Source organism: Brachycentrus maculatus, unplaced genomic scaffold, assembly GCF_059751285.1.
Source record: "Brachycentrus maculatus isolate JH-2025_06_01 unplaced genomic scaffold, ASM5975128v1 h1tg000142l, whole genome shotgun sequence".
NCBI lineage: Eukaryota > Metazoa > Arthropoda > Insecta > Trichoptera > Brachycentridae > Brachycentrus > Brachycentrus maculatus.
The window spans coordinates 179,556-251,644 of NW_028280895.1; the positions used below are offsets into that span (position 1 = coordinate 179,556).

Here is a 72,089-nt window from a genome sequence, read left to right on the forward strand (position 1 = left end):
ACTAAAACCGCAAAATTTAATACAAACTTGTAGCAAATTTCATTCCATTTTTAAAATTGTAAAAATTCAAAAACACGCTCAACTGCAGATGTACTCAATACGGCGTCACTTTTACAAATGTCAAGCTATCAAGCTGAAAATTTCATAGAATATCAATGACAGATGTGGCAACCTAAGAAATAAAAAAAACTCAAATCGGGTGACTGAGAACGCCGCACGGTGGTGATTCCGGGAACTTTTTGATCAAGGTCCGTGATTTGATATTTTGAGTTAAGGAGAAAAAATTAAATCTATTGTAGTTCCCGATTTTGTTGTTGATTCATTGGGTTTGTTCAAACACAATGATAAATATTGCTTACACACCGTGTGATACCTCATTTGTTCATATATAGGATCTGACGCATACATCCATAACACTATCTTATTCTATCGATTTGTAATATTGTGTCTACGTTGCTCTCTTTTGCTCCAGTCCCGTGGCGTCTGAATTAATAGCTCTCTTTCTCTCTACGTTATGTCTTTCGTCTCTCTCATGTTACGAAATGTGCCTAGTAAATGTGATGCATCATTTAAATTTCAATTATCAAATCGCCGCCTAGGAAGTTTCACTTAAAAAGTTTGTAGCACCGTATGGGAAAGGTTAAAATAGGCAATTTACAGCATTATAAATAAAAATACCAGTTGTTTGTATCACTCAAATTTGGGTGCTTTGCCAAAAACAAACTGTGTTTTTAAACTGAGGATTCCCTGTTTATCATTATCATGGCACCCGGCACGCTTGTCATCGGTGACGGTGTTGACTGCTCGCGTAACTGACCTTCATCCCCGCACTAACCGTGGCCGCTTGAAGCTCGCGCCGGCCTGCTGAGCTCCGGGAGCGAGGTGGCCGTGCCTTACACTGACGTGCCCCCAGGGCCCCCCTCGCCCCTCACGCTGGACCAGGAGATCGACCGGCGCTTCGGGGCCTCCACCCTCTACCAGAGCCACCCGGCCAGCATCTCCCCGCCCCGCGGCATCTTCGACGACGTTTAGCCTCCGGCTGTCTCCGCACACCGTTGCTGAGTGATGAGCAAAGGCGTGACCTCTCTTGTGACTTCGTCTACCATTTCTGAGTGATGAGCAAAGGCGTGACCTCTCTCGTGACTTCGTCTACCGTTGCTGAGTGATGAGCAAAAGCGTGACCTCAATTGTGACTTCGTCTACCATCGCTAAGTGACGAGCAAAAGTGTGACCCCTCTAGAATGCGTCTCCGTCTACCATTGCTGAGTGATGAACAAAAACGTGACCTCTCTTGTTAATATTGCCCAAACACTGGCCAATTACAGTTACCGCTTAAGAATTCATAGTAAATTGATTCTTAAGTCTTTTTTTTTAAAGGAATATATTCTATTGCTTCTGTTTTTAGAGGCTTATCTGCAGGTAGGATAGTAAGGATAGGGAAAGTAAATGTGAAAAATACATCACAAACACCCAGACCAATTGAAAATAAATCTTTCTTGAATTTATTTTGCGCTTGGCGGGAATTGAACCCGCGACACCAGTTTCGGAGTCGAGCATTTTCCCAACTACGCCACGGCGCCTATTATCGCAATTTTAAGGTTTAGGTCTCAATTTTTCTTTATTTGCTTGACTTATTGAAGAAAATTCGACCGGTAGTCATACAACCCAAGGGGGCTGAACAAAATTACTATTATTAACCTTATTTAATACATTTTATGTCATGATTCAGGTAAGCACTTTATAATGTGCACAAAAAATCTTAATTTTTTTTTATTAAAATACTTATTTATATAACCATATATAATATAACAAATAATACAAGTTATATACAAAATATTACACATAACTAGGCAGTGATATATTTTTGAGGTTTATGTACAGATATTTTTTTATTATTTTTTGGTCTTTTTACTATTTCACATATAGAAAATCTCGACTGTCCTTCAATTCCTCTCTTCATAGTGCATTCACATTGCTCACTCCTTTCAACAACATCAAAAATCAAAAAACTTGATTTTTCTGGAGATCATTTTTAATGTTTAAAAATATAATGAAATGTATTAAAAATAAATATCAAGGCACTTATTGAACTTTTTACTGTGCAACAGATCTTTTTCGGTAAAACCTGAATGTTTTTTCTCCATTTGAAAAATATTTAGTGTCTTTAAAAAAATAATTAAACAAAACCCTTTCTTCGAAATGCAAAAACAACACTTTCTGCCCTGTAGCGGGTGAATATTAAGTTAAAAATATGCCGCTTTTGCTGGGATATAGTACATTTTCTGGGCGTTCCGAAGACATGCACAACTGAAAATTGACAATTTTCAATATATGACGTTGTTGAAAGAAGTGAGCGACATTTAGACTGGAATTTTATCAAAAGATAAAAATCTACAGATCAATTTACTATGAATTATTTTTGCTATAACTTTGTTTTTTGATGTTATGTAATCTCATGTATGTACGTCTCAATGTCTGACATGAGAGCCATTTATGTAGGTTTTATTTTACTGTTATTTATAATTAAACATTAATTGTGATTTTTTTTATTATTACTAATATAGAAAATACATTCCAATGTATGTGTCGCATAATTATGATATGGATAGCATACGTATTGTAGCCGTCATATTTAAATTGCGAGTCCTCATTTGAACAGAAATTAAATTTTTTGATGGAGAAATTGTGTCCTATGCAATGAGTACAGAAAAACCTCGATATAACAGATCTATTTAACAAACTTTGGATAAAGCGGACAGAAAATCTGGTCAAATGTAAAAATATTCAAAAATCCTTTTAATATAATAATATATAATAATAAAACCCTTATCCGCACCTCAATGGTGCATAGGGCACTGCGTCATATAAACGCAGTGTTATCTTGATCGTTTACACATGAAGGAAAGGTGATCAGCCCTCCGCTTCAGGTACCAGTCCAGGGTAATATTGAATAAATATGACAGTGAAAAAATCACTTATATTTATTTTACCCCCCTTGGGAATCGAACCCGGGACCTCCAGAACGGCAGCCGAGCGTGCTGACCATTACACTACGGAGGCGGACAATATACATGACATGATTAAATCCAAGTGTTGCCGCATGTAAACAATTTTTAACATTTTTTCATTAATTGATTCGGCAGTCACTTTGTGGTAAAATCTATCCATTTTTAATTAATGTTTTACTTGGTAAATACCACTATTTCTTAAAACCTACTGTGACACGTGTTTTAATGCATTCCGCATCATTTTCAAACACCGTATGTGAAGCTAATTCTAAATTTTAGAGTTGGGTCCTTGGGACGGTGAAGGTTGAAGAGGGGGTAGTAGCTGTTTCTTATTTTTATTTATTAAATTAATTTATTTATTTTTATTTTTATTTCTTATAAGAGGGAACATAGACAAAAGGGGGGAGGCTTTAGTCATTGTCATATTGTTAATTAGGGGTTTATTGTTATTTATATTCTTATGAATTTTTATTTTTTATTTTTGACAATATGACAATGACTAAAGCCTCCCCCCTTTTGTCTATGTTCCCTCTTATAAGAAATGAAAATAAAAAATAAAAATGAAATTATTAAATTAAAATAAGAAACAGCTATTACCCCCTCTTCAACCTTCAACGTCCCAAGGACCCAACTCTAAAATTTAGAATTAGCTTCACATACGGTGTTTGAAAATGATGCGGAATGCATCGAAACACGTGCCACAGTAGATTTTAAGAAATAGTGGTATTTACCAAGTAAGACATTAATTTAAAAAAAAAAAAAAATTACCATGATAATCATGAATTATGTATAATTCATATTTGAAGCGCTAACTGTGTGATTTTCCATTTTAAAATAAAAATGTAACTTTGTTTTGAAATCACTATAAATATTTTATTATAACTTAATTATAATGTCCACCGGTTTCGAAGCTAACCGCTTCTTTATCAATACTGATTAATACTAAATAACTGGTAGACATTATTATTTATTTATAATAAAATATTTATAGTGATTTTTTTAAAAACAAAGTTACATTTTAACTATAATATTACAACTATTATAAATAATACATATTTATAATTTATATTTGAAGCACTAACTTTGTGATTTTCCATTTTATAATTAAAATGTAACTTTGTTTTAAAAATTACTATAAATATTCTACCATAAATCAATTATAATGTCTACCGGTTTCGAAGCTAACCGCTTCTTTATCAAGACTTGATAAAGAAGCGGTTAGCTTCGAAACCGGTAGACATTATAATTAAGTAATAATAAAATATTTATTGTGATTTTAAAACAAAGTTACATTTTATTAATAAATTATGTCTCAAAACTTCAAAAGTGCAAACAAAACTTGATTCATTTTTCAAAGCAGGATTACCAAAAGCAAACTCGTCGATATCAAATAGCAACGTCACTTCGCAACAAGTGTCCGAAGACAATAAATAGAATTTTGTGTGTGTTTTGTATTCTTCTATGTAATTACAGTAATCATATGCAAAAAAAATATTAGTTTATTTTAAACCTATTTTTATATATCAGACTTTTGGCTTTAACAGACACCCCCTCCCCGCAATTAGTCTGTTATATCAAGGTTCTACTGTACTCAAATTGAAAAAAAACCTACCGCTTGACATGATCTAGTATAAATTTTTTTTTATTAATTTTTTTTATAATTAACCAAACAATTATTGATTATTTAATATTTAAAAAGCAATTTATATACGAGGCGTATATTTTATTATTCACCATATTATTTCTCCATCAATAGATAAATGTAAATACTTTTAAATGTTAGTTATTTTGCAGATATTTATGTATACATATATTAAATTTCACACTGTATATAAATTATACTACAGTATGTTCAATGACTAGTGGCTTTTATTACTTTTTTCTGTTAGCTTAGCATTATTCTCAAGGGACTCGTTGGTAGAAGCCAGTACGAGTATGTAAACCCAAGTGCCATAGCCGTTGCTGCTATTGTCCCTTTCCTCTCTTATACTACCTGATTTTCCTCCTTTATTTCCTTTCCCATAGTAATGTTCTTCACCCTGAGATATATTTACATATATCGGAATACCATGTTTTAATTTTTCTTACCTTTAATAACACCCAATGGTTCATAGAATGCCCATTGGATTGATACGCTGTTAACTTGATCGTTAATGACATGAAAGCTTTAGGTACCAGAGTTCAGGGTGATATTAAATAAATAAAAGTGAACAATTGCAAGTATAATATAACTTTTTTTAATCAATGTTTTACTTAGTAAATACCACTATTTCTTAAAATCTACTGTGACACGTGTTTCGATGCATTCCGCATCATTTTCAAACACCGTATGATACGGTGTTTGAAAATGATGCGGAATGCATCGAAACACGTGTCACAGTAGATTTTAAGAAATAGTGGTATTTACTAAGTAAAACATTAATTAAAAATGGATAGATTTTACCACAAAGTGACTGCCGAATCAATTAATGAAATTATAATATAACTACTAGACCATAGGGGCAGATAATTAGTTGATTTTTTTTGCTCTTCGTAATGCACATTTTATGAACATTTTCGTAATCTAGTTTTTTGAAGAATGCAGTGAACCGAGTTGCCTTGCTTAGAACAAAACCAGTGTATACCTCACGATAAAGCCTAATCTAGAATATGGAGAAATAACACACACCATTAAAATACAGTGGAACCTCTAATATTGAGCATAGTACATTCCAGAATCTTACTCATTATCGGAAAATAAAATAAAATTGATTGGCGTGGAAGACCCGGCTCACAAGTGAATGAGTGAAAAAGATCTCTGTAACTTGTTACGCGAAATGTCGTTTGTTAAGGGAGCAATAGCGGGTATAATTTCTAAAATGATAAAGCTAAACTCATTTAAACTATGAAATTTTTTATTAATTGTTATTTTTATTTTCTATTATTTTTTTGTTTGTAAATAAAGATAATACTTGACACTGGCAGAAACATCCTTTCTCTGGGTGACTGCCAAATAAATAATTTAAAAAAAAACTCTTTTTCACATTTTTAATGCTCGTAATGAGAGGTGGTCAATATGAGGGGTTCTACTGTACTAGAATTACTTGTACATATGAATTTGACATTAAAAACTTAATTTGGTATATTTATTATATATTTAATTGCAGACTTTATTTGAAATTTTACAGGTTCAATTGTGTCCAAATAAATGTATTTAGGTCATCTTTAGGGATATCATAGAAATAAATATTCACAAATGTCACTTGTCAAAATTATGCCATTAAATATTTTAAATAATTGAAAAAAAAACACAATCATAACCCCTATAATTTTTAGTGACCTCAATTTCTTGAACCGTTAATATTTCGGAAATTTTATACATCAACTCAGGTATACTTGGCCAATAGCGCGGCTGTTGACATACCGATGGTGACGCTAGTGAATTTTAGTAGTCAAGCTGGGAGGTTATGGAAGCATACGCATTTTTAAAGTTCTGATTTGCCAAAAACATTCACAAATAATAAATAAATAAATCAGTGATAAATAGAAATACATTTTTTGTAAAAACCTGTTGTTTTCACTCTTACAATGTCCATTAAATTTGAAATGGACTATTTTTTCAAAATAAGCCTTCAGCAATTTTAACATATCGCTCACTCCTTTCAACATCATAAATCGAAAAACTGGATTTTGCAGAAGATCGTTTTTAAAGTTTAAAAATACAATGAAGCGTATTAAAAATAAATATCAAGCCACTTATTGAACTTTTTACTGTGCAACAGATCTTTTTAGGTAAAACCTGAATGTTTTTTCTCCATTTGAAAAATATTTAGTATATTTAAAAAAAATAATTAAACAATACCTTTTCTTCAAAATGCAAAAACAACACTTTCTGCCCTGTAGCGGGTAAATATTAAGTTAAAAATATTCCGCTTTTGCTGGGATATAGTACATTTTCTGGGCATTCCGAAAACATGCACAACTGAAAATTGACCATTTTTGATATATGACGTTGTTGAAAGGAGTGAGCCATATATAAAAGAAAAAAATCTCAGCACTAAAACAGTTGAACAACTTGCATTCGTTTTCTTAACCAAGCCTGTAAAATTTAAATATGTGTATAAAACCTTTAGGTAAATACTACCTAGTATGTATTCGTAAAATAATATCTCAAGCGCTTTTTAGGTAGTATTTTGCAAAAATGGCATTATATAAATTTTGCAAAATTACTATTATTATGAATTGAAATTCGATGTGAAAAAAACCTTTAAAATATACTTAATTCATTTATTTTGAACTTTTATATATCAATTGTGTAGATTGAGGTTTTGAAAATTAATGATAATTGAGGTTTTAAACATCACTCCAAAGTCCCTTTGGAGGGAAATATTCGAAATATGTATGTATTTTATTGCGTTCTACACATTCCAAATTAACAAATAATCAATTATTTTATTTATAATGTAAATATCTTGTAACCAAACCTGTCCTGGCCTTTTTTAGTTTGCTTATTCATTTGGGGTGCTTTGGGCAGTGACCATTTTTTGTTGACTCTAATATCGACGGCCCCTACGTAAAGTACTCTATCTGCGAATCTGTTACTTTACAGGAGAGAGCTTAGAAGATTTTTTCAACGTATTTTTTTTATTAATTAACGGTTTTATCTGAAATTCTAAACTAGTATTATTCATTGAAAAACACGATAAAATAATGTATTAAATCGTTTTAAAACATTATGCCTTGTCAAAATTAAGTAGTTGGCGTTTTAGGAGTTCAGTTCATTTCGAAAATTCGATGTAGATAGCGTCTTATACGCCTGAAAACTAGGCGTAATTTATTTTTTATATTTGTTTATATTTTTTGATAACGGTCAGTTGATAACACACAACAAATATCTCTAAATTGACAAAAATTTAGCTAGAGCACTTAACGTAGGGCACGTCGTTATATATTTTTTAAATTAAAAAATAACTTGATATTGTACTTTATGAAGTACACGATAAATTGTGATATATTAGAGATCATTCTCATTCAATGGATTGGGTTGAAATATTTATTTCATTGTCCTGGAATGCCAGTTTACATTTTTTCAAAAGTTGTCTTGTGCAAATGCTTATATGTAGTGTGAAAGTGAGTGACCTTCATTAGTAACCACAAAATATGGCTTATCATAACTCATCAATCATCACCTTTTGGACATTAATAGGTGTTATTATAACACACATATTAAACGGTGATATTATTCGATAATCAAAACCTTTTGCATAGCTTGCAGGTCTATTTTCAAGTATGTAATATTTGGAGTGACATTGCACAGTCTTCCTAACAATATGCACACTTGCAATGATACAATATGCCAACATATGTTCTTTTCTGATATCGCTCACTCCTTTCAAGAACGTCATAAATCAAAAAACTTCATTTTTCAGGAGAACGTTTTTAAAGTTTAAAAATATAATACAATGTATTAAAAATAAATTTCAAGCCACTTATTGAACTTTTTACTGTGCAACAGATCTTTTTAGGCAAAAGCTAAAGGTTTTTTCTCCATTTGAAAAATATTTAATATTTTTAAAAAATAATTAACCAATACCTTTTCTTCAAAATGCAAAAACAACATTTTCTGTCCTGTAGCGAGTAAATATTATTTAAAAATATGCCTCTTTTGCTGGGATATAGTACATTTTCTGGGCATTCCGAAAACATGCACAACTGAAAATTTACGATTTTTGATTTATGACATTCTTGAAAGGAGTGAGCGATATGTGAAATTTTTCTAACAAAAAGAGAGTCTTAAAAATCCTTGTATGCATATATTTTATTAGCATGTTAAACCTGGTATTCTTCTCGATAAAACCCCTTTTCTCAAACATTTTTAAATACATATATAAAACATCTGTATTCATGTTATAAACCAGTGGTTCTTAACCGTGTTGGAGGTACCGAACCCCACCAGTTTCATATGCATTACCGAACCATTGATTGGAAAAATAAAGTATGATTTTTTCAAATTGAAAACAGAGATATATATTTGTACATAGGTGGACAAAATGAACAAAACCATCAAAAACAAAGAAAAAATACATGATTTTACTATAAAAACGAAATAATTAATATTTACTGCAAATCAGTGTGACTTCAGCAGTTGCCTTTCAGAGACCAGTTCAGAAATGCGCGGCTTTACCTTGGCAAGTGCCACTCTCATGTCATTTTTGCAACAAAGTCTGTTCTTTTCCTTCGTTTTCATATACACATACAGCATCCTCAAAAAGGATTGCTTGCAAAGATTGTTGTAACAAACGGTATGAAAATCTCCGGAACTTTCTTTGCTATGACTGAGTACGTTATAATAATAATAACTTGGATAGGGCCATTTTCGTAAAATACTACCTCAAGGGCGCTTATAAAGACATGGATAGAAATAATAATAATCGGATGATGATGATAATGATATACAAAAAATAAATGGATTAAAACGTCGTCAATCGGCCCCCATGCCGTCGAGTCTGGAGCGGGGAAAAGATGAGCCGACAAATTAAAACGCCTTCCTCTTGATCCCATGGGCTGGAGAATGGCCAAGGTGTTGGGCAGGATGCCTCCCTGAGCGCGTCGTCATGCTGGAGGGCAGCTTGTTGAGCTACTCGTCATTGTGGATGGCCAACTTCCAACTTCGAGACTAGCACAGTTCAAACGGGACTACACTTTTATCCTGTTTTGCCGCCCTTCCGTGATCTGACCATTTGTTTACTCCAAAACATTAAGACCACCGCCAAACCCCTGGGGTTTGATCGAACCCAGGTTAAGAACCACTGTTATAAACTTATGTAAATATAACACAGTTGAAGATGCGTTTTGACCAACTTGAGCTTTTAATTAGTTACCGCAGGGTTGCACTGAATGCCTACGTCAATTAAAGTGAGAATTAATGTAATATCGCTGCATTGCAGTTTTTGTTTATATAATGCGAATAAGTATTATTTTTGTTTTAAGTATCAAATAATGTTTTATTTTTTTATTGAATCGTTATATTATTATTTGATTTTATTTTAGTGTAAAATATTTAATCCTTACTCTTAATTGTGATAGTTAATTTATTTGTTGTACATACATGTTTTTAATGCATCATGGGAGATAATTTTACGTAGCCGTATAATTTTACATTACGTAGACAATTTGTTATGGTCACCTCATGAAAATGGTAAAAATCATGTAGCAAAGGAAAATACTACAAATAAAATGACTTTCACGTATAAAAATTATCTATTACTAGTCATTATATGAGGCTTAAAGAAATGGCAGAAAATTATACTAAAAGTACCCATACTAAAAATAATATCAAAATGTGAATGGTTTTTATCTCATTTAGCATTTTTTTTATTAACGAATGTGTGTTTTGCATTATTTTAAATCCTATTTTTAAAACTATGTCAACATTTAAGTACATTATAAAATTATACAAATATATAATAAATTTATACTTTCTCTTAAATTTTATTAACTAAACTAAGGGTGGCCATGACAAATTGTCACATGACTACATATATGTATGTATAATAAAAACACATATGTAATTGATTTATGTTTTATGTTAATGTATGCTTGAAGTTTCCTATGAATTTACCAAATATGTATGTAGAAAAGAATGTATGTGTTTGTTGTATTAGACTTCAGAATTGTATTATATTAATTATTTGTTTAGGATCAATTGCTTAAAACTAGACAAATTCACAATATTTAACACAATTTACTTTAAAAAGCCTATCGGATTATGAAATATGAATAAATTTGCTGTTATTAAGGGGTCTATCTGCATAGGTGACGGATCGCTGTAACCTATAGTTACATTTTTACTTAAATTTTGCCTTTCCTTAAAAGATTTAAATGTGCTGTTAATATGAATAGGAGACTTATTACTTTATTCTCCTTTGGCATATATCATTTTTTGTTAGTCAGTACAGAATAACACTTCTCCCGTTTTCATTTAATGCGACAATCCTTGTTTCTTACATGCCACAATGGTTCTTAACACATTGTTTGCGGAAAACGCTTCAAAGCGTCTTTTACATACTGTTGGTACAGAGCGGGAGACGCTTATAAGCATTATATTTGCTTACTTTTGGTAGGGTGCGAAAGACACCAAAAAAGTTTGAACAGATAAGAATTATTTAAATTAAAGTTTTACATAGTTAAATACCACTATTTCTTAAAATCTACTGTGACACGTGTTTCGATGCATTCCGCATCATTTTCAAACACCATATGTGAAGGTAATTCTAAATTTTAGAGTTGGGTCCTTGGGAAGTTAAAGGTTGAAGAGGGGGAGGTAGCTGTTTCACTCTAAAATTTAGAATTAGCTCACATACAGTGTTTGAAAATGATGCGGCATGCATCGAAACACGTTTCACAGTAGATTTTACGAAATAGTGGTTTAACTAAGTAAAACATTAATAAAAAATTAATAGATTTTTAATTAACTAGTATACTAATTAGGGTCGAAGTTGATAAAAAAAAAACACTCGACAACAATGTGTTAAGACTTGAAACATTTTGATTAAAATTGCAAGTATAATTTTTATTCCATGCTATCTTTCTTTAAGTTCTTAAAAAGACATCTGTTCTGTTTGGTGGCTGTATTGATCAACTAAAGTTTCAAACAAATTTATCAAATTTGATATTTTGAGTGATCAGCGAATAGTCATTATGATCAATAATTTAAATTCACACATGCAAAATTCAGGGCTATCTGCTGATTTGGTTAGAGAGATTGCTGCGATCTATCCCCTGTGTGGAAGGTGCTTTATAATTTGCTTTATACGTTTCTAGTTTAGGAAAATAAATAACTTTCATAACTTGATTCCACGTTTTATTTTGTATTTACTGGAATGAAATTGAAAATAAACATACCATATATCGCTCACTCCTTTCAAGAACGTCATAAATCAAAAATCGGCAATTTTCAGTTGTGCATGTTTTCAGAATGCCCAGAAAATGTACTATGTATATCCCAGCAAAAGCGGCATATTTTTAACTTAATATTTACCCGCTACAGGGCACAAAGTGTTGTTTTTGCATTTTGAAGAAAAGTTATTGTTTACTTATTTTTTTAAATAAACTTAATATTTTTCAAATGGAGAAAAAAACTTCAGGTTTTACCTAAAAAGATCTGTTGCACAGTCAAAAGATCAATAAGTGGCTTGATATTTATTTTTAATACATTGTATTAAATTTTTAAACTTTAAAAACGTTCTCCTGAAAAATCAAGTTTTTTGATTTATGACGTTCTTGAAAGGAGTGAGCGATATACAAAGATAAATTATTTAAACAATTTTTTATTTTGGTTTTACTTGATAAATACCACTATTTCTTAAAAACGATTATTTGGTACTATATACGATTATATAATGTATAACATCATTATCATTATACGGTGTTTGATAATGAATGATGCAGAATGCATCGCAACACAAATCACCATGGATCTTAAGAAATTGTGGTATTTACCAAGTAAAAGTTGAATTAAAAATGGATAGATATTATCACAAAATGACTGCCGAATCAATTAATAAAACTAATAAATTGATTGGGTTTTTTTTTTGTAAATTTTTCATTTAATTTATTTTACAAAAAAATACGAAGATTTTTAAATCATTAAAAAATAGGTTTTAAGAAACTAAATCAATTTCAATAATGTTAAAATTTACAACATTTTGAGTGTGTCCAAATACTTGTTCACAAAATCTGGATTATCTCCAATTACAGGAGTTATCTTCATATTATTTTTTGATATCTCATCAAAGATGAAGAAGAATATGGAAGTCTGGGCATTTACGGGGCTTACGACCGTCGTAGGCTGGTTTGAGTGATCACTTTACACACGTGTAACATTCACCAATTCCACCCATTATGGACAACCACACTACTCAAATTCTTGGAAGTTCTATATATATGAACCAATTTAGAAACCTTGTTCATGAATCACTAGAACTTCACTAGAGACATCTATTGGTGAGATGTAAATGCCCAGACTTCCATATTCTTCTTCATCTTTGATGAGATATCAAAAAATAATATGTTAAAATTTTGTGTATATTTTTTTATTGAATTCCCTTCATATTTGTTGTTTCTGTTAGTTAAATAAAATACAAATCCACTTGTATAAATATTTATTAGACAGATCAAAACAGATAGAGTTATTAAATTCATCTTGTAGAATGTTCATTTATCTAGGAAAATCTTATGGAGACCTAGAAGGGATGTATTTATGTCTGGAAAAGTAGTTTTGTTTGTACGAGCCGAGATCTGATTTCCGGAGCGCTGTCTGAGACCAAGTCTGTTTCATATTTACTGTACAGTTTCTTCAGTTCATCTAAGGCTGTAACATTTTTGGAATCTGAAAGAAAGAAAACAGCTTAATTATATATAAACGGATAATGCTGCTATTGTACATATATTTATACATGAAATGTAACATCACCGTTCTGAATAAAACAATTTAATTATATTACTGACCTTTTATTTTCTTCCCTAGAGTATTTAATACGTTCAGAGCTTCTTTTCTCAGTCTTATGTTCTTCGCTATTCCTGTAAAATAAATTATAAAGTTATGAAATCATAACAAAGTACGATTTGACATAGAGTAAAGGCTCGTCAATTTATAAGGAAATAAAATTTGAAAAAATATTTAGACACAGGAATAAATAGTATCGAAATTGAATTGAGAAAAATATCTTGCGGTTTATTATATACATACACAAATGTATTCATACAATCTTCATATTATTAAAATATGTATTGAATTGTGGTGGAGTGGGTTCGAACCTGGAAACTCTGACTCAAGAGTCCGCAACACTAACCACGGGACACAACCCGACACAAAATTTATTCGGAATTCTTTAAAATGTAAATATATTTATTTATTTTTGAAAGTCCCTTAATTCAGCTGTTGATTCAATGATTGCCATGTACTGACACTTTAAAGTTTCAGTGATGTTTTAGTATGAAATCTAATCTAATCTAAATAATATCACAAGTAACTGGAGACCTGATTTTGGTCTGTACAATGTTTTTTGGCGTCTCTCGCGCTTTACCAAAAGTAAGCAAATATAACGCTTATAAGCGTTTCCTGCTCTTTAACAACAGTATATAAAAAACGCTTTTAAGTGTTTCCCGCAAAGTCCCGTGGTCTAGGGTGAAGGAAGTATTTTCATTAATTGATTCGGCAGTCACATTGTGGTAAAATCTATCCATTTATAATTAATGTTTTACTTAGTAAATACCACTATTTCTTGAAATCTACTGTGACGTGTTTCGATGCATTCCGCATCATTTTCAAACACCGTATGTGCGTATGTGCAAATATTTTCAAACATATGGTGCATCGAAACACGTGTCACAGTAGATTTTAAGAAATAGTGGTATTTACTAAGCAAAACATTAATTAAAAATGAAGGAAGTATTTTACAAAAATGACGCAGTATAAATTATAAAATGGAACTGGTTTGAGATGGAGGATATAAGGTAATACTTACCGAAGGAGTAATCCAAGAGTTTGACGATGTGCGAGACAATATAGTCCAAGTCGGGCGAGGAGTCGGGGCAGTTCTGCAGCAGCAGCAGCTTCTCCACGTAGAGCCCGAGGGCCGTGAGGACGGCCACTTGCACCGACCTGGTGTTGGAGGCCATGCACTCGGCGCAGTGGGAAGCAAACACCCTCTGGTACTTCTCTGTAATCCAAGGGGGTATTCATACATAATTCAATGTGAATTATCATACATATTTGACTTTATTCTGTATTCAAGACGCATGTAATCGTGTGATTCGGATGCAAGTATAAATAAAATTAATGACAAAAAAAAACTGTTAATTTTTATGTTTATTCATGGCAGAAGTGCAAATCTTACTGCAAAGGAATTTCAACAGGTGAAAAAAGGATACAGTGGAATAAATCATTTATAAAAAAAATAATACATTGAAAAGCATGCTAATTTAAACAAAATTCCCAAAATATTTTGAAAAATCTCTTTATTTCATATTATTATTATTATTATTATTTTTTTTTTTTTTTTATATTATTTTTTGACATCTCATCAAAGATGAAGAAGAATATGGAAGTCTGGGCATTTACGGGGCTTACGACCGTCATAGGCTGGTTTAAGTGATCACTTTACACACGTGTAAAATTCACCAATTCTACCCATTATTGACAACCACACTACTCAAATTCTTGGAAGTTCTATATATATGAACCAATTTAGAAACCTTGTTCATGAATCACAAGAACTTCACTAGAGACATCTATTGGTGAGATGTAAAGAATTTTATTTCATATATAAACTGATGTGGAGCAAAGTTTCTAAAATAATTTGTACTTTTATTAAAAAAAATTACATGAAATTTAACTTTGTTTAATTTTCAATTTATTCAATTTCAATTTTTCAATTTATTCAACAACAAAAAAATAATATATACATAACAAACAATATTCAAGGCGTATATATTAAAAGTAAGCAAGGTACTTAAAGGTGTAGAAGAATCCCGCTTCGGAAAACTCCTTCGGACACATGGAACAGATCAATATCCAATGTGATATTGTTCAACATAGCGGTAGCTCTTCTACAGGCATAACCATCGGCAGGTTAGTAATTCGTTTAATGCCATTTAAAAAAAAAAATCTAGTATCTAAGTAGTAGATTAAAACCAATATTTTTAGCTTTTCCACTTTTTTATTTGACCAGCGACCGGGTTTCGTCGTTACCGACATCACCAGTCTGATGATGTCGGTAACGACGAAACCCGGTCGCTGGTCAAATAAAAAAGTGGAAAAGCTAAAAATATTGGTTTTAATCTAATAATAAATTAAAAATGCAATTCCATCACGAAGTGTCAGTGGATAATATAAATCTATCTAAGTAGTAGTTTGATAATGCCCTAACAAGGCAAAACAATCGTCATGAAATAAAATAAAATATACAGCTTAGTAGACTCTAATGTATTTTATTTATTGTTTCGGCATTAACTTTGTGGTAAGACATGTTACAATGATTAAAGAAAACACTTCGTTTTTTACCACTTGAGTTTTATTATAGACTACATGTTTCAGAAGTTAAACTTCCATCATTCAGGTCTGTATAATAACTATACAGTTATTACATATACAGACCTGAATGATGGAAGTTTAACTTCTGAAACATGTAGTCTATAATAAAACTCAAGTGGTAAAAAACGAAGTGTTTTCTTTAATCATTGACTCTAATGTATACTAATATAAATTAGTGTATTGATTTTGTAATTAAAACATTTTTTTGTTAATACTGGAAGAGAGTAATTTATCTTTTGCACTGAGGACTGGGTTTGTCTCACTCACCCTGCGTTTCTTTGTTATCGGGCCAAGCTTTACCCAAAGTTTCATAAGACGCTTCCTTCAGCAGGATGAGCTGTTCCTTTTTCTTGAGTGACTCTTCATTAGAGAATTCATCGTCATCCGAATCCTTTCCGATGCTATTCAAATCCTAAAAATTACAAAAGTATTGATAATATAAAATGTTTAGAAAAAATATAACATTCTGGGTGAGTCTGAATCCTTGCTCGCAAATCTGGGTTTCTCTATATAGAAGTTATTTTTGCATTTTGACATCTCAATATGAAAGTCTGGGTGTTTACAGGGCTTATGACTTGTCATAGGCTGGTTTTGTGTGATTACTTTACACACGTGTAACATTAACCATTTTACCCATGATTTGACAACCACACTACTCAATTTTCGGAACACCTAGATATATGTTGACCTTACATACAAATAGAAAAAAGTCTTTTCTTAACCGTTTGATTGCCGATCGTCGATTTTCGTCGATTCGTGTTTTAACGAAGATTGCCGATCGTCGATTTCCGTCGATTGCGTCAGTCGTGCTCTGATTCGCGCGTACGTAGGGTGTGGTGCTGCGGCGTTGGTAAATATTATTCTAATATTATCTTAATAGTTGTAAGATCGTAGTAAACCGTTTAAATTTCAGATTCATTTATTATTTTTTTTATTTTAGTTAATTTAAAAAACATAATGTCGAGCGCGTCCTCTGAAATGTCTGATAGCGGGAGCGACGATTTCCACTCCTCTAATTCAAGTTCGAGTAAGAGTAGCTCTGGTGAGAGTGATGTCATATCCGTGTTTCCCAACCGCAGGATGCGAATTTCCAGTAATTCTTCTGATCGTGACCAAGAAATGGAGAGTAACACCAGAAATTACTCATTTACAAATGTACCTCCCGGAACCAATTTTTCTACCGAAAATTCTCATTTTTTCGAAACGCCTGGACTTCGGGATCCTCCTCCGCGTGATTCCAAACCCATATCATATTTTGATTTATTTTTTAATGTCATTCTGTTAACAACGATAAAAAATGAAACCAACAAATATGCCCAAAAATTTCTTGAAAACTCTTCTGGTCTGTAGTAATAAAGATGGTGCTGGGCTGCGTAGATCAACGACTATTTGTGCTTATTGTAAGAAGGGTGTCCACACGGCGTGTGCAGGAAAGCAGAGTTGTTGATTTTCTTTTGTTTTTCATTTTTGTCTTTCTTTTTTTCTAAATAAAATACTGTATTCATTTATACAAGCGTTTTATTTCAAATATTTCGACATTCTTTAATAAAACACCGAAAAAATCATCAAAATTCATGAAAATTCAAAGAATTTATGGGGTTTTAAAAAAATATATAGTTTCATAAAAAATGATGTTTTTTTGGTGGCATTTTACAAGAAACTGTATGCATTTTTTGGCACTCAAACGGTTAATAAAAGCTTTCCCTATCCAACGTCATTGTCAGTAGTGAACTCACATGAACTGTATCACGATTTTGATAAATTTATCTAGTAGTGTTTGAGAATTTGAGTTGTGTGGTTGTCAATTCGTCGTAACGTAACATTCGCGGCGAGCATCCGAACATCGGATGGAGTACTCGGAGCCACCTCGGTTTGCTGTACGAATGCTCGCATCGTAACGTGTTACGTTACGACAAAATGACTCCGGTCAGTCACCACCGAAATAACATGTGTGTGATTACTAAGCCAGCCATATAAATACCCCATATTATTCTTCATGGCAGTTATAAGTACCTTGTGCAGAGTGTCCTCTAAGATCTCATAGACCTGCTGGAAGCGGTCCAGCTTGAGCTGCATGAGGATGTCCCCGAGGGCGGCCAGACAGTGGCGCCGGTACACGGGCTCCTTCTTCCCGCACTCCTTCATGACCGCCTCCACGGCCGCCTCCCAGGCGTCCTTCTCCTCTTCGCCGGCACATCTGTACCGAGGAAATCAAACCGTCAGCACTATGGCGACACCAGACGTAAAAATAGGAATCCTTTAAATCAAATATCTCCTCCCTTTGCCTCAATCCTGTAGATTGGTCTGCAGCAACAAATGACACCTCCTTCGCCTCTCCAGTCAATTTTGCGAAACCCTTTTCAGTTCCTCATATCGCTCACTCTTTTCAAGAACGTCATAAATCAAAAATCGTCCATTTTCAGTTGTGCATGTTTTCGGAATGCCCAGAAAATGTACTATATCCCTGCAAAAGAGGCATATTTTTAACTTAATATTTACCCGCTACAGGGCAGAAAGTATTGTTTTTGCATTTTGAAGAAATGGTATTGTTTAATTAAATAAAAAAAAATAAACTAGTTATTTTTCAAATGGAGAAAAAACCTTCAGGTTTAACCTAAAAAGATCTGTTGCACAGTAAAAACTTCAGTAAGTGGCTTGATATTTATTTTAAATAAATTGTTTTATATTTTTAAACTTTAAAAACGTTCTCCTGAAAAATCAAGTTTTTTGATTTATGACGTTCTTGAAAGGAGTCAGCGATATGTCAAACAGCCCATGTCCTCGTACAAGTCGCAAAGATATTTGCAGCATCCTCCGGCGTCTTTTTCCTCGATCGTTTCCTCTATTAGTAGGTGCAGGAAACCCTCCAGTCTCGACACGTGACCGATCCGTGAATCAAATATAAGTGAATAAATTCTTGATAAGATGAAACGCGTCACATATATTCATATATATCGGAGTCCTACAGGGGAAAGTTACCAACTAACAAAATGTAAATTGTTCAGGAGGGCCATTTAATTCACTTTAGCTAGGCAAGAAAATAAACATCAATGCAGTTAGTCATTTTTAACAAGTCGATAAATTATACTTCCAAGTTTAAAATCTTAAGGGATTTTTTTCAGTGTAATATGTATTAAGCTAGTATGATATCAAATAGTCAATGATCACATTTTTGTAAAAAAACCCACTTGGTCACTTTCTCCCATATACATGTAAATAAGAGTAGAATACAATCCAATAACCATGTTAAATTTTGGATATATTACCCAAATATTTAAAATGGAATTCTACCAACTGTCTGCAGTTCTAATAAACGGGTTAAGTGTGTGTATTTGTGTGAAGGGATACTGACTTGCAGAGCGACGCGATGGCCCGCAGCAGCGCCTCCTTGCCGGGCCAGGAGCGGCCGCGCAGCGCCTCCAGCAGCGGAGGCAGGAGGCGCGCGGCGGCGGGCCCCCCGAGCCATGCGGCCGCCTCGCGCCCCACCGTGCCCAGCCCGCGTGCGCCCTGCGCCTTGCTGCCCCAGCTGGCCGAGCCCACGGCCTCCACCAGGCAGGCGCACACGCCCTCCAGGTTGGCCCGGATGCCCTGCTCCTTGCTCGGGCTGATGTCGCTCCACACTTCCTCGTACAGCTCCACCGTGCTGGTCGTCTCTGTCCGGGACACATCAACACTTAGAAGAAACCTTAAGGCGGAGACTGACCGGAGCATTTTGTCGTAACGTAACACGTTACGATGCGAGCATTCAGGCAGTCAGTACACCGAGCCTTTAGCGCCTCCTTGTTTGACAAACCAATTCACCTCCCCCCCGGGCGGGGCAACTTTCTTACTTGCGGGGATACATTCAATTATTGTGTTTTGAAAAAAAACTGATATGCGGATGGGTTAAGATGGAGATTGACCAAAGTCATTTCATCGTAACGTAACACATTATGATTCGAGTATTTGTATAGTCAGTATTTTTTATTAATTAACGGTTTTATCTGAAATACTAAACTAGTATTTTTCCTTCAAAAACACAATAAAATACTGTATTGTTTTAAAACTTAAGGCTTTGTCAAAATTAAGTAGTTAGCGTTTTAGGAGTTCAGTTTATTTCGAAAATTCGATGTGGATAGCGTCTTATACGCCTGAAAACTAGGGGTAATTTATTTTATACATATATTTTTTGTTTGTTTATATTTGTAGATAATGGTTAGTTACATACACCAAATATCTCAAAATTGACAAAAATGTAGTTAGAGCACTTTACCTAGGGCACGTCTAGATGTAGCGACAACATTATCGACTGTCAACATTTTCAGGCATCCTGGTGGTTCTGAAAAGTCTATTATGTTTCTTTGAATGTGTCCACCCATAAACAAATAGATTTACAATCAGGTACACGTCCTGCAGGCGCGATATTGAATCGCTTTTCGAATACACACTGCATTGTGATGACGGAACGGCCCAAGGAAAAGTAGGCCTCCACGGTAAACGCGCGCTTCTCGTCCATCCATGGTATGATTGACATTAAAATAATTTAAAAAAAACAAACTTGAGTTTTTGAACGCACTATAGAAACACGCTATAGAAGTAACTGTAGCTTTGTGGCGTGAGTTTCAAAGGATGTGACCGTGCCCCCCCCTGTATTTGTACACACTCAAAATGTTGTTTTATGTTTTTCTAATATTATTGAATGGAACAGAATTTAAGAATATTTTGAAAATTTTCATGAATCATCTAAGCATTCTCAAATGTTTTCATCTCACCAATAGATGTCTCTAGTGAAATTTTAGTGATTCAAGAACAATGTTTCACAATTGGTTCATATATACATATATAGAACTTCCAAGAATTTGAGTAGTGTGGTTGTCAATAATGGGTAGAATTGGCGAATGTTATACGTGTGTAAAGTGATCACTTAAACCAGCCTATGACGGTCGTCAGCCCCGTAAATGCCCAGACTTCCATATTCGTCTTCATCTTTGATGAGATGTCAAAAAATAATATGAAAATAACTCCTGTAATTGGAGATAATCCAGATTTTGTGAACAAGTTTTTGGACACACTCAAAATGTTGTGTGTAATATATTTAGACCTTTATTTTTATCAAATGAGTGATTATTTTCTATTGAGTGATTGGCAAATTCAAAATAATAATTATTATTAAGGCAATAACAATCGGCGGGTATGTATGAGGAGATGCATGAACGTGGAAGAGGCGAAGAATGTTTGCAAGGACAGAGTGGTGTGGCGCTCTATTCTCTCTGCCTACCCCTGCGGGGAAGCGGCGTGATGGTTAGTTAGTTAGTTAGTTAGTTATTAAGGCATCTTGTATGCTCTTTACATCGGATGCTAAAATTTCTAGATGTTTTAAAACACCGAACAAAGAAGTGGTTAGCTTCGAAACCGGTAGACATTATAATTAAGTTATAATAAAAATTTTATAGTGATTTTAAAACAAAGTTACATTTTCATTGTAGAATTTAAAAATATGTTGAAAATTTTCATGAATTGAGTCTGATGATGTCGGTAACGACGAAACCCGGTCACTGGTCAAATAAAAAAAGTGGAAAAGCTAAAAATATTGGTTTTAATCTAATAATATATTTTCATGAATTATATCAGCATTCCCAAATGTCTTTCACTGGCTTACCGGGAGTTTTGTCGGCGTGCATGGCAAAGAACAAGGTCGGCATGACGATGCTGGATCTGTCCTTGAGCAGCTCCGAATGCCGGTTGGCGATGGCTTGGAATGTGAGCGCTATGGCCGACCTCACGGCCTCGTCGTCCCGTTCCTTGTACCACGTGCACAACTTGGCTACCAGCTTGTCAACCGACGACTCCTGAAAAACATATATTTGTCATGTCCGATGACATTAGGAAAGTGGCGGGCATGCACTGGAAGCACATGAGCCGCGTCCGGCAGAGAACTTTTTTTTTAGATGGGTGTTGCATTTATTATTTTTATATTATATTATTATGTTTGAAAGGACAGAGTGGTGTGGCGTTCGATTCTCTCTGCCTACCCCTGAGGTGAAGCGGCGTGATGGTTAGTTAGTTTAGTTAGTTATTATATTATTTATTATTATAATACCACCTCCGTAGTCTAATGGTCAGCATGTTCGGCTGCCATTCTGGAGGTCCCGGGTTCGGTTCCCAGGGGGGGTCAAATAAATATAAGTGATGTTTTCACTCCTAAATTCATTCAATATTATCCTGGACTGGTACCTGAAGCGGAGGGCAGATCACCTTTCCTTCATGTGTTTACGATCAAGATAACACTGCGTTTAATGATGCAGTGCCCTATGCACCATTGGGGTGCGGATAAGGGTTAGGTTAAGGGTAAGGCATTTATTATTTACCTTACTTATTATCTACAAGGTTTATATTAGGGGTACCGTAGAACGGGTCTACTTGAACGTTGATGTGTTACTTGAGCCCAGTACAATTTATTTTATTTAGATTGTGGTATTGATCGAAGTATTGTGGCAATAAGTGTCACCTGTCAGGGAAACAATGGAAACAATGATACGTTCATTATTGTAGACCAAATACAGATTTAAATATTTTTTGTACTGGGCTCAAGTAACACATCAAAGTTCTACGGTACCTAAAGGTATTAAAAAAAAATTCATGCCTTGTTTGTATCAGTCTGTACCTGAACACGGTGAAGTAAACATCTTTGTAAGTGTTCCATTCCATAGTATTTTTCCTCGGATTTCTTTTGGTTTTATTTTTAATTATTAATTGTTACGGATAAAATGGACAAGCCAGCAGCGACCAAATAACACATTCGGCATTGTATACTATTATTTTTCGATCAAGGCTGAATGCTGGTGGGATATTTGTGAAATCATCCATTATGAATTGCTAAAACCTGGTAATATGGTAAATGCAGAGAAATCACAAAATGACCAAAATTAGTCAATAGAAAGGGCGTGATTCTGTTGCATGACAACACTCGGCCACATAATGCCAAAATAACCCTCAAAAATTTTTAAATTAATGAAATTTGTTTGAAAATGCCATAATAAGGCGAAACAATCATCACGAAATTGATTTTTATGTGTTTATTAATAATACATTACAATTTAGTAGACTCAAAATATCAGTATTTGATTTCAACAATTATTATATAAATTTGTTTTTGTTTGGTTCAATACTGGACATAACGTTCACTCCTTTCAAGAACGTCATAAATCAAAAAACTTGATTTTTCAGTAGAACGTTTTTAAAGTTTAAAAATATAATACAATGTATTAAAAATAAATATCAAGCCACTTATTGAACTTTTTACTGTGCAACAGATCTTTTTATGTAAAACCTGAAGGTTTTTTCTGCATTTGAAAAATATTTAGTTTATTTTAAAAAATAATTAAACAAAACTTTTTCTTCAAAATGCAAAAACACGACTTTCTGCCTTGTAGCGGGTAAATATTAAGTTAAAAATATGCCGCTTTTGCTGGGATATAGGACATTTTGTGGGCATTCCGAAAAAATGCACAACTGAAAATTGACAATTTTTGATTTATGACGTTCTTGAAAGGAGTGAGCGATAAGAAGAAAGCCGAAGTAAGTGAGGGATTTGTATTAACCTTGGCGGTGCCGATGACGGTGCCGATGGTGTCGGCGGCGTGGCGGCGCACGGTGGAGTTGCGGTCGAGCAGCGAGTGCAGCAGCGCAGCCAGCACGCGCCCGGCCAGCGGCTGCATCTCCGCGCCCAGCTGCAGCGTCAGCAGGCCCAGCGCGTGCGCCACCGCCACCTTGCTGCCCAGCGCCGGCCCGCGCAGCAGCTCCAGCACGGCCGGCAGCATGGCCTCCGCGCTCGCCGCGTCCGCGTACTGCAGGCACTGCAAGAGGACACGCCACGCATTGCAAGGAGGATACAAGATCGCAGTGCCGGCACGGCCACAGCCACTGGTTCGTGCCACAAACGTGAAAAATACATCACAAATACCCAGAGCAATTGAAAATAAATCTTTCTTGAATTCATTTTGCATTGGCGAGAATCTAACCCACGACACCAGTTTTGCAGTCGATCGTCTACTCAACTACGCCACGGGGCCTGTCAGTATGTTGTATGAACAAATTATATCATTTACAACATTTTGAGTGTGTCCAAATATGTACTTGTTCACAAAATCTGGATTATCCCTAATTACAGGAAGAAAAATATGGAAGTCTGGTCATTCAGGCCCCGTAAATGCCCAGACATCCATATTCTTCTTCATCTTTGATGAGATATCTAAAAATAATATGAAAATTATATCATCTTTATTAGTGTTGCAAAGAGTTAATTCAAAATCGGGCGTGGAGAGACGTGTGACCTCTCCGGTAGCCGGCCGCTGACATATTCCCTGCGGGATGACGATGATGTGGTGTTGCGGTACCTTGGTAACGGTGTCGGTGGTGTAGTGCGCCTTGGCGGCGTGCGCGCGCATGCCGTCCACGGCCTCCTGCGTGTGCGCCTGCGCGCCCAGCGCAGCGGACAGGTGGGACAGGCGCGAGGACTCCAGCTCGCCGGCGGCCTGCAGCAGCCCGGGCACCAGCGCCGGCAGGAAGGGCTTCAGGGCCGCGCCAGCACTCCCCACCATCTTGGACACGGTCTGCAGGCTGCAACCGTACCACATAGGAAATATAACTTAGTTCTGTGTGACGGGGCGCTAATACCGGGCCTTCCTTGTCTCCTCAAAAGGGCGCTTATAAATAAGAATGCAGTTACTTCATTATAAATGCGGTTTATTAGTGTGTGCTTACTTGATTACGAATGCGATTTATTAGTATGCAACTCCGAAATGTAATACTAAACAATTTCAACAAAACTACAAATATTTAGGAATGAAATACTTTGTTGGGTAATATATCCAAAATTAAACATAGTTTATTGGATATATTACCACATTCAGTTCGTATTACTCATAATAGAGATAAACATCTCTGAAAAGAAGTGATAACACTTAACCATACTGTATACATCGTTATGAGATCAAAAGATGCCGCAAAAGTCATGCGTAAAAATAACTTACACGCAATTTACAATGGGTCGAGTGAAAAGGTAAAATTACCCTTCCCGCCGAATACCACCAGTCGAGTGAAAGGGTAAAATTACCCTCCCCGCAGATAGTGTGTTAATATGTATTAACATATACATATACGTATTAACATATACATAAATAAATTTAGAATTCAATCCAATAAACCTTGTTTAATTTTAGATATACATATTACCCAACAATTCAATATGGAATTCTACCAACTGTCTGCAGTTACAATGAATAAATGAAATACTTTAATAAACTCGCTAAAGAAATAAACTATGTTTATATTTAGATCTGAATATCGAACCATAGCTTCCGAAACTAGTCGTCATAATAAAATAAACTCAAGTGGTAAAAAAAACAAGTGTTTTTCTTTTACAATTACATCATGTCTTACTACAAAATAAATGCCGAAACAATAAATAAAAATATTTTAGTCATGATGTGTAATATAAGTGTTTATACCCGCATTACAAGGTTGACTCTCGGGAGATGCGTTGTGTTTTATTAAGGCGACCATAAATTATTATGGTAAATTATAAATCCTCCGCCTCCATAGTGTAATGGTCAGCACGCTCGACTACCGTTCTGGAGGTCTCAGGTTCGATTCCCAGGGGGGGTCAAATGAATATAAGTGATTTTTTCACTCTATTATATTTATTCAATATTACCCTGGACTGGTACCTGAAGCGGAAGGCTGATCACCTTTCCTTCGTGTGTTAACTATCAAGCTAACACTGTGTTTATAATGCAGTGCCCTATGCACCATTAGGGTGCGGAAAAGGGTTTGAATGAAGATTATACATAATATTTTATTTTTATAATGCTTTTTATTTTACCTAAATAAGACAATCATTTTGAAGATATAATTATTGGTAGCAAGTCGCGGAAATATTTCACAAAAATGCTCGAGCAGCGCGTCACCCTTATTGCACGCGGCGCATGAGGATCTAAAGGTTAAAGTTTACTAACCTGATTTGGCGCACTTCAGCCACAGTGTGAGTGATGCCAGTATTGAGGATGACAGGTAGAATAACAGTCATTATTTCCTTTCCTGACTTGCCTTGATCCACATCGGTAGCCCGAATACAAAGCTGAAAAAATAAATTAATGCTTTAATTATAGATACAACTAATTTCATTAATAGATTGTTCAAAAAATGCGCTAAGGCAGCTTGTGCACTACCCGGAATTGTAATAACGTGTGTCACAATATATTAAAAAAATAATAATATGTACCAAGTAAAATTAATGTTTTAAAACATCTTCTTACTTTGGAAAGTACTGCGGTGGTGTTGGCCGCAGCAACGCGTGTCCCCTCATGAACGTCGTCCATGACGCGGAATAACTGCATCCAGATTTCCGCCAGGCGAGGGAGAAACTCTGTCATACTTCTCGTTACCCTAAAATAAATTAAATACATATATCACAACCGGGAATATATATAGTTTTTTTTCTCTTTTACTTTTTTGCACCCTGCTTATAAATGCAAGGTCATGCTACGGGTAAGGGATTCTTATACTTTTACTATAGTGCTTTCCTGTATGCATGTGGGAGAAAAAGAAAGAGGGTAGAGCAGCGTTCAGCCGCTTCACTCCACTACATTTAGATCCGTAAGTATTGGTCATAGTTGTTCTACAACTCCCGGCTCCGACTCCGACTCCGCTTCTTAGCATCTCCTGCGGGTTCAGGGAGTCGATGTTGTGAGCATCACACTCCATTTGGAGAATCCACCTGTTTCGCCCAAACATTGGGCAAGATCTCAGTACGTGTTCCACAGACTGAGCAATGGTGCCATCACACGGGCAGCATGGATCAGGACGAAAATTAGGATGATATTAGTAGCATTTCTGTATTCCAAATGTAGGCAGATCTGAAATGGATCTCATCGTTCAGTCATGTCGTATTTGATTTGACAATTTTTGTTTACATAAATTCTTCGCCTTCTTACCCTTATCAGCAATCAATGGTGCATAGGGCACTGGATGACGCAGTGTTATCATGACCGTTACTTATATGAAGGCAAGGTATCACTCCTGCGCTTCGGGGACCAGCCATTATGCAATTTGTTACTATGTGTATAATGAAATATACATAAATAAATTTTGCTTAAATGCGGTACCCTTGGCGTTGAGTAACCATTTCATCCTTAGTAGAAATATTACAATGATTACTATAAATTAAATTTATTACAAATTCAGTTTGATGAAACGCACCTCAGTAGATCTGACAGCGCAAGACAACAGGACATCCGTACTCTCCACTGGTTGGCTGTGAGATTTGTCACCAAGTCATTCAATATTTCCGAATGGTATTTCTCCACCTGAAAAACAACAAAATGTAATCATAATAATGCTAATCTTTTGAAATTATCACATAATTTTTATTTTAAAACAATCAGGAACATAAAAAAGAAAATCAAAACAGATTTTTTTATTAGAAAAATGAATGCTTCTATTAGATCAAAGACAGTTGCTGACTGATATCAAGGTCCAGAAGGTGTCCTTTCTGGAGCATGTGCTGAGAGAAGAGAAGTACAAGCTATTGCACCTAATTGAGAGTCGACGAGATGTGGGCAAAAGACAGTTCTTCTGACTCCGTAATATACGAGATTGGACGGGGATCACAACAGCTGAGGCGTTGTTAAGAGCTTTATTACATAATAAATCAATAATAAAAAAAATTACATCCACGTTGATATATTAATTGTTTGCGGGAAACGCTTAAAAGCGTATTTTATCTACTGTTAGTAGAGAACGGGAAACGCTTATAAGCGTTCTATTTGCTTACTTTTGGTAGAGCGTGAGGCGCCAGATGGGATTTGCAGTTACCTGTGGTTAATATACGACCCTAATTAGTATACAACATTTTGAGTGCGTCCAAATACTTGTTCACAAAATCTGGATTATCTCCAATTACAGGAGTTATTTTCATATTATTTTTGACATCTGATGAAGAAGAATATGGAAGTCAAATTATAAGCTTAAATAATAAAAATGAAAATGGTATTATCTGGCGTTTCTCAGGTGTGTGATTATAATCAAGGATTCGGATCTCACATACTAATATAAGAGTTTCTGCTTAATAAAAAGCTTCTTTACATCTCACCAATAGATGTCTCTAGTGAAGTTCTAGTGATTCAAGAACACTGTTTCTAAATTGGTTCAAAATTGCAGGAGAAAACCCGCAGGAGATGCTAAGAAGGTTATTAAAATACAGAACTTCCAAGAATTTGAGTAGTGTGGTTGTCAATAATGGGTAGAATTGGTGAATGTTACACGTGTGTAAAGTGATCACTTAAACCAGCCTATGACGGTCGTCAGCCCCGTAAATGCCCAGACATCCATATTCTTCTTCATCTTTGATGAGATGTCAAAAATACTAATTAGTATGGTAATTAAGGTCTGGATTGATGAAAAAACCACCCGACAATAATGTATTAATAAAGTCTGAGACTGGTTTGAGTAATCACTTTATACGCGTGTAACAGTCTCCAATGATTGACAACAAAAAAATTTTGGAACTCATACATATATTTAACTATCTATACGCAAATATGTAATTGTAAAAAATGTAAATTGTTAAGTGCCCTTGAGGTGATTTTTTTACAAAAACTGCACTTTATAAATGGTCCATTATGTTACACGTGTGTAAAGTGATCACTTAACCAAGCCTATGACACATTGTAAGCCCTGTAAATGCCATGACTTCCATATTGTTATTCATCTATGTTGAGATGTCAAAAAAGTGGAGATAATCTAGATTTGTGAACAAGAATTTGGACACTCAAAATTTTGTAAAGGTTCATTATTATTATTAGGTAAGTACCGTTTTATTGGTCTCCGGAACCAAGGCGTGCCAAATGCTGGACATGGAATTCTGTATCTTGGGAGTGGGGTCGAACCGATACCTGTACAGCCTGGGTACTATTTTAGGTAAGTGCTCCGACAGCTGATCGCCAGCTTGCTGGATGATGGATTGGAAACCAAACGCGGCACCTACAAATCACGCATCAGAGTAATTACAAATATGGCACAGTAAAATTATAGCAAATTTTTGTTTACAGCGCTGGGTTTGTTCACATAAGAGATATTTATGTATTGATGCTACGTATCAATACATTGATACTACGTATTGTTGCAACCCACACATCTACTATGGCAACTCGAATCGAGTGAATAACCGAACACCCTACAGAGCCCGCAACGAGCGGAAACTAGCCCGTCACACTTCGTCACCGTCCGTCCTCCGATCGACACGTATTTCAACTGTTCTCATATTAGAATCACGCGATTATTCCTAAATATTTCTTGATTGTAATTTTATAGAACTGAATAAATTTGTGTTAAAAGTAATCCGCTTTCATCTTGCTTCCCTTCTATTAAATTAAATTGGTGTTCAACTAGAAACCATAGTATCAATATATGAATAGCTACGTATCTGTTGCGTACGTTTTCTGTTTTATGTGTTTACTGTTTTTTTTTTATATGCTGTTGCCTTATAGCACTTATTTTTAATTTATTGCTCTTCTCAACTTGTACATCTTAAAACAGTTTGTTTATTTTTTTATTATTATTTTTACTTTCGCTCTAAATTAAGTCTGCCTATTAATCTTCTTGATTGCTGTATTTTATTCTTGCTGTTTAATTTTAACTCATTTAAAATTTGTGAAATTTCGTAATTGGAATATTACAATTACCTGTTTTATTTGTTATTCATTATTATAAATGTATTTATGTTAATGTTCTGTTAAATTTCTTAATAAAAAAAAAATAAATAAAAAAATGTCCATCCTCTAGAAAAATCATTGACATTGATTTACCCACTAAACGCAGGTGTGCAAGCATTGCGTTGCGATTTGCGATACCTTGTGAACTTTTAGTGTCGATAAAGTCGGAATCCTTCGTTGAATCTTCACAAAATTCTTCCTAATTTCATTGCACTAGCAAGATATGACAAATTCAATAGATAATAAACTGTTTAAATACTTAAATCGTAAATATCTGTTGCCAGTGATATGAATACCCCATTCTTGCAAAAATTTGAAACAATATTGTCACTAAGTTCTAAGCTTGATTCATGTGTTGATATCGTGAATGCAGATAACTTTTGTTAATTCATATTAGAAAGTTCTTTATTAATGCACCTCGGACGGGAAAGGAAGTTATATCCGTTCAGTCGATTGATGCTTTAGGACAGGAAAGGTATTTTTACCTTCTGCGCCGGCCTCATTTCAAAGGCAGAAGAAAAGCAATTATCCAATGTTTTTATATGAATATTATATACCAATCTCTTTGTTAAGGTCTTAACAATATGTACATAATTATGAAATCCAGCTGTCAGCGGTCCACAGGCGTAAAAAATACCCATCTCAAATGTGTTCAAAACTCTTTATAGTTCTACTATATATATATATATATATATATATATATATATATATATATATATATATATATATATATATATATATATATATATATAGTGTATGTTCTTTATAGTTCTACATATATAGTTCTCTTTATAGTTCTACATATATATAGTTCTACATATATATAGTGGACAGCTAGACGCACCAATGAGTCCATTCGCCAGGAACTACGCTTGGATGGCTTGACTCTGGCCAATATCTGTACCCGACGGATTCTCCAGTTCTTTGGACACGTTGCGCGTGGCAACGAGGATAGCCTGGAACGACTAGTTGTGATCGGTAGCCTGAAGGGAAAGAGAGGGAGAGGAAGATCCCCCACACGATGGACCGATCAAATTAAGGCAGCAGCAGGCACCTCAGTGGTTGGAGCGCTACGTGCAGCGCAGTCAAGGGATAACTGGAGAAGAGTCATTGATTCTGCAAGGGTCACAACCCTCAGCAATGAGGAATAAGACGGAGAAGAAGATAGTGTATGTGTGTGTTATTTTTTTTGTGTATAAGCATATACGTGTTAACGATGGCTTTTATGATATTTCTAAATAATTGTGTATTTCCAATATGGTATTCTGCCGCCAAGATCACAATATTCTAAACATGAGTAATCAGCATGAGTAATGAAGATGTCCCATTTATTTAAAAGGTGATATGTGCAAGACAGGTGCGGTTCCAAGGCAGTGATGGATCGCAAGGATATTGGTGGAACGAGTTGAGGAAATGAGCGTTAATTAAAATGGATAACCTTTTTTAGAATTCCACATGGCGTTATGATTGGCGAGATGCATAAATTTATAGATGAGATCGGGTTGGTTGAGGTCGGAGGCGAATGAACACAGTTCCTTGTACGTTGACAGGTTGCCCCTAGATGATCAAAAAGACATTCATTAGTTCCAGTATACAGGTTGAGATGCGGTGCTACAGGCGCATGTTGGGGATTCATCGGTGGGAGTTACCAGATGAGGTGATGGTATTATATGATGATGCCATATGTTTTGCCAACATTCATTATCTTTCCTTCCACACACATTATATACCTTTGTCAACAGTGCCTGAAGGTCTTCTCTACTATCGGCAAGAAGCACTGCATCGTCAGCATACAAAAGGCAACAGACAATTAAAAATCTATTATTTTAGCGCCAATATTTAAACCTTTCTATTCTACATATTCCCGGACAGGTTAAAATGCATTTATTGTTCTCTAATATGATTTGTTCTACATTCAAAATGAGCCATCTAATTGCGGTGACCCGTTATCCAGTCATGAGTAGGCATCTAAGCAAACAAGCGAACCCACCAGGTTGCCCGCACTGGTAAACCTATTAGCTTGTAAGCCCTGGTAAATCTGCCAGGTTGTTAGCCCTGGTAAACCTGCATACCGAGCGGGAATATATAAAAACCCGCATGTATGTGCAATCTTTCTCTTTCTGTATGATCACCGGTTGAGATACTTGCCGCCAGCGACTACGACTTTTGAGTGACAAAATTACCGTCACTTAGAATCAGTGCTTTTTGTTATTTAAAAAAAATACTTGCAGATTTATACTTCATTACACATGACTAGTCATTGTGTAATTAAATAAAACTCAATAAGTAGTATTATACAAGAGTTCAATTTTTTTTTAAATAATCCTTACTGGTATTTTATTTTATTAATTTAAATTGATAAAATGCAATCTGTGATCAAGTAAGTACGTTTACTCAATTATATTTAATATTTTCAAGACAGGCGCTGTGGCGTAGTTGGGTGGACACTTGACTGCGAAACTGGCGTTGCGGTTTCAATTCCCGTCGATTGCAAAATAAATTCAAGAAAGATTAATTTTCAATTGGTCTGAGTGTTTGTGGTGTATTATTAACATTTACCTTCCCCATCCCTACTATCCTACCTGCAGATAAGCTTCTAAAAATAGAGAAGCAACATATCGCTCACTCCTTTCAAGAATGTCATAAATAAAAAATAGTCAATTTTCAGTTGTGCATGTTTTCGGAATGCTCAGAAAATGTACTATATCCCAGCAAAAGTGGCATATTTTTAACTTAATATTTACCCGCTACAGGGCAGAAAGTGTTGTTTTTGCATTTTAAAGAAAAGGTATTGTTTAATTATTTTTTTAAATATACTCAATATTTTTCAAATGGAGAAAAAACCTTCAGGTTTTACTTAAAAAGATCTGTTGCACAGTAAAAAAAAGTGCAATAAGTGGCTTGATATTTATTTTCAAAACATTGTATTATATTTTTACACTTTAAAAACGTTCTCCTGAAAAATCAAGTTTTTTGATTTGTGACGTTCTTGAAAGGAGTGAGCGATATATAATAAAATAACCAATCTCATGATGAGTCCAAGAGAGCTAGGTGTTGGCGCATCATGCTACACATATATACTGACCCGGTGGGGGTCTTGCCAAGCTGGCCCTCCTCGAAGAGCTTGGTGTCCTGCGTGACCTGCGCCACGGTGCGCCGCCCCCCGGCCAGCTGCTCCAGCAGGCGCTCCACCAGGCTGCGCTGCTCCGCCTCTCCGCAGCACGAGTACACCAGCCCCAGGCCCTTGCTGGCCACATCCTGGACGATATCTGCAACCAACGGATGGCTGGTAGTGTCTATTCATTTGACCGGATCCACGCGGCTCGCATAACCGTATGTGTTTTCACAAAACATGCCCAATACGCGGCTGACATAAGCGTATGTGTTTTTACTTTGCTCCAAGTTTCGAACCTCAGTACAACTTGGAGGGATTGTTTCATGGTGTGGAACTTTGGATAAAATAATACGTCAATCCTTGGCCTTATGACATCTGTTGAAATATCTAATTTGTAACATCACAAGGATAAATAAAAGAACAGATCCCTGATTTTTCTTAAGGTCGGTAATTAGTCAGCGCCATAATCATGCCCTATATCTGTCTCACTCTCGACGCTACGCATCGCCAGTGCGTAAGAGTGACACACAATGCGTGCTTTGATTTATTTATGTTACAATCTTATTTGTTTATATTACGATATATTTCAAGAATAATGTGACACAAATGTATTATAGAGTAACAAAAAGGCACAATGAATCCCATTGAACGTTTTTGTTTAGGAAAATAAATTGTTTCTTAACTAAATATATGATAAAAGTAATCATTTAAAAAACGACGAAATACCGCCGCACACAGGCGTCTCTTAGGAACAAAGTTAACGCGGTTAAAAGGTTAATAACTGTCACGAGAGGTGGTATCATACACGATAAGACATTGGTAACATAAACCAAGCTAGGACACAAAATGCCGAACCCTCTTCTAAAGGTCTGCTGATGACAGTCAACAGTCCTGCTACTGCTGAGGTTTTCTTCCAGCAATGAGCACATGCTGACAAGTTCCTGATTGAATCACGCTAGATTATCCCTCCTGTTCCCAACACAGATTAAATAATCAAATTATCGTCTCGCTCTCACTTACCTTCCTGCTCTCGCTTAGTCGGCGCTCAGTTGCACGCTGGGAAAGATACGGAATCTGTGACTCTGAATTATGAGTTGCGTACTACGATTTCCATAAAAATATGAAATGGGGTCTTTTGGTACCCCGCTTTGTATCAAGTGTAATTTTTGGATGAACAGTACGGGAAAGGTTAAAAGCGATACATTGTCTCAATTTGAGACATGCCTGTAATAGATAATATAAAAATATGAAGTACATACCATTATTCTCCGACAAGAACTCCATGAATGCGTCTTGTATGGGTGCCAGTCTGGATTTGATTGGAACCCGTTTGGAGCAATTCTTCAGCAGAGCCAGCAACCATATACAGCAGGCCTAGCAAAAAAATAATGAAAATGAGAAAAAGGGTATTTTTCTGTTCGATAACATGTTTTCTATGAACTCAATACATTTGCTACATTTAAGTACCTTTAAGGACCAGTAGCTCTCGGGTTTGCAACCAGAGTGGGTCTTTGCCAGTTCCGTGAGCATTGCCGGATGGTTTTTTAATGTTTTCAGCAAATAAATCTCAATTATTATAATTTTTTACTTCAATTATAATTACAATAATTAAAGAAAACACTTCGTTTTTTACCACTTGAGTATAATTATAGACTACATGTTTCAGAAGCTAAACTTCCATCATTCAGGTCTGTATAATAACTAAAATATAAAATATAAAATTGTTCTATAAATAAGGATAGGGGGAAAGTAATTCATTAAGGGGATTGGCTATAAATTTTCCAATTTTTCCAATTAAAAATCGGTAATTTTTTATTATATACTGACTACTCAACACCGGAACACGGATTTCTATTTAACTTTTCCAGGAGTACAACAATTGATGTCCGACTTTCTCTGGGGAGTGGGTTTTTTTATTATTAAATTTGTATTTTTTTCAAATAAAATCTTTGTATTATGATAGAAATTATGTAAAAATAATTTCATATTATTTTTTGACATCTCCTCAAAGATGAAGAAGAATATGGAAGTCTGGGCATTTACGGGGCTTACGACCGTCATAGGCTGGTTTAAGTGATCACTTTACACACGTGTAACATTCACCAATTCTACCCATTATTGACAACCACACTACTCAAATTCTTGGAAGTTCTATATATATGAACCAATTTAGAAACCTTGTTCATGAATCACTAGAACTTCACTAGAGACATCTATTGGTGAGATGTAAAGAAGCTTTTTACTAAGCAGAAACTCTTATATTAGTATGTGAGATCCGAATCCTGGATTATAATCACACACATGAGAAACGCCAGAAAATACCATTTTCATTTTTATTATTAAGCTTATAATTTGACCAGATAATTTATTTAGAACATTTTGAGTGTGTCCAAATAATTGTTCACAAAATCTGGATTAATTAATTAATTAATTAATTAATCTGGATTAATCCAGATTTTGTGAACAAGTATTTGGACACACTCAAAATGTTATCAAAAATAAATCCCACCATCTCTAGGTTTTATTTTATGACAAAGTTAAATACAAATATCCACAGATGTCATTACTATACAAATAACATAATACCAACTGACAGATAGACTCCGACGTTCATTAACGTCGACACTCCTTTGAGGAAAATTCGCACCGACGTTCATTTGCGTCCATGCTCCCGGAAAGGTTGAGCACCGAAAGGGAAAGGTTAACTTGTATTCGAGATTATAAGTTTCTATTTATTACACTTTTAGATGCTACAGAGTTTTCTGAACAATTTCTTGGATTTGTAGCATCACACCATAGAGGCGGACTTTTAAATGAAGAACAAATATTAAGATACAAGCGCAGTACCTGTCTGGAGTTGGGATGCGGCACATTCACAAACTGCAGCAGCTCTACCAGCAGCCATTCCAACAGCTGGTCATTATCCGTGAGGGCTTTGTTATCCTGGATGAGTGTGCTCTCATTGGCCAGTGGCTGAGACCACAAGTCTCTCTTGTGCAGGGAGTTCACGCCGTCAACGCAATACACCAGCGACTCGCCAATCTGCAGATGTATTTCAAAGTCCTTGGTCTGAAAATAAAATACACAAAAGTTAGCAATTTTAAAACAAAATGATTTTCACCACACGGATGATATACAGTAGTCTCTCTTTATAACGATCCTCCCTAAAATGAAAATCTCTCTATAACGGTGGAATAGAACGAGGGTTGTTAGGTTTTGGTGGTATTTATTCTATCTAAAACAGTGTTTCTCAACCTTATTTGTACCATGCCCCGCCTTAACAAATCAAAAATCTCTACGCCCCCCCTATCAATTTATTATTTACCAAAAAAATTCTAAAAAAAAGTGAATTACTTCAAATAAAAAATGCACACATTGCTCAGACTTTTATCTTCTTCATAAAAAAGGGAAAAATGATACATGTTTCATTTCAATTCATATAATTTTTAAAAATACTTATTGGGAAACGAGTTTTCTCTTTACCTCTTTGGCCATATCTAAGAATCCTTTTACGATTTCTTTAGAATGCGGGAAGTGTTCTCCGAGGCACATGAATCCGAGCGCAGCCGTCGCCTTCTCCTTTATTTTGGAAGTGAACTTGGCGCTTTTCAAAACGTCAAACAGTTTGTTCACGATGCCCAGTTTGGATATGACGGTTCCTTCCGCATCGCTTGCTGTTTTCTTCTCTTCGGCTGGAGTGCCGGAAGAAATTTCTAGGATTTTTGACACATCTTTCTCGACCCGATCAGCCAGAGGGAGGGCGTAGCATTTCCCCAGCAGAGACAGGTTGGAACAGGCATAGCTCACAATCAAGTTCTGATTGTGCGACAGGGATTCCGCTAGAAAATAAAACCATAAACAAATTTAAAATTTGATGAAAGGATGCTTATAATTTTGAGATTGATCATAAGTCATGATAAATTTCAATATAATGATTTAAAATGTTTGTAGTTTATATTATATTCCTTCCAGTACCTTTCATTATAACCTAAAATAAAATGTAAACCCACACACTGGCCATGCCTTAGTGGGATCTTTTTTTGCATTAATTCAATAGAATATTTTTGTACTTGTAATTATATTGTATTATGTAATGCAAAAAAAAAAACCACGGAACTTCATGAGATTGATCATATCATATAAAATTTGAGTAGTGTAGTTGTCAATCATATGTAGAATGGTGAATGTTGCACGTGTGTAAATTGAGCACTTGACCAACCTACGAAAAATCGTAAGCCCTCTAAATTCAGAGTCGATAGATATTCTATACATATTATTCTTCACGTTGAGATGTCAAAAATATAAAATAACTCCAAAAGTGGAGAAACCCAGATTTGTGAACAAGTATATGGCCATAAGTCCGCCTCCGTGTTGCAATGGTTACCGTTTTTAGCTACCGTACTGGAGGTCCCGGGTTCGATTCCCACGGGGGAAATTTTGAAATTACTAATATTAAATAAATATTAGTGAACTCACAATCTAATATTTATTTAATATTACCCTGGACTGGTCTCTGAATCGCATGAGTAATCACCTTGCCTTCATGTAAGTAAAGATCAAGATAACACTTTGTCAATACTATGCAGTGCCCTATGCACCATAGGGGTGCAGATAAGGGTTTTAATAAAAGAAATAATAATGTTGAGATGTCAAAAATATGAAATAAGAGAAAAATCCAAATTTGTAAACAAGTACATATACGGCCGCACTCAAAATGTTGCAAATAAAGATTCAAAACCACCAACCTAAAAATGTCACGCCATCAACGTAGGGCTTCCACTCCTTGATGACAAAGTCACTGCCTCCTAGAGTGCCGAGAGCTTTGGTCTGCCAGAGCATGATGGACCTCTCGAGCAGGTTGCTGAGGGTGGCCATCAGCCCGCACTGGGCCTCCAGGCTCCGGTGGCTCCTGGCCTGCTGCAGCAGCTCGGAGAGGTCCGCCTCTAGCGCGGGCCTGCCGGCCGTGTGGGCCTGCACGATGGCGTAGAGCGTGGCGGCCGTGTCGCGCACGTCCTCGCGCATGCTGTTCGTGAAGTGGGTGCGGAAGAAGGGCAGCTGGTCCACGAAGTCTGCCGACATGGTTTTGGGGATGCAGCCCACAACTTCCAAAAGGCAAGTGAACGGCACGATATCTGAATTATAAAAAATAAAATAAATAACAAAATATCACTATCTTTATCGTTCATCGTAAGGTGGAGACTGACCGGAGTTATTTTATCGTAACGTAACACGTTACGATGGGAGTATTCCTAGTCAGTACAGCGAGCCGAGCTGGTTCCGAGCACTCCATCCGATGTTCGGATGCTCGCCGCGAATGTTACGTTACGACGAAATGCTCCGGTCAGTCCCCACCTGTATGGGCGTTTGTCCACTACACGGGATTTCACCGTCCGGCAGTCCGGTTTTGAAAAATTAAAACGACTACGACAGTTTAGCGTGATCAAATTTACGCGCAATGTGTTCACGCACCGATCAAGAGCTCCGACCCGAAGAAAGATGGACAAAAGCACAAGCCAATCGTCATTTTAAAACGCTAACTGATGTGCCGGACGGTAAAATTACACGGAATTCCAGGTAGTGGACAAGCGCCCTATGTGCAATACCACATGAAAAAACTAATTGACATGAGAGAGAATGGTTATTCAAAAACCGGTAGCCTTTTTTTTTAAGATGGGAGTTTCATTATTATATTTTTTTCATTTATTTCAATTAATTTTCTAGACATTTTTACTTTTAAATTCTTAAAATTAATAACGCTGTTCTCACCAATAAAGACACTAAATTCTTGTGCTTGGAGAGGGACTAACACTTAATATTTATATTTTATGTTTGTGGGTGATATATGAGTTGCATTTATTATTTACTTTGCTTATTATGTCTATAGATCAATTAGTGTATTTTTTGTTTCTTCTAGCTAAAAACGTTTTATTTTAATCTGTGTTAGGAACAAGAAAGATAAACTTGAAGGGCCAATCAGGAACTTCTCAGCACTTGATCATTGCTGGGAGAAAACCACGGACGGAGGGGTGGCTCAAACCGCGGCTGATATGCGAATGTAAAATATTCTTAGGCGCCACCATTTCGCTTACTCCTTTCAAGAACGTCATAAATCAAAAATCGTCAATTTTCAGTTGTGCATGTTTTCGGAATGCCCAGAAAATGTACTATATCCCAGCAAAAGAGGTATATTTTTAACTTAATATTTACCCGCTACAGGGCAGAAAGTGTTGTTTTAGCATTTTGAAGAAAAGGTATAGTTTAATTATTTTTTGAAATAAACAAAATATTTTTCAAATGGAGAAAAAACCTTCAGGTTTTACTTAAAAAGATCTGTTGCATTATTATATTTTTAAACTTAAAAAACGTTCTCCTGAAAAATCAAGTTTTTTGATTAATGACGTTCTTGAAAGGAGTGAGTGATATCCTAAACTCCTTTTTTTCTTTGCCTTCATTTTGTAATTTATGTTTTTTTAAATGCTTAAGTACTAACTACCCTCTGTGAACAGCTATATATGGTATCAAACGTTTTGATCAATATCACTAGTCTGTTTTTGGTTGGTTAGAAGAAATTGCTTTATTGGAATAAGCCCGCCAATGTACTTATTTCTTTTCTGTACATGAAGTTTAAATAAATATCTCGGTGGCTGGTATGCCGACGGGTTAAGATCATAGATGAATTGTTTTTGCGCTAACCGGGACACGCGGTGAGCAGGAGTTTGATCATGCTCAGGTAGTGCTTGATGGATTCCGGAGAGGTCCGCAAGCTGGTCGTCAGGTACTCCGCCAGGACGGGAGAGGTCTCTCCGGGATGGGGAGAGCCGTCCTTGATCCCAGCACTCCGGTTCAGGCACATCCGCAGGTACCTCATTATCTGCAAAAGGCGATAGCTTTAATCTGCGAGCTGGTTCTTGTAAACTAAAATATATTTATTTAACATTTTTGGGTGTGATCAAATCCTTATTAGAGTTATTTTTACAAATTACCTCTACAAATAAAGAACCCCTAAAATATTATAAATCTAATGACGCTTTGTGTATGAGTTCACTGGAGTCATCTATGATTGGTTTGAGAAAGCTTTTATTTATCAGAGACCCTTTTATTCAGATGTCAAGCTTATAAAAATGCAATAAAAAATGTCAAGCTTTAGAGAAAAGTATGGCTCCGAATGCTGGACGATATATAACACCTACTCTAGGCAACTAGAAACTGCTGAAATGCGAATGCTTAGACGGTCGGCTGGAGTGTCCGTTAGGGAAGCCTGGAAGCCTGGGTGTACAGACATCAATACTAAGGTAGAGGAAAGGCAATTGAGATGGTATGGGCACATAGGACGTAGAGAACCTGAACATATTGTAAACCGCTTGTATAGTGAGTCTCTTAGGAAAGAATTAATGGAGAAAAATAAAACGTCACAAAAATAAAATGTAAATAATTTTTGTTATTGTTGGAAAATATTGTGAACCAGGCGATTGCCATGGATCTTCCTCGAAAGACATCTAGAGGAAGACCAAAAAATTCACGGATGCTACAGAAAGATAACATGATTTGAAGGCATGGCCTAGGTGTCGTTGTATATGATAGATGGACCTACAACCTGAAGACAAGAAGAACTAACTCCGATAGTCTACAAAGACGATAAGTTGGGATGGAGCCAGGAAGAAGAAGGCCCTCTCGGAGTTTTCCCGTGCAGAGGGCACATTTGACAACACTTTTTATAAAACTATATAATTGAAAATTGTCAAATCAAATATGACATGGCTGAATGATACAATCTATTTTAGATAGGCCCACCTCCAAATTACTGAAATGCTACTAATATCATCCTAAAGATTGTTATATTCTAGGTTGTGATATATTTGATCTAATTCAGAGTTACGAGAAGAAATAATGACAAAATTACATACAAATATCCACAGATCTCATTGCTCTACAAGTTACATCATACCAACTGACAAAAGGACTTTGATGTTCATTTACGTCCATACTCCCGAAAAGGTTAAGAAATAATGGTATTAACCAAGACCTACAAGACGATATGTTAAGATGGAGCCAGGAAGAAAAAGTGATCACCTCGTAGTAAGTGGTGGGCGAGTAGGGCAGCACGTGGTTGCCTACGACGAATCTGTGCTTGGAGTTGGAGGCCTCCTTCCGCCTGGCGATGTTGGCCCAGACGTAGTGGACCATGGTGGGGAAGGAGGGCACGCCCAGGGCCGCCGCGGGCTGCTCCTCCTTCTCGTCGTTCTTGATGGCCTTGCGCTCCACCGCGGTCGGGGTCACGTTCTGCACGACGTCCTCAATCTCGCTGGGACGCGTGACGCCGTACAACGCCTTCAGAGCCTCCATTTTCACTTCGTCCTTCCTGCAAATCAACACGCATACAATACATACATACGCCGACGGAGGTTAGATGTCAAAATAAATTTTGGAACAAAGGCAAAATAAAGGAATGGGTAAATGATCAAGAGTTAATTCTATGAGAATAGTAAAATATTTTACTATTCTCATAGAATGCATTCCGCATCATTTCCAAACACCGTATGTGAAGCTAATTTTTACCACAAAGTGACTGCCAAATCAATTAATGAAATAGTAAAATAGTTTATATTTTATTTTTTTTCTTCTCTCTCTTTTTTGTGTGTATATTAGGTTAAAATGGATAAAAACAATAAAACATTTATGTAAAAAAGAACTCCACCGACTAGACACACAAGGTGCTTTGGTGGGTCTCTGCAAAAAAATATTTTAAATATGTTTATAACTGTTCTTGAAATAAATGTATACAATTTATGTAAATAGTATAAATAAAAATTTAAAATGAACAAACTTTTTTGACATCTCTCTATATATCATAGATGAAGAAGAATACGGAAGTCTGGGTATTTACAGTGCTTATGACCTGTTATGGGGTTAACAACCACTTAACAATCACTTAACAATAACAGTAATTCATGTTTGAACTCGTGCCAGCATCTATGGTTGATTTTTAGGATGCTCATAGCAGAGACCCTTTTATTAAAACGTGTGCAAGATCTTTATCAGAGTACTTTACATATTGGGAGACACCTGAAAACATGATTAAAATTTTTTTAAACAGCTCATAATTAGACTTTTCTTGAATGTTTCGAAACAGGTTGGAGAAAAAATGTACCAATAAAAAAGTGGTTAAAAACAAAGCTGTTTTATTTTATAAAGTTTATAATCTGACTAGTTATTTTATTTGCAACATTTTGGGATGTGTTGAGAATTTGAACACACCCAGATTGTTCTATGTTGCCATAATATGGCTCGGGTTTTACAAAATGAATGCCTCAATCGGTGAAACGGAATTGACTTTTTTATAATTATTATTTTTTATATAAAATAACTGGTCAAAATATTCAAACCCTTATCCGCACCCAATGGTGCATAGGGCACTGCATCATATAAACGCAGTGTTATCTTGATCGTTAACACATAAAGGAAAGGTGATCAGCTCTCCACTTCAGGTACCAGTCCAGGGTAATATTGAATATATATTAGAGTGAAAAAATCACTTATATTATTTTGACCCACCCTGGGAATCGAACCCGGGACCTCCAGAACGATAGCCCAGCGTGCTGACCATTACACTACGGAGGCGGACAAAATATAAGTTGTATAAAAAATTTTAATCATGTTTTCAGGCGTTTCCCAGTATGTGAAATAATCCAGTGTTCGGACTTTGCACACATCAAAATGGGTCTCTGCTATAAAAGCTGTCTCAATCCAACCTTAACATTGGAAGGGACAAGGTAGAAAGTGAATTGATTAAAGTCCAGGTGTAATAATTATCACATTGAAAAACCTTAAACTATAAATTATTTTTGTATCTCCTGTATGTTATGTTTATAATCTAATCATTAAAAAAAAATATTAAAAATTAAAAAAAAAAATAAATATAAATTTTGTATTACCATGTTAGTATTCGGCTCAACACAGGCCATGCCCAAAGAGCCGTAATACGTATAATAAATGTGTATATGAAATGAATATGTATATTGAATGTATCTATGTATTATGAAAATAAATAAATAAATAAAAAAAAAAAATATATAAATAAATAAACCTCTTGTTTACTCAATGATGAGCATCATGAGATTGAGCACAACTTATACTTAAGGGCAAGATGAAAGGATGCTGTGGCATTGGGTGTCCTGGCTTGGAAATGGAGCTGCTCCCGATAGCGCAAGACAGGGCTCTTGAACGAGAACAATACTGGGTACATTGGTAATCAAAGAGGTGCTTACGAGTCCCCGCTAGCCATGAGGAGCAGGAGCTTGGAGGGAGGACTGTCCGCAGGGAACAGCACGGAGGCGTACCGGGCCGCTACGAACCTCACCATCGCGTCCTCGCTGTCCATGTGCCTGAAACAAGATATCAATTGTTTTAGTCCATCTCCGTAGTGTAATGGTCAGCACGCTCGGCTACCGTTCTGGAGGTCCCGGGTTTGATTCCCAGGGAGGGGGTAAAATAAATATTAGTGATTTTTTCACTGTACTATTTATTTAATATTACCCTGGACTGGTATCTTAAGCTGATGCCTGACCACCTTTCCTTCATGTGTAAACGATCAAGATTACACTGCGTTACGCAATGTATTACGCAGTGCCCTATGCACCATTGGGGTGCGGATAAGGGTTTCATTTAATTGTTTTAGTGTTGAGATATATACTATGTATGCTAAAATTGAAGCTTTTAAAGCTAAAAGCTGTTTAAAATCAGTAAAAATTGTTCATAATTGAAGAATCTGAAATCAAGAAATGAACACAGTGCGACACAACCTCCCAGCTCGACAGCCAAAATACACTAGCGTCATCGTCGGACCGCGCTTTTGGTAAAGTATTATTCTTCTTCTTCTAACCCTTATCCGCACCCAATGGTGCATTGGGCACTGCATCGTTTAGAAGTTATGTTATCTTGATCGTTAAATACACGAAGGAAAGGTGATCAGCCTTCCGCTTCAGGTACCAGTCCCGGGTCATATTAAATAAATATAAGACCGAAAATTCACTTATATTTATTTTGATCCTCTTGGGAATCGAACCCGGGACCTCCAGCATGGCAGCCTAGCATGCTGACCATTACACTATGGAGGCGGAAATTTAATACTTTTTGGTAAAGTATATATTTTGTTAACCATTAGTATGCTGATAGTCAATATATCGATTATCAGCATACTAATGGTTAACAAAATTCTTCTTCTTCTTTATCTGCTTGGTGAAGGCCTTGTGGCCTGTTTTTAAGAGGGATTAGCCTCCTGCGATGTTGATTCTCAGCTGTAAATTCATCCCTTTGGTGGTCTGCCTGGGAGTCGTTTGCCGTGCAGTGCAATGTGAGGGAGTCTGGATGGTTCCATTCTTATAACATGCGCATACCATTGTTTTCTTCGTTACCTTCCCCACCTAACGACATCTTGGATCTCGCATATTTCTCTTATCCTGGTGTTATCTCGTGTTATAGTCTTACCTTAGAGTCTTCATTTCTGACACTCTTAACGCGTTTTTTGCTACTGCGGTGTCCGCTCTGCATTCAATCCCATATCGCTCACTCCTTTCAAGAACGTCATAAATCAAAAAACTTGATTTTTCAGGAGAACGTTTTTAAAGTTTAAAAATATAATACAATGTGTTAAAAATAAATACAAGCCACTTACTGAACTTTTTACTGTGCAACAGATATTTTTAAGTAAAACCTGAAAGTTTTTTTCTCCATTTGAAAAATATTTAGTTTATTTAAAAAAAAACAATTAAACAATACATTTTCTTCAAAATGGAAAAACAGCACTTTCTGCCCTGTAGCGGGTAAATATTAGATTAAAAATATGCCTCTTTTGCTGGGATGTAGTACATTTTCTGGGCAATCCGAAAACATGCACAACTGAAAATTGTCAATTTTTGATTTATGATGTTCTTGAAAGGAGTGAGCGATATGTCATGACATGTTTTATATGTACATATGAAACAAAATTGTTCATACTTTTCCAAGAGAGCGACAAGCATCGGAGTGTTGGTGGTGTCCGCACTGGCATCTGTTGGAGGGTCTACGTCCATGGCTGTCGGTTTGCTGGTAGCAGTGGTGGTAGTTGTAGAACTACTGGTGCCAGAGCTCTCCCCTACTTCCATCGGCTCAGACTTTTCAACTGTTTCTATAAAATAAAAATCAAAATATATTTTTCAACGCATTGTTTACGGCATGCACATATTTGTATTTGCATAAGAAACTTAATGTTGCGGCGGTGTGTTAATAATAAAAAACCCTTATCCGCACCCCAATGGTGCATAGGGCACTGTGTCATATAAACGCAGTGTTTTCTTGATCATTTACATATGAAGGAAAGGTGATCAGCCCTCCGCTTCAGGTGCCAGTCCATGTTAATATGGAATAAATATCACAGTGAAAAAATCACTTATATTTATTTTACCCCCCTTGGGAATCGAACCCGGGACCTCCAGAACGGTAGCCAAGCGTGCTGACCATTACACTACGGAAGCGGCGGTGTGTTACTCGTCCTTAACCTAGCCGGATTTAATAAGGGGATTGAAATTATTTTTATTTTAAGTTTTATTTAGTAAATACCATTATTTCTTAAAATTCATTGTGACACAAGTTTTAATGCATTCCGCATTGATTGATGATGATTTTAATCCCCCATATTTGAATTTTAATTTGATAACTTTAGTATCATAAGAGCTACTTACTCCATGTATTTTGTAATATAAAAAATAATATTAAAATTATCCCTCTTTTATTTTTATAATTTCAAATCGTTAAATGTTTTAAAAATATTTTTTTTTATAAAAATCACAATCAGTTAGTACCGCGAGATTTATGTTCTTATATTTTATATGTTAATTTTTTGTATGCTAGCGATATATTATTTCTTTCACTCTAATAAATGTGGTATTATAACAAGGAGAGAGCGAGGCAATTAAATTACTCCGATTTCATTTGATTAAATTTTTTAGGCTTTAGTCTTTCGTCCCGCTCTCGCTTAGTCGGCGCTTGGCTGCACGCTGGGAAGGACGTGGAATCTGTGACTCTGAGTTACGAGTAGCGTAATACGATTTCCAAATGAATAAGAACTGTGGTCTTTTGGTGCTCGGATGGCGGCATTCAGTGGGCGCATGACCGTATGTTGGAACGGACGTGGCACCTATGACACAGCTGGCGGCGAGTTGGTACTTGCTGCGAGCTGCGTACTATGATTTCCATACAAATTTGGTATCCCCCTTCGGATCACGTGTGATTTTTGGATGATCAGTACGAGAAATGAGAAAGTCCAGCCAGTGTAATAGGTACAACTACCCATCCTGCAGATAAACAAAATTCAGGTGCGTGGATAGAGATTCCTTCCCTCCCAAAATGTGTTAATATGCCGAGGAAAAAATTAATTGCCAATTTGAGGAAATGACCAAACAAACCTTTAGCAGCGGGCTGCGTCACAGTGAAGGATCCGGCCATGGCCAGGAGGGCTTCCCGCAGGGCCAGACGAAGGTCCGGGGGCGAAGAGGGCATCTTGTTGAACAACTCTTCCAGCATCTCAAACTGTTTGGTCAGTGCGCAAGGGGCCTTGGCCACCAGACGGCCTGGAAAATGGAGCATTCACACTGTTAGCCTGTCCGTGAGTGAGTTCTTGCGGACAAAACTGTATTTTGTTTTTAAGTTTTTGTAATTCCATATCATAGTCCAAAGAAGGCGAATCTTTTTGAGATCGCTCAGTTTTAATTAATAAATAAATTAATATAAAATATTAAAGGTTTACATGAAAAGTACATAAAAAATTGCACTTGTTCACTGATTAAAATAACTAGATATCAAAGTTTCACATATAAAACTGACCCTTGAAATTAGTAAATAGTGTTTTTAAATAAACCACACCCCTAAATGTTGTAGATCAGGATAGCAGGTAATAATTCGTAGGCTAAAATGCCTCAAAATACGATACAATCCAAAAAGATTGCAGAATTCTAAGAGTCGCAGTATTTAAAGACATAAACCAATTCTGTAGTAGGTGCCTAATACATATGGCCAGGGCTGTACATAGATTCACACATACTATTTATTACCTATGCAAGTATAAGCCTGAGCGTGGTGCGCCCACTCTTCCTCCATTTTGGTCAGCTTCAGCAGCCCTCCGAGCAGCACGGGGGATATCTGCTTCAGCTGGGCCAAGTCACCGCTAAAATGACACAGAAATTGTGTGACATTCACAGCACATTATGACATAAAATAAATGAAACTCACTAATACCAAATAATGACTCTTTGCAATTACTAAGCAGCTGCCTGCCATGTATAAAATAGAACCCAGTAAAGGATCCAAAATAAATTGACTGAAAAATACTTTATGGAAAGATATTTGTGAGTGAATATATTTTTTCATTTGTTTCCTTTAAACATGCTTCTTACCTTATGCTTTTTTTATATGCCTATTCATGATTAAAGAAAACACTTGTTTTTTACCACTTGAAGTTAAACTTACATCATTCAGGTCTGTATAATAACTGAATGATGGAAGTTTAACTTCTGAAACATGTAGTCTATAATAAAACTCAAGTGGTAAAAAACAAGTGTTTTCTTTAATCATTGTAACATGTCTTACCACAAAGTTAATGCCGAAACAATAAATAAAATGCCTATTCATTATACCCGTTTATTGTATTATATTTTATATTTTGCCTTGTTTCAGTTTTGTTTATTTATTTATTTTTTTAAACAGTCTTATTTAGTTTTGTTCATTTTAATCCCATGTCTCAAAATGAGAAATTAAAAAAATAGAAGTACTGTTTTTAAAGTAAATACCCAAGTACCTACCCATTATAAAAGTCATGGAATAAATTTTAATAACAGAAGTACTGTTGTTAACCTTTTAAACGCGTTAACTTTGTTCCTAAGAGACGCTCGTGCGCGGCTGTATTTCGCCGTTTTTTAAATGATTACTTTTATCATGTATTTAGTTATGAAACGATTTATTTTCCTAAACAAAAACGTTCAATGGGATTCATTGTGCCTTTTTGGTACTCTATAATACACGTGTGTCACATTATTCTTGAAATATATTGTAATATAAACAAATTAGATCGTAACATAAATAAATCAAAGCTTGCATCGTGTGTCACTCTTACCCACTGGCGATGCGTAGCGTCGAGAGTGAGACAGATATAGGGCATGATTATGGCGCGGACTAATTACCGACCGCAAGAAAAATCAGGGATCTGTTCTTTTATTTATCCTTGTGATGTTACAAATTATTAGTCAGATATTTCAACAGATGTCATAAGGCCGAGGATTGACGTATTATTTTATCCAAAGTTCCACACCATGAAAAAATCAATCCAAGTTGAACTGAGGTTCGAAACTTGGAGCAAAGTGAAAACACAAACGCTTATGTCAGCCGCGTATGGGGCATGTCTTGTTAAAACACATTCGCTTATGCGAGCCGCGTGGATCCGGTTAAAGTACATAATTATTATAAAGTACCTACCTATTATGAGGGAACATGTGGATAAAGTATTGATGTCAATATTTATCATACCTCTAGTACATTTGTCTACTTAGTATTTTAGTCAGAATAACAAGTTTTAAACAATCAAATAAATATAACAGACCGATAAAGTCATGTTACCTTTGGATGATATTCATCGTGAAGTTCAAAGCGAGCGTCTTCAGGCGGGGATTAGTGTTCTGCGCAAACAGAGACGCGAAAACAATCTGCAAAATAGGTAAGAACATGGACTATGGTATGACATGTATATACAGGGTGGGGCGCTGTCACATCCTTATTTGAAAATCGTGCCACAAAATGATAGTTATTCTTAGAGTGCATTCGAAAGCACTGGATCTTTTTGAGATTAGTTTAGTGTCACTCATGCAACGGAAGAACGAGGAGCGCGCGTTTGCCATGGAGGCCTACATTTCCTTGGGCCGTTCCGTCATCAATTAAATTTCTCGCCTGAAGGTCGTGTGCCTTGTTTGTGGGTGGACACGTTCAGATATAGTGGTAGTGTGAAGAAGAAACATAATGGACTTTCCAAAACCACATCTATTTCTTTGGGTTTTTATACCCAAACTGGAAGAAATGGATGTGGGGGACGTGTGGTTCCAACGGGATGGCACCATGGCTCACACAACACGAACTTCCATTCTTTTTTTTTGCGGGAACCCTTTCCCGAATGGCTTATTCTTTTAGGGGCCAGCACGATCGCCAGATTTAGCCTCCTGTGACTATTTGCTGTGGGGCTACCTTAAAACATTGGTGTACTTAAATCCTTACAAAACCCTTGGTCAGCTGAAATATGATATTCGTGCTGCTATTGTTAACAAAAGCATAGATATACTGGAAAAACTTGACAGAAATGTCAAAATTCGACTATCTCAGCGTATTGACAACGATGGTGGCAGCCTTAGAGATGTCGTTTTTAAAACCCAATGACATAAACCTTCAAATGTGCCTCTGTACATAGAAGAAATAATTGAATCCATACTGATAATACTTTTTGTGATTTTTTACAAAAAGGAAGTGGCCGTGCCCCGCCTTGTATTAACAAAGATGAAGTCTATTGAGACAGAAACGTGCAAGTCTGGGAGAGTTTATATTTTTAACACTATCTTCAATATTCCTTGATGTAAGATATAAATCATACGCATAAGGCAGTGGTGGCCAACCATAAGCATACTACTTACAATTTTTTTCACGGATAAGTTCAGATGCGCCATAAACTCAAGAAAAATATGTTAACATGTCCAATCTGTTAGAAGTGGATCAGTTCTACCCGACTACGCCACGATGCCTGTCGAACGAATCGAAATTTCTTGCACAAACGTAAAGGAATCCCTAAAATACTGTCCAAAATGAATCTGATACTTTTATAAATAATGACGTCAGATTCAACAGATCCGGTATTTCTCTCTAAAGTACCGAAAGCCACCGATTTATTGGATTTTGGTAACCAAAGGGGTCAGTTATGCAGCCTATTAAAAAAAAATAAGCACCTCTTATCTTATGCGCCTTGGTTTGGCCACCCCTGGTATAAGGGGTAAATAGGTACCTGGATACAGTGAGGGTAGAGAATGGCGGCGCCGGTGGCCCTGTTGAGGTACTGCAGCAGCTTGAGGCGGATGCGGGTGCAGGTGGGCACGCGGGGGGTGGGCCCCCCTCCGCCCAGGAACAGCGTGTACAGAGGCAGCACCACGCGGCCACTGTTCCACTCCACGCAACTGCAAATTGTGTGTCGTTATTCATTTATACTCCAAATGCTGTCATCCAATGATAAAATGTTAAGAAATTGTTTAGAACCCACTAGAGTATATACGGTAGTCATATGCGCACTTTGCGTGCAGGCAAAGCTGCAATAGGTGTATACTTATCATTCACTTGTGAATGTACTATAGCCATATGGGCATTTTGTATACTTACAACCTGCAGTCTTTATGCTGTACCAATTTACATTTTATTCACGTATAGCTCTAATGGGTGTATACTGATAATCCGCCTCCGTAGTGTAATGGTCAGCACGCTCGGCTACCGTTCTGGAGGTCCCGGGTTCGATTCCCAGTGGGGTCAAATAAATATTAGTGATTTTTGCACTGTAATATTTATTCAATATTACCCTGGACTGGTACCTGAAGCGGAGGGCTGATCACCTTTCCTTCATGTGTAAACGATCAAGATAACACTGCGTTTATATGACGCAGTGCCCTATGCACCATTGGGGTGCGGATAAGGGTTTTATTATTTTTTTTATTATACATATGGTAGCCATATGGGCACCTTGTATGGACGCATGGCTGCAATTTTTTTTTAAAGTAAAAATTAAAATTTATTCATACCATAAAAATAGATTTCATTGTGCAACTGACCTGACGATTCTTCCTAAGCCAATGCTGGCGATGTTGGCAACACTAAATCGGGAGTCTGCAGCGGCAACAATGAGAGGTAAAAGGGTGTCACTGTCCTCTAGGGCGTCATTGTTCAGAAACTTTACTATCGATTGTTTTGTCTGGAAATTAAAACATTATATACATACATCTACATAAACAAATATGACTTTATCTTCAAATCTGTTATGACATGTGTTTTGATCCATTGAACATCATTATAAGCCTTTCCCTTACAGAGCTAAAAACTACTGCGCGCAACGGTGATATGTATTTTGTACACAAAAAAAACTAACTAACTAACCATCACGCCGCTTCCCCGCAGGGGTAGGCAGAGAGAATAGAGCGCCACACCACTCTGTCCTTGCAAACATTCTTCGCCTCTTCCACGTTCATGCATCTCCTCATACATACCCGCCGATTGTTACGACTCCTAACCTGACCACTTTCAAGTATTTGGCATACCTGATCGTGCCATGTTTTTCTCGGTCTTCCTCTGCTTCTTTTCCCGCTAACATTCGCCTCATAAATTTGTTTTACCGTTCTTTCCTCACTCATTCGTTCTTCATGTCCAAACCATCTCAACACACCTTTCTTAATTTTATCGATAATGCTTATCTCAGCTTTGCATTCCTTCCTTATTTCCCTATTCGTACATCTATCATACATCATTTTGTCGCACATTCTTCTGAGAGATCGCATTTCGACTGCATTCAGTCTACTTTCATCCTTCTTTTGCCAACTCCATGTTTCACTTCCATACATTAGAGTTGGAACCAGGACTCCGTTGAGCACTGCCAGTTTAGCTTCTGCTGATAGGTTTTTATTTGCTATAACTGATTTCAGTGCACCATTAACTTTGTCCCCAGCATTCACTCTCCTTTCTAAGTCTTTATCAATCTTTCCATCCCTAGAAAACATACTACCCAAATACACGAAATCATCTACCTGTTCCATATGTTCATATGTAAATGTGATTTAAAAACTGTAAAAATGTGTATATTCCTAAATGTCTCTTTTATTGACCATAGTTGAAGTTAAAATGTAACAATTTTGTAATGTTTGCTCTGGTAAGTATCTGAAAATGAGAAAAAAATACATCGCAAGTAGCCGTCATAGCTGGTGTAGCGACACGACCGCCGTGCAGTACGACCAGCGCGCTACTTAACACGTTATTCGCGTAAAGCAAGGCACACATGCTCATGCTGGGAAATGTTTGTGTATTGGTGATTTTATCCCAGATTTTTCCACAAATTATTTATTTCCATCGGTGCAAATGAAAACCTTTATACAAATTATGATACCTTTATGTATTACGTAATTATATTATGGAGGAATATAAAAATTCTGAGCCCGTATTTATTATATTTTATATTGATATTCTCATTTTTAAAGTCCAGTTGTAGTAAATACATATCACCGGGAGGGAAAGATTAAAAAAATTTAAGAAAAGGGTTTTATCAGGAAGAATATCGAGTTTAACATGCTATGGTTTCTAGTTGAATACCACTTTAATTTATCAGAAGGGAAGCAAGATGAAAGCGGATTACTTTTAACACAAATTTATTTAGTTCTATCAAATTACAATCAAGAAAATACTTAAGAATAATCGCGTGATTCTAATATGAGAACGGTTGAAGTACGTGTCGATCTGAGGACGGGCGGCGACGAAGTGTGACGGGCTCGCTTCCGTTCGTTGCGGGCCTCGTGTAGGGAGCTCGCTATTTCACTCGATTTGAGTTGCCATAGTCGATGTGTGGGTTGCCACAATGCCCATAAAATATATTCCTGTTTTATGATTCTCTTTTCGTTTGCGAATTTCACTTATTGAAAAAGAGCATTATTCTATGTTCTATGTGAAAGCCTCAATTTGTAACATATAAGAGTGAGGAGGGAGGAAAATGTACTGCATGGTGGACGATGGTAATTTTCATACCTTTTCAAGCTGTGAAGCATCCATGGCGTTTTTGTCTGTTAGCCTTTTATAGGCGACCATGGACAGTCCCGGAGGCACGGGAAACTCGGATCCTGCTTCCTTGTTTCCTGGAAGAGCTCTTAGGAAAAAATAAAAACAACACACATAAAAAATATACATAAATTGATCAGAGAAAATAAAAATGAACAATTTTACTATTATTTATTAGGACATTGGATTTTTAACCATACGGATGATATGTCAATCTTATAAATGCCTCAACTTGAGATGACACATCTTATTTTTTGATATCTCATCAAAGATGAAGATGAATATGGAAGTCTGGGCATTTACGGGGCTTACGACTGTCATAGGCTGGTTTAAGTGATCACTTTACACACGTGTAACATTCACCAATTCTACCCATTATTGACAACCACACTACTCAAATTCTTGGAAGTTCTATATATATGAACCAATTTAGAAACCTTGTTCATGAATCACTAGAACTTCACTAGAGACATCTATTGGTGAGATGTAAAGAAGCTTTTTAATGGGTAGAATTGGTGAATGTTACACGTGTGTAAAGTGATCCCTTAAACCAGCCTATGACGGTCGTAAGCCCCGTAAATGCCCAGACTTCCATATTCTTCTTCATCTTTGATGAGATATCAAAAAATAATATGAAAATAACTCCTGTAATTGGAGATCATCCAGATTTTGTGAACAAGTATTTGGACACACTCAAAATGTTGTAAATGACACATCTATTATTTTACATGAAAGAAGATGGAAGTCTGAGCATCCCAGAACTTATGACCCGGCATTTGGCTGGCGTATGCGATAACTTTATACCCTTGTGTAACCTTCACCATTCTGCTCATTATGGATCACCTATATATGTAGCATTATTTTTTGGAACTTGTATACATGCAAATATATATGTATAGATAATTCACCAATTTCTCAACAGATGGCGCCACAACCAGCCTTACTTCTATTAGATTTTACTCACATGTCAAAGGGATCCAAGGGATCCATTACATACATACAAGTTCCAAAAATAAATGCAATATGGATGGATATTCAATAATAGGGCAAAATGGTGAAGTGATTATTTACGCCAGCTAAATGTCAGGTCGTAAGCCCTAGAATGCTTAGATATCCATCTTCTTTCATATAAAAGAATAGTTGTTTCATCTCAAGTTGGGATACCTACCATAGAATAATAATAATAAAACCTCTCTCTAACCCTTATCCTCACCCAATGGTGCATAGGGCACTGCATCCTATAGAAGCAGTGTTATCTTGATCGTTAAATACACGAAGGAAAAGTGATCAGCCTTACGCTTCAGGTACCAGTCCAGGGTCATATTAAATTAATATTATTCTGAGAAATCAGTAATATTTATATTTATTTTGACCCTCTTGGGAATCGAAACCGGGACCTAAAGCATGGTAGCCTAGCACGCTAACCACTACACTATGGAGGCGGACAATAATTATTGATTAATAATAAAATAATAAAACCCTTATCCGCACCCAATGGTGCATGGAGCACTGCATCATATAAACGCAGTGTTATCTTGATCGTTTACACATGAAGGAAAGGTGATCAGCCCTCCGCTTCAGGTACCAGTCCAGGGTAGTATTGAATAAATATTACAGTGAAAAAATCACTTATATTTATTTTACCCCCCTTGGGAATCGAACCCGGGACCTCCAGAACGGTAGCCGAGCGTGCTGACCATTACACTACGGAGGCGGACCTACATATAATTAAGAAATGTATATGTATTGTTTTTTTTATTATACATGAAGATTTTAATAAGTACTGTTTTTACCCATAAGGCAGCAAAAGTAGGTCGAGAGCCAAGCGGAGTAAGACTTTGGCTTGCTGAGGTCTCTCCTTTAAATTGAGCGATGGCGCTTTATTTCCAAGGTCCCCCAGTACCGGCATTACCAACAGAAGAATGCTAAAAAAAAAAGTTTTCTTAACACACTTTGGACGGGAAGGGTATTTCTACCCGTTCGGTCGATTGATGCTTAAGGACGGGAAGAGTATTTTCACCTTCTGCACCGGCCTCATTTCAAAGGCAGAAAAGAAGGAATTATCCAATGTTTTTATATGAATATTATATATCAATCTCTTTGTTAAGGTCAAATCAAATCCCGTCACCAGCGGTCCGCTGTATTTGTGTCCGTTACATCCGAAGTCCATTGAATAGAGATCCGTTATATCGAAGTTTTACTGTATTTTCAATTAATACATAATGTAGACTTTAAGACACAACACAACAAAAACACTTCCCCGCACCCCAATGGTGCATAGGGCACTGCATCATATAAACGAAGTGTTATCTTGATTGTTAACACACAAAGGAATAGTGATCAGCCCTCCGCTTCAGGTACCAGTCCAAGGTAGTATTGAATAAATATTAGAGTGAAAAAATCACTCATATTTATTAGACCCCCCTCTGGGAATCGAACCCAGGACTTCCTGAACGGTAGCCGAGCGCGCTGACCATTAAGGCGGAGACTGACTGGAGCATTTGATGCTAACATAAGTAAATTATATCTTCTCAGTATAGTCAGTACACCGAATCGAGCGCTCCATCTATAGTTTTGGATGCTCGGTAATGCTCGCTGCGAGCGATGTTACAGCGTTATGTTACGACGAAATGCTCCGGTCAGTCTCCACCTTTACACTACGGAGGCGGTGTAAAAAATACCCATCTGAAATGTGTCAACATACTAACTGAGCCCGGCATGTGTTGCAATGCATGTTTCAGAATACTGCCAAAGAAAGTGTACTGTGCAAATATATATAGATGTCGTGGTACAGGAAGGCCGGGGAAAGTATGGATGGATCAGATTTGTGAAATGAATAGGACGTATCACCCGGTAAAACCACAATATTAACACATTGTAGTCGGGCGCTTCGAACAATAGACTCTAGCCTATAGCGGATGTTTTTCGCGATTACTGCAAAAATATATTGCTTTCTTAAAATTGACACAATTTCTAAACCAAATAATATTTTCGATTGAAATTTTCAAAGAAATCATATATGACATTTGACTATCAAAAATAAATTATAATTGCTTTGATTACATCATAATTTTTAATTAAGTATTCCGTATTTCAAAATTTTAGAAGCATTGTAAACTCCAAAAAATAATATTCCCCTCCCAGGTATCATTCCCTATACAATGCTAATATATTCAAATAATAAAATACCAAACAGTAAACAAAACAGTGCAAGCAGTAAGAAAAATTGTCCAATACGTGAAATGACTCAAACTAAACTGGAGATTGAGATCGCATAAAAACTCTAGATTTCTGGCGACGCCTTTACAAGTGACACACCAGCCAATCCGGACAAGGCATCTCAAATAACGTTGGCAGACTGTCGCCTAGCACCCAGGTAGCAAATTACCCTTCAACGCATTTCATGTCACGCTGATAACAAACCCGTATATTGCCGTTTCCCGCCGATAACCGCCAGTCGACGAAAACGGCATTTGCCGTATCCCGCAGTTGACCGACAGTCCGCGAAAAACAATGTGTTAATAAAATAGAGTTTACTCACTCATCCTGATGGCTTTGAGGTCTCGAGGCAATGGAAGCTAAGAGCTTTGGTAGAAGATCAAGCTGCCGGTCAGCAGGAAGTCGCGGGAATCCCATAGTCAAATAAATTATTGTGAAATTCTGTAAAAAAAATACGAATTTAATCAATTGTATGCATAAATATTATATAAATAAAGTAAAAAGTATAATTACTAATTAATATATGGGTAACCATTTTTTTCACAACATTTTGTGTTTGTCCGAATCTTTGTTCACAAATCAGGGTTTCTCCACTTGGGGGTGGAGAAATCTATCTACATATCTCAACATAGATGAAGAATATCCTCCGCTTGTCTATTCAAATCGGCGTACCGGCTATAACGCATGAAATAATCTGGTCCAAGTGGCCTATACATTTGGCTCTCTGTTGTGTTACTTTATAAAGTAAGCATCTAGATTCCCCAGTCGTGGTTAAAACCTCGTTGTTCCCTCATGTTACGACCAATAAATCCACAACATGCGCCTGTAGCACCATATCTCAAAGCCCTCCAGCCACCCTTGTTCTGCCTGCTTATGTTTTACTATGGATATTATATAAGTCTACCTCTGTGGTGTAATGGTTAGCGTGTTTGGCTACCGCGCTGGAGGTCCATGGTTCGATTCCCAGGAGGGATGAAAATAAATATGAGTGATTTTACACTCTAATACTTATTTAATATTACCCTGGACTGGCCCCTGAAGTGCAGGAGTGATCACCTTGCCTTCATGTAAGTAACAATCAAGATAACACTGCGTCAATATGATACAGTGCGAATAAGGGTTATAAGAAGAAGATTATAATAATATTTAAATTCATCCAACTACTAACTAAACTAAGAAATGGGAACTAATGTTTAAATTTCTTATATTATTTCGAGAAATAAAAATACTTTGTATTACTAGTAATAAATAAACCCTGAAGAGGGCAACAGGTTGTTGCCGAAACTAGTTGGTTAATAAAAATATGAGTGGATCAGAACACAAAGAATTTTTACTTCTCGAAATAATATATCACAAAGTTAATGCTTTCAATATTCAAAACATTTAAATTTCTTTTTCACCACTATTTCTATATGAACACCGGGTATCGGTTGCTTACATTTGTGGTTGAGCCGCACTCTAGAGGCTAACGCATGTGGCTTGCGAGCCGCGGTTCGACAAACACCGAACTGGACTAATCAAATGGAAAATTTATACAATATAAAAAGTAATAGCACTCACAATAACAAAAGAAGTAGCCTTTTCATCTTGGTACATGCAGAGGAGGGCGTCCATGGGCAGCTGGACAGTGGACCGACAACGAACACGCTTGTTTATATGTACCAGCAACTCCATCACTTTTGTCCTCACCTAAAAATTAAAATGATTAAAATTCCGGTAAAATTAAAACATTGGTTACGGTGAAGTTTGTTAACCGGATCCACGCGGCTCACATAACCGTATGTGTTTTAACAAAACATGCCCCATACGCGGCTGACATAAGCGTTTGTGTTTTTACATTGCTCCAAGTTTCGAACCTCAGTTCAACTTAGAGGGATTTTTTCATGGTGTGGAACTTTGGATAAAATAATACGTCAATCCTTGGCCTCATGACATCTGTTGAAATATCTGACTAATAATTTGTAACATCACAAGGATAAATAAAAGAACAGATCCCTGATTTTTCTTGTGGTCGGTAATTAGTCTGCGCCATAATCATGCCCTATATCTGTCTCACTCTCGACGCTACGCATCGCCAGTAGGTAAGAGTGACACACGATGCGTGCTTTAATTTATTTATGTTACGATATAAGTACCAAAAAGGCACAATGAATCTCATTGAACGTTTTTGTTTAGGAAAATAAATCGTTTCTTAACTAAATACATGATAAAAGTAATCATTTAAAAAACGGCAAAATACCGCCGCGCACGGGCGTCTCTTAGGAACAAAGTTAACGCGGTTATAAGGTTAAAGAAATGATGACAGAATGATCTGACAGAAAAGAATTGATAATATTTCTGTGTTATAGTGATCCGTCCGCTACACAGCAAAACAAAATTTACAAGAAATTTGAGGTTTAAGATGTATAGAGGGTAACCGAAATGCACAGAAATGTGCACACCGCCAGAACATAGGGTTTCTGAAACACACAATTATGTGCAGACCGTAATATAAGGTTTCTGAAATGCACAAATATGTACATGCCGTAAACAATGCGTTTATAATAAAAAATGCTATAAATTCTTCATCTTCTTATTCATCTTGGTGTAGGTCTTGTGGCCTGTTTTTAAGAGGGATATGCCTCCTGCCATGTCGATTCCTAGCTGTCGACCCATGTCTTTGGTGGTCTGCCCGGGAATCGACTACCCTATAAATTAATTAACTTAAAATCATAACGTTGCAGTTATTATTTGCTTTACTTAAGGTATGCAAGACTTAACTTCACTCCTTTAAATCGTTCAGAAAAATAAAAAGAAAATGGTTAAATGAACCATGTGCTAATATTTCTAAAATCAAGAGACATATTATCCTACCTGCAGACAAGCCTGTAGTATTAGATGCTTGTCTGCAGGTAGGATAGTAAGGATAGGGAAGGTAAATGTGAAATACACATCACAAACACCCGACCAATAGCAAATAAATTTATTGTGCACTTGGCTAGAATCGAAGCCACAACACCAGTTTTGCAGTTGACCGTCTACCTAACTACGCCATGGCGCTAGTCTGTGTTACGAGCCATCCATGCCGGGGCCACTTGTTATTTTGTTATGGATATAATCGATTTTTTTTACAATCAAAGCATGATGTATGCAAAGACTTGCATACGAGTCATCCGTGGCGAATGTGTTAATGCGATTGCTTACCTGCTCGTGCGGAGAGGCGAGTTTGAGGAGCACAGGAGGTAGGAACTTTCCCACACATTGCTCCAATTGTTGGTCTGATTCCGCATTTCCTAATCTAAGGAACACTCTCTCCAGTAGCACTAAAAAGAAAAGAATATTATTGGCAATTTTGTAATTATTCGTTCATTCATACTGCGATTAATTGAAGTTTATTTTTCGTTTTTTATCTATGCAAAATTACTATCCGCATTCTAAATTCAAATGGCTTTATAAAGTTCAAACTTTGACAGGTATCACTAGCTTGCGTTTGATTGTTTTTTTGAAAAGTTTTTATTTTATTTAATACAGCTTGAAACATCCCATGTGTTTCCCGCGGATACAATGCTGTTAAGTATGCCATTTGACATTTGTAGTATTTTCAAATGATTGCAGATCTTTGTGTAATAGAATTGATATATCGCTCACACCTTTTAACAACGTCATTTATCAAAAAAACTTGATTTTTCAAGAGATCGTTTTCAAGTTTAAAAATATAATAAAACCTATTAAAAATAAATATCAAGCCGCTTATTGAACTTTTTACTGTGTAACAGATCTTTTTAGGTAAAACCTGAATGTTTTTTCTCCATTTGAAAAATATGTAGTATATTTAAAAAAATAATTAAACAAAACCATTTCTTCATAATGCAAAAACAACACTTTCTACACGAATAAATATAAAGCCGCTTTTGCTGGGATATAGTATATTTTCTGGGCGTTCCGAAAACATGCATAGCTGCAAATTGACGATTTTTGATACATGACGTTGTTGAAAGGAGTGAGCGATATATTTGAGTACGCATACGTATCGATAATAAAAACAATAGTCGACTGACAACTGCGTGGGTGTATGAAAGAAGAGAGAGAATCAAAAGTAAAGGCTTTTTCAGATTCTCAGATCGAAATAATTTTCACACTAATCTTAATAATTATTATTGTCCAAATATTCCGCAACAAATGTCACAAAAATGACAGATCATGCTCCACAACGTCAGAATGATGAGGTTAAAATAAGAAATTTCCGTCATCGAGGGAAATTCTAACGCTTCTAAAAATACGATTGTATTATTATTATAATTTCAATAACAAAAAATAGCAAATCTATGATTATTACATGTATTTACTTACTCAAATCATTTCCCGGCTCAGGAACCGAACCGCTGTCTGAGGTGGCCATGTTGTTTTTGTAAATATTTTTTTATTTTGTTGTCTATGCTTTAGTGATGCCGCATGAAATGACAATAAAAACCTACCCAGTCTCTACAGATTTTTTTTTCAAACAAATGTTTATAATACTCATTTATTATTGAAAAACGTTTTTCTGTCATTATTTAATTTATAAATCAATAAGAAAATTGAAAATGAACGTAGATTTTTAGGGTCACAGTTAATTAAAACATTTTAAAGTTATATTATTTTCATTATACAATTTACACAGTAAAATCATGTTATCACGGACTAATTGGGGGGAGGGCGTGTCCGTTAAAGCCGAAAGTCCGTTATATAAAAACATAAATAAATAAAAAATTAATTTTTTTTCGCAAATACGTTGTGGCACATTTTATGAACTTTATAGAATTAAAAAAAACTTTGTTTTAACCACTTTTTTATTATTAGTACACTTTAACCTACCGGTTTCGACAAGAACCTTGTCATCATCAGGGTTTATTCAATTCTAAAACATTAAAAACATAAAATACATGGAGTATTTTAATAAAGTTAACAAAATTTTATTTATTGTCTTCGGGCACTCGTCGTGAAGTGATTTTGTTGCTGTTTGATATTGACGAGCTTGCTTTCAATAATCCTGCTTTGAAACATGAATCAAGTTTTGTTTTCACTTTTGAAGTTTGTTGTTTTTTCTATTATCAACGCTTTATAATAAGGAAAATGCGTTTAATATAGTTGAACTTCGTTATCTGACGAATAGTCAATAAATATTATAATATCGTTGATATGTGATCTTACCACTGATTTACTTTGGGCAGTGTTGTTATTGTTCCGGCATTATGTCTCAAATTCCAGTGTAAGACGCATGACGTATTTATCACGGCCTCTAAAAATTGTTTACGTTGCGGCGGCACTTGAATTTAAGCATGTATAATACTAACAGGACGTACTTTTTTACATTTGGCTGGATTTTTGTCTGTTAAATCCGAAGTCCGTTGAATGGAGGTCTGTTATATCGAAGTTGTACTGCATTTTAGACAAGTGCTGCTCGTTTTTAGGAGGGTAAACGGTTTACAAAATATATTTCAAACTGAAATTATAAATATAATTTACTATGTCAAACAATTACTATAAAAAATAATGCTCTTGAAAAAAACAAAATTTGTGCGAGAGTGTTCAAATTTATAATCAAAAAAGTTTTAAAATAAATGTAATTATTTTAATAAAAAATAAACAATAATCCTTCAATATTATTTTAATGACAGAAAATCCCTTTAATTTCCTTTGTGAATGCATGTATTATAATTTTTCTCCATGCTCATTTCTCCTGGTTTATAGGATACATAGGATGCAGAGAACCTGAACATATTGTGAATCAGGGAATCACCATGGATCTTCCTCGAACCAAACAATTCATGGATGCTACAGAGAGATAAAATGATTCGAAGGCATAGCCTGGTTCACGTTGTATATGACAGAAGGACCTGCATCCTGAGGACGAGGAGAGCTGACCCCAACAGTCTAAAACGACAATAAGTTGGGACGGAGCCAGGAAGAAGATAACATCATTAAATCACCACGTATTTATAAGCGCCCTTGAGGTAGTATTTTCAAAGATGGCATATTTTTAACTTAATATTTACCCGCTACAGGGCAGAAGGTGTTGTTTTTGCATTTTGAAGAAAAGGTATTGTTCAATATTTTTTTAAAATAAACTAAATATTTTCCAAATTTCAAACCTTCAGGTTTTACCTAAAAATATCTGTTGCACAGTAAATAGTTCAATAAGTGGCTTGATATTTATTTTTAATACATTTTATAATATTCTTAAAAACGATCTCCTGAAAAATTATGTTTTTTGAAATATGACTTTGTTGAAAGGAGTGAGCAATATGTGTATCTAAGGTATATTTTTTCCAATAAATTCAGCAACCAAAAAGTTGACGTAAATTTCAATTGACCTTACATCCTTAAAATATATTTTTTAAACTAATGTAAATGTTATGGACGGACGCGTCGCGTGCGCGATGACCGCGAAGACACTTTGTGATCAGCGTACGCGTGCACTGGATGACGTCCACATTAAACAGGACACTTTAGTCCCCTTTTTGTCAGGAGGCAGGTTGGACTGAAGCGAGTATTAATTAAAACACGGTATTGACTATTTTTATATTTGTTTATTTAAAAACAACAATACGACAGTCAATACTCATGTGCTTCCAAACAGCTCTGTTAAGTTATGTTACACCCGACTCTCACGAAGTACCAAATTAGACTATGTTAAAAACCCTCTTGCTTTAGGGTAGGGAATCACAAAATGCTGTACTGATTTATGGCCATGGGAACGCATCTCGAACTTAGGCTGGACAACATATTGCAAGCAAATGACGAGTCCCTCGACTTTCTAAAAGGACAATAAAAGTGCGAATGAGAAATGGCAAGGCCATTACACTAACTAACCCTCACGCCGCTTGCCGCAGAGCAGAGAGAATAGAACCACACACTACTGTCTTTGACAACATTGTTCGCCTTTTTCACACTCATGCATTTACTCATACAAACACGCCGATTATTTCGACTCCTGACTTGACCTCTTTTAAGTATTTGAAATACTTCATCACGATATGTTTTCCTCGATCTTCCTCTGTTTCTATTACCAACCACATTCGATTCATAAATTTCATTTACTGTTCTTTCTTCACTCATTCGATTCACATGCCCACAGAATAGGGAAGATGGGGAATGTGGATGTGAAAAATATATCCCAACACCCAGATCAATCGAAAAGAAATTATTATTTTTTTAATTCGCTTTGCAATTGGCTGGAATCCAGCTCGCCTCAATAGGTATGCAGTCTAGCGCCTACCCTACTACGCCTATCAAAAAGAACATAAATGTTCACCTTGAAACTAGTTATTATCACATTAATTTAATCTTATTTTTAAATATACAAGAAAAAACTGACTGAACTGTTTGCTCTTTTTTTTTAAATTTAGCGTATTTTTTTTTTCAACATTTTGGGTATTCTAAAATCCTTGTTAATAATCTATTAGGAACAAAATTTTGAGTGTGTCAGAATACTTGTTCACAAAATCTGGATTATCTCCAATTACAGGAGTTATTTCAATATTATTTTTTTGCTTCAAAATTGGTTCATATATATAGAACTTCCAAGAATTTGAGTAGTGTGGTTGTTAATAATGGGTAGAATTAGTGAATATTACACGTGTGTTAAGTGATCACCAAACCAGCCTATTCCGGTCGTCAGCCCCGTAAATGCCCAGACTTCCATATTTGATTAGATGTCAAAAAATAATCTATTAGGAGTTATTTTTACTATTTGACAACTCAACAAACATAAAAAGCACAAGTCTGGATACTTACAAGAATTATGACCTGTCATAGTCTCGTTTGAGTGATCATTTAAGCTATTATGTGATAATTAATGTTGTCCGCCTCCGTAGTGTAATGGTCAGCATGCTCGCCTACCGTTCTGGAGGTCCCGGGTTCGATTCCCAGGGGGGTTTAATAAATATAAGTGATTTTTTCACTCTAATATTTATTCAATATTACACTACCTGAAGTGGGGGGCTGATCACCTTTTCTTCATGTGTAATCGATCGAGATAACACTGCGTTTATATGAAGCAGTGCCCTATGCACCATTGGGGTGCGGTAAGGGATTTATTATTATTATTTATTAGACAATAGTGTCATTTTCGTGAGAAATCACCTCATGGCGCTTTTCAATTTACAGTTTTTTTTTTACATTTGAAACGACAACGAAATACATTTTCTTCCGGATCAACATACAATAAAATTATGGTATTATGAAACTGTATTCATAAAAAGACTATTTTTTTTTATTGGAAACACGATTTTTTTTTTCAAATAAAAAAATTGATAAATAAGTGTTCGAATTAAATTTTTTATTTGAAATAATAGTCCAAAATAAATCATTTGAAATCTTTTAAGCAGTTTTTTGTACCAACTATAAAAATCTAGTTTTTTTCCACCAAAAAAGTTTCATAACATCACCGACGACATATTTAAACAATTAACATATTTTGTTTTTCAGTTCATAAATAAAACATTATAATTTTTTTTAAATAATAGTCCATAATAAATTTAGGCAAAATATATCATTTCAAATATTTTAAGCAGATTTTTGTACCAACTGTAAAAATCTATTTTTTTCCACCAAAAAAGTTTCATTACACCACCGACGACATATTCAAACAATTAACATATTTTGTTTTTCAGCTCATAAATAAAACATTATATTTTTTTTTAAATAATAGTCCATAATAAATTTAGGCAAAATATATCATTTCAAATATTTTAAGCAGATTTTTGTACCAACTGTAAAAATCTATTTTTTTCCACCAAAAAAGTTTCATTACACCACCGATGACATATTTAAACAATTAACATATTTTGTTTTTCAGTTCACAAATAAAACATTTGTTTTTACCACTCGAGTACTATATTCTTAGTAGTTACTCAAGTGTTTTATGTATAATTTCATCAAAATGCAGAAACAGTAAATGAATTAGTAACAATATTATTTTCTTGGCTCTCGTCTGAATCTAGATGGTGCATAGAACACTGTATCAGATTGACGCAGTTTTAACTTGACGAAAAGGCAAGGTGATATGGTTAGTTATATGAAGCAATCCTGTATTCCTAATTTTTTAACCTAAGACTGGAATATATTTAACAGAGCTGATGAGACGAAGGGGATTGCCGCCATGAGGGAAAGGAAATTGCGAAATTAATTAACTGAAGATTAATCGGTTTTGTCCGCCTCCGTAGTGTAATGGTCAGCACGCTCGGCTACCGTTCTGGAGGCCCCGGGTTCGATTCCCAAGGGGGGTAAAATAAATACAAGTGATTTTTTCACTGTAATATTTATTCAATATTACCCTGGACTGGTACCTGAAGCGGAGGGCTGATCACCTTTCCTTCATGTGTAAACGATCAACATAACACTGCGTTTATATGACGCAGTGCTCTTTGCACCATTGGGTGCGGATAAGGGTTTTATTATTATTATTATTATTAATCGGTATTATTTGGTAAGAAGATAAATATTTTAAAAAGGTTAATACTTAATTATCTTATACTCCATTGTCTCTCTTTCGATATGCAATTGTTCAAAATTGATATCTTACTGATTTTTCATCATATAAATAATTACATATTAAAATTTACAATAATGTGCCCTCACTTCCCGTGCCAAGAGCACATAATATGTGACATCATATTATGACGATACTTTTATAAAGTTATATGAAAAGTAAATTATTTATGAATGAAATCAGATGTATTAAAGGATTTAAGAATACTAAATTGAGAGTTTCTCTAGAGCCTTCAGAGGATTGAAAGTACATTCGTACTTTTGAAAAGTAGTTATAAAACTATGTAAATGAAAATTAAATCATTTTTGTCCTCAATTCAAAGAGATATGTAAATGAATATAAGAATATTTATTTTAGAGCAGTTCTAGATTTAACAGAGGATTGAAAGTAGATTACTTCGTACACTAATACAAGTACGGCGTGGCAAGTAGCCAAGAGGGTAGGTAGTGAGTGGTGTCGGCGTCGCGACCCTAACCCCTAATTTAGGCCGAAAGGCGTCGCGTTCGGATGGCGCCTGTTCTTCCGGGTTTATATTTATTTCGTCTACAATCAATTTAATACGCGATTCAAAATATCCAAGGTTCATTGTGGAAATAGAAATCGTTCAGTGGGTCAAGTTTCCAATTCGAGAAGTGCTTTTTAAGACGACTAATCGAGAATTTTCCCCCGGTTTGACGTTTGCGAGTCGAGTGCCGCCATATTGATCGCAACCACTTGTTACAGGGCAGCAACAGCGTATCGCAGAGAATTTTCATGTTTGTTTTAGAAAGAGACGCCTCTATCGCAAGAAGCGGTTTCCTCATTAGGAAAACCTCCAGCGCTAGATTCACCTTATGATGATCGGGTGAGTTTACTGTCATTACTTAAACTTTGGAAGTAACCGCGCCGAGTTTCAATTTATAAGTACTAGTTACATGTTTATGTAGGTAAACAAACTTTCAACTAAATATATATCATATTGCTCACTCCTTTCAACAACGTCATATATCAAAAAACTTGATTTTTCAGGAGATCGTTTTTAAAGTTTGAAAATATAATGAAATGTATTAAAAATAAATATCAAGCCACTCATTGAACTTTTTATTGTGCAACAGATCTTTTTAGGTAAAACCTGAATGATTTTTCCCCATTTGAAAAATAATTAGTATATTTGAAAAAATAATAAAACAATATCTTTTCTTCGAAAAGCAAAAACAACACTTTCTGCCCTGTAGCGGGTAAATATAAAGTTTAAAATATGCCACTTTTGCTGGGATACAGTACATTTTCAGGGCATTCCGAAAACATGCACAACTAAAAATGTCGATTTTTGATATATGACGCTGTTGAAAGGAGTGAGCGATATGTGTTACACATAAAATGTCTAATATATGAGGAATAGGGTCAATACGTTTATTCGCGTGTAGTTAAAAGGGTTGTGAAGTCTAATATAACTTTTCATTCGTATAATAAATCATACTACAAATTACAAGTAAAATTTGATACATTTAATTAATTAATTAATTTTAATCGTACACATAATTTCAAATAACAATAATGTACCCCCACCGAGTTTTCCTATGCCAGAGGCATATTTTACAATACTTATTTATAAAATTATATGAAATAAAATTGTTTGTTATATGCAATCAAATGCGACATGGCCGAATGATACGATCTAAAAAGAGCAAAGAGCGGTATATTTTTAACTTAATATTTACCCGCTACAGGGCACAAAGTATCGTTTTTGCATTTTGAAGAAAAGGTATTGTTTAATTATTTTTTTGAACAAACTAAATATTTTTAAAATGGAAAAAAAACCTTCAGGTTTTATCTTAAAAGATCTGTTGTACAGTAAATAGTTCAATAAATCGCTTGATATTTATTTTTAATAAATTGTGTGTATTTTTAAACTTTAAAAACGTTCTCCTAAAAAATCAAGTTTTTTTATATATGTCGTTATTGAAAGGAGTGAAGCTATGGGAATCACATCCTATTATAATGCAAGGTAATATCTACCTATTTCCAAAATGCCAAGTTTTATTATAATTCCATTGATTTCATCGGCAGTTACTTTGTGGTGAAATCTATCCATTTTTTATTTAAGTTTGAATGACGCAAACATTGGTTTTTCCAGGAATCGTCATTTTGTCGTCGTAATTTTAACGATATTGAAGTGTTCTAGGGTTAAGCAGGATATTATATAAATTTGTCGTTTTAAAATAAAATGCAGTTTCACCAATAAATATCGATCAAACCTCGTCCCTCTACCTCCTTCCCTAAACTCCCTTCTTCCTTTGCCCTCCTTATTTTCGACTTTTGTTAATTTATGTTTTTTTAATGTTCAAGTACTATCTACCCTCTGATTGCAAACGGCTATATATGGTATCAAACGTTTTGATCAATATCACTAGTCCGTCTTTGGTCGGTTGGAAGATATTGCTATTTAGCAATAAGCCCGCCAATGTAATTTTTATTTTCTGTACATGAAGTTTAAATAAATATATAAATATTTTTAGTGATTTTTAAATAAATAAATATCAATACAAAGCTTAAAACCATCCTATGAAATTCTTACATTGTGTCTGTGGAGAGATTTTTCCATAAGATTAAGTAAAAAGTACTCTTTGCTCTTATCCACAAATCTGGGCTTATGATGTTTTGGCGGTTCGCTGTCGAAACCCCACGATATATTTCTATTGGTGCATTATCCATTTATCGTAGCGTTCTCGAAATATATTAGCCTTTCAGCGATATATGGGGTTTTTCCTTTTTCGGCTAGTGAAAGGAGGTATGAATGTCTAGCGAGTATGGGGAATAAGGAGAATGTACTAAGTGTGATATTATCAGCTGGATTTTCGTGACGTAAACAGATTATATTCCGATCACGTTTCTTACATTGATATTTCGGAACCCTTTATCCCTTCTTTTCTGCTCGGTTAGAATTTTAACCAACGTTTGCTTTAAATTTTGTAAGGGAATAGTTACAATACATCTCGTCACTTTTCGTTTTATTTAAGAATCAACGTATGTATTACGAACTTGATAAATAAAAATCAAAGACTGCCATTACTATTGAGATCACAAAAACGATATAATATTGCATATCGCTCTTGATTTTTCAGGAGAGCTTTTTTAAAGATTAAAAATATAATACAATGTTTTAAAAATAAATATCAAGCCACTTATTGAACTTTTTACTGTGCAACAAATCTTTTCAGGTAAAACCTGAAGGTTTTTTCTCCATTTGAAAAATATTAAGTATGTTTAAAAAAATAATTAAACAATACCTTTTCTTCAAAATGCAAAAACAACACTTTCTGCCCTGTAGCGAGTAAATATTAAGTTAAAAATATGTCACTTTTGCTGGGATAAAGTACATTTTCTGGGCATTCCAAAAACATGCACAGCTGAAAATTGACGATTTTTGATTTATGACGTTCTTGAAAGGAGTGAGCGATATGTAGTTGATAAGTTTTATTTTTATCATGTGTTGGATTAGGATTTTAAAAAATGATTTCAAAAACTTACTATTAATTTTCCTATTTTTTTAAATTGATTTATTTTCCTCCTTATTTATATTTTATAGAGTTACTATTCAACTCGTCTATTATTTTGTGCTTTTTGGATTATGTTTTTCTATTTACCCTATACAGTTTTAAACACTTATGTGCCAATTTGGAATTTTTCTGTTTAAGTAAAATTTTCATTTCATTAATTGATTCGGCAGTCACTTTGTGGTAAAATCTATCCATTTTTAATTAATGTTTTACTTAGTAAATACCACTATTTCTTAAAATCTACTGTGACACGTGTTTCAATGTATTCCGCATCATTTCCAAACACCTATTTGAAAATGATGCGGGATGCATCGAAACACGTGTCACAGTAGATTTTAAGAAAAAGTGGTATTTACTAAGTAAATCATTAATTACAAAAAATAAAAAAATCATGTTTTGAAATACTGTTTATCTTAGAAATATTAAATAGGTATAAATATATAAAATATTTGTTCCCGGCCAAGCGTTGCTGTGACTATGTCGGGTAAAATAGAAAATAAAAATATATATAAAGCACACATTTCTCTCTTACTAGTAGTACTTATATGAATAATCTTTTAAAATTCTAACTTTTTAATAAAATACCGATTTGTTTTTAAACGTCCAATTTGATTTTTTAGCCCTCGATTGGAATTTTAGGGCGTCGAATTTGGTTTGAAAACCAGTTATATTCGTGTGTGTATGTGTATTACTTGTTCGATTAAATTTTCTTTTGCAACAGTATCCGTTATCCGAGTACTATAGGTCTCCAAGGGTTGAAGGGAAGAGCGATTTAGTATAGACGGAGTGCGGTAGAAATACATAACTCTGTAGGGGTTCCACTGTCAATGGAAACTTTACACCGTGAACCCTATTAGGCACGTATCGATTTAAAAATTATGTGTATTATATTACATCGCACGCTTATCTTGTACTTTTTCGGAAAAATCAACTAGATGCTGTACATCATAGATGGCTGTTGTGAACTCAATCATGGAACGTCATGAGGTTAATCAAATATGTGTGACTTCCAATTTTTTTCTAACCACGGGACCTCAACATGACATTTTAGTTGAGAAAAATCTCTTTCTATTTGTATGTAAGGTCATCAATATATCTATGGTAGGCATTCTGAAAATTGAGTAATGTGGTTGTCAATCATGGGTAGAATGGAGAATGTTACACGTGTGTAAAATGATCACTTAACCAGCCTAAGACGGGTCGTAAACCCTGTAAACACACAGACTTTTACACTCTTCTTCATCTTTGTGGAGATATCAAAAATGTTAAATCATAGAGCACCTGCAGATAAGCAAATCGTTCAATGAGCAAATGTTAAGAAATTCCTGATTGATCCATCAATTCTACGCAGTGCCCTATGCACCATTGGGTGCGGATAAGGCTCATGAGAAGTTGTTTAGTTTTATTGGCCACTTGCCTCCTCATTCACTATTTAGCAGATGGAAATATTAATGGGAATTAATATTTCTCCTGTATAATAATTTTCGGAGAGGCGAATAACTACAGGCCGCATCTAAAATATTAACAATTTGCGTTGATTACGTATTCATAGAATACCAGACACCACTTTTGTGGGCATCATGAAATATGTTGATGTGGGTTCATTTTGAATGGTAGTTCGCTCGCTACCTTTATCTTTATGCACTGGCCCGGACGAAGTATTATATGTTCCGTATACTAGTGTACACTGTACACACTCACAGGTACTCTAAACAAAATACACTATTCATATACCTGATGAGATGGCTTTCTGTATGCTGCCCTGGTAATTCAGCACCTCAGTTCTAAAAAGGCATTTCAAAATGTATGTAATTTTGTTGTCAAAAAATATATTTGACAATTTGAATACCTCCATTTTATTAGATTGAAGTTTAATATCAACATTTTGTGGTGGAACTGTATTTTATAATAGATAAAAAACAAAATACACTATTCCTATACCTGATGAGATGGCTTTCTGTATGCTGCCCTGGTGATTCAGCACCCCAGTTCTCAAAAGGTATTTCGAAATGTATGTAATTTATGATATTTGACACTCAATATAGCTTCATTTTATAACAATGAAGTTTTATAATGATATTTATTGGTAGAAATGCATTTCATATAAAAAAATAATTCATATACCTGATGAGATGGTATGTTTTCTGTATGCTGCCCTGGTAATTCAGCATCCCAGTTCTCAAAAGGTATTTCAAAATGTATGTAATTTAGCTGTCGAAAAATTTTTTTGACAATTAAAATACTCCTTTTTCATTAGATTGAAATTTTATATCGACATTTCTTGGTGGAACTGTATTTTATAGTATATAAAAACAAAATACACTATTCATATACCTGATGAGATGGCTTTTTGTATGCTGCCCTGGTAATTCAGCACCTCAGTTCTCAAAGGTTATTTAAAAATGCTTGTAATTTAGTAGTTAAAAATCATACATCAAAATCTATTAAGCTTTATATTACAACATTTTGAGTGTGTCCAAATACTTGTTCACAAATCTGGATTATCTCTAATTATAAGCAAGTACGACGCCATTTGCAAAAATTATTAAATCTTCCGATATGGTGATTAGTTTTGCACTACCCTGTACTTAATGTATCGCTTTGAACTCGGTTATTTTTCATGAAAATTCACAACCATCCATGTTTTTATTCAATTTGTGGGCGTCCATGGTAAAACTAATTTGATACAGATAACCAATAACATTTACATTTAGTAATACCCTTGATAGTGGCAAATTGTAACCACGGATCGATGGAACTCACCTGTGATAATAATAATAGCAATGATACTCATCGGCTTAGTTTAATCCTGTCTATGGGTACTCGTCATCGCCAGTTACCGCAAACCCCATAATAGGTGTACCTAGATGAGGGGTGACAAATCATTCGTCCTTTACACGATTTGTCCTTACCACACACGGCCAAAAAAATGGGCCTTTGTGGATTTGACATATAACGTACCTAGTACCTAGTAAAGACACACCGGCAAAGAAATATCTGAAATTGATTTT

General features: G+C 35.5%; 2 protein-coding genes across 3 annotated transcripts in view; one reads left to right on the forward strand and one right to left on the reverse strand.

Moving 5' to 3' along the window:
* LOC148308971 (LMBR1 domain-containing protein 2 homolog) overlaps window positions 1-1,456 on the forward strand; it is an 18,564-nt gene extending 17,108 nt beyond the window's left edge. Inside the window, exon 10 of one of the 2 annotated variants that reach the window (XM_088260820.1) lies at window positions 851-1,456. In XM_088260820.1, the coding sequence (XP_088116946.1) occupies window positions 851-1,032 (182 nt within the window). In that variant the 3' untranslated portion in view covers window positions 1,033-1,456. The remainder of the gene's footprint in view (window positions 1-850) is intronic. The other variant, XM_088260821.1, reaches the window with a different exon arrangement.
* Window positions 1,457-13,135: 11,679 nt separating this feature from the next.
* On the reverse strand, window positions 13,136-60,411 carry LOC148308972 (proteasome-associated protein ECM29 homolog). Its single transcript, XM_088260822.1, has 34 exons — window positions 60,358-60,411; window positions 59,212-59,330; window positions 57,589-57,717; window positions 56,351-56,469; window positions 54,603-54,734; window positions 52,780-52,897; window positions 50,826-50,965; window positions 50,015-50,183; window positions 48,592-48,677; window positions 47,034-47,146; window positions 46,389-46,553; window positions 44,944-45,112; window positions 43,215-43,331; window positions 41,020-41,308; window positions 39,643-39,820; window positions 37,695-38,081; window positions 36,433-36,788; window positions 35,797-36,018; window positions 34,209-34,323; window positions 32,920-33,103; window positions 31,273-31,391; window positions 28,934-29,103; window positions 27,322-27,428; window positions 26,379-26,508; window positions 26,079-26,200; window positions 24,459-24,681; window positions 23,664-23,918; window positions 21,722-21,911; window positions 19,436-19,736; window positions 18,097-18,280; window positions 16,351-16,495; window positions 14,516-14,710; window positions 13,497-13,568; window positions 13,136-13,377 (listed from the first exon to the last, which is right to left on the reverse strand). The coding sequence occupies exons 1-34, from the start codon at window positions 60,404-60,406 to the stop codon at window positions 13,247-13,249; spliced, it is 5,700 nt and encodes a 1,899-aa protein (XP_088116948.1). The 5' UTR covers window positions 60,407-60,411; the 3' UTR covers window positions 13,136-13,246.
* Window positions 60,412-72,089: the final 11,678 nt, after the last annotated feature.

What these genes read in the sequence shown, in the direction of transcription:
- LOC148308972 (XM_088260822.1), bottom strand. Translation starts at nt 60,406, where the DNA reads ATGGCCACCTCAGACAGCGGTTCGGTTCCTGAGCCGGGAAATGATTTG. An exon ending in TCGCCTCTCCGCACGAGCAG is followed by an intron (nt 57,718 to 59,211) that starts GTAAGCAATCGC and finishes TTTAATTTTTAG; the next exon opens with GTGAGGACAAAAGTGATGGA. An exon ending in TCAGGCTTATACTTGCATAG is followed by an intron (nt 46,554 to 47,033) that starts GTAATAAATAGT and finishes TCCATTTTCCAG; the next exon opens with GCCGTCTGGTGGCCAAGGCC.